Here is a 70,777-nt window from a genome sequence, read left to right as displayed (position 1 = left end):
ATTCCCAGGCTCATACACCAACAAAACATCCTGTAAGCAATATTTATTTATTTAAGGAAAACTTTAAGCACACAGGCTGGGAAAATAGTTATACTCTTAATAAGGATGCAAACTTCTACCCTGAAGTCAAACCACACTGATAAATAACGAAGCAGGTGACATTTCCTATTGACAATCTCCACTGGCTATTTTTGCAATTCTGAGAAGCAAACTAGTTAAGAAAAAAACCAAACCTGTTTTGTTAAGATGGTGGACAAATTGGATGCTTGTTAAGCCCTGATTGCTTCTTAAATATTTGGCTAGGCATGAATCTCTTGAAAGAAAGCAGTTTCAAGATTTTTCAGTCTGATCCCATGAGACCTGAATGGAAAGTCCACCTTATAAAATATCCTACTGCTTGTATGAAGTCTCACAAAATCAGCTTAACTGCTGAAATCAGACCAAATTCACTGTACCACTAGACTCAGAATCCAAACATGAAGTGTTCATTCAGAGTTGGGCATCTCAGATTGCATTAGACAACTTTTTCTTTTATTTTAGTAAATATCACAGCATTGTTCCAGTGCACCGGGATAAGCACAGTGATCAGAGACCATGCAGATATCTAGATCAATTCACCCTCCAAACCTGCAGATATGTGAGCATATATATGTCATGCACAGGTTTTGCTCAAGGCAAATGGATTATCCCAAGTTCTGCTACTGCCTTTTCCCATTGTAATTTTGCTCCAATATGCTCATGACCTCTAAAAATGCTGTGGTGTTTTACATTCAGGATGTAAATAAAAACAGCATTTTACATTTTTCTCCTTAATCCAGATACGAAAATAGGCTTCTCTACCTTAATCTCTTGGTAACATACATCAGTGCAGTGGATAAATATACCACATTTAAGATAGACTTTTTTTTTTTTTAATCTTCTGGCCTAAAGGTCTACTTTTATAGCTTTCTAAGGCAGTATCTTACACCACTACAACTATTGAACTGCAATCAGTAATGCTGTCTTAAAAAAAGTCAGTGTGGAGAAAAAGAAAGTTGGAGGTAGGAGAGCTAGCTGTACTCTGTTAGCGATGCAACAGATATCTTTTCTACCATGCCACATTTTATAGTCTAAAGCCAATAATACCAGCTACTCAGCATGATGACTAGTCCTTAGCTCTTGCTAGACAATGCAGATATGCATACCTGCATCTCTATCACATAAAGTCAACGTAAACCCTATAGGTGCAAGCTTCTCTACTCCTGCATCAAGAGGCACCCAAGCACAGCTCCAATCCACCACTGGACAAAGCGCACGGCGGAGGCTCACAGCACGATGCAGCACATGCACTTCCACAAGCAATCAGAAGGGGAAAACAAAGGTACGCGTTAAAGAAAGAAAAATTTACTCTAAGATTCTTGCAAAGAGAAAACACCTTTCAACAAACTCCAACAGGCCACCCAACAGCCACTATACAAAGAGCTGATTTGGCATCGGGAGTTTTGCTACCAACTTAACAGGACAGGCTCACCCAGTTTCACTTTTGCAAGTCCCTGCAGCTGAGCGATGTGTGTTTCTCAAAGTCAAGCCCAAGGCCTCACAGGGTTTCAAAATCCTAAATCCTGCTAAAACTATACTGTTGCCATCACAAGAGCTATAAATAAATTTCCTCATATCACCTAAACCCTCACATCAGTATAATTTCAAATAATCTTGGACAGAAAATGTCAGCTACTCTGGGCTTGCATGCTCTGTTCTAATAGCATTGAATGCCTGGGTAACGAGATGAAGAGCTCTTATAAAAAGAGAAGAGACAAGCAGCAATAAATTGTATTATGTACTAATACCCACCCTTATTGACAACACTTATCTGTAAAACTAAGGTCTGCGCAGACAAGGGGAGTTAAAAGCTCTGTTATTGTCAGAACTGGCTCTGTCTGCAGGGAAGTTTAGCCAGGCTCTGTCCTCCCAGTGCCTGGCTTCTGGACCAGAGGGATTCACGGGGAGTTTCTGACTCCACTGAAGTCAACAGCAGCATTAACTCCACTGGAACTAGACTGCAGCCACGAAAGAAACGGTGTTTTACTTGCACTACATATTTACATATGAATAAACCAGCAGAAGTTTGTAAGAAGACTACTGACCTCATAAAGTACAGATTTTCTTCCAGTGGAGGCTAGCACTCGCACACACAGTCACATTACCTATACGCCATCTGTTTGATAATACACATATTATCTCTACTAGTGAAGTCCTTCCTTTGTATCAGCCACACATCTGCAAAATTTTTTTATGTCCTTACACCTCTGGGACCAAGGTTACGCAAAAGGAGAGAGTTTTGCAGCACAAGAAAAAGCAGTAGCTTAGACTTGAATTTTAAAACCCCTTACCTGCATTGCCTACGTCCTTCTAATTTAATCTCACAAACTCACCTCTGCATCAACAAACAGTTTACATTTTAAATCTGGTCTATTCAGTCTCTTCTTCTATCAGGCACTGAAAATTGATGATTGAGTGTGCTTCATCCCAGGCATTCTTGAGCTTGAAGGTTTGACCTGAATTTTAAGTGCTACTGGAGTAGAGTTTTAAAAAAAAAAAAAAAAAAAAAAAAAAAAATCAGTTAAGTAAGATCAACACATGGTATAGAATAAAGTAGCATAGTGATTTTTGGGGGAGAAAGAAAACCAGCAGAGAGCCAGGAAAGAAAACCAGGGCAATAGAAACAGCACTTATACCTTACACAAGATATTGCTTTCAGCTGCTTAGTAACTCTAGGTTAAATACCTCTGTCACCACTACAGGTGTTACCAATAGATGCAGAAGTAAAATGCTGATTTTTAAAGAGAAATCAACATATTCTTCTGAAGAGCAAAACAGCTTTAATTCCTTTTTAACAAGAACATATTTAACTACCCCCCAAAATAATCTGAGGACTGTTGAGACAGTAAGTGGCACACCCCTACTGCTGGGAGTTCATTTAGCAATATCCTGCTTTCTTCCAGAATTTCTTTTTCAAGGGTGCTTTAAAGGTTTGAGGAAAAAAATCTAAGAGACTCCTATTACAAAAAATACATTTTAAAATTCTGCTTGTAAATCAGCTGACTAAGTTTTGGATTTGGGTGTGTTATCTTAACTCTTTTCCTTCACATGAGGACCATTTTTATACCAAGTTTTTCCCAATACTCTCCTGCAAGGACTTGAACTCACAGTTCTGTTTCTTTTCAGCAACTTACAACACTGCTGCTTCCCTAGCTGCTCTTCCCTCTTCAAATCAAGGTACTGAGACTCTGCTTCCCCTTGGGTTGTACTTTATGGGATAACGTCCATGCAAGGTGTAAAACATTTCAAACAATTTGCTTTTGTTTTCCCATCCTCTACAAACGAGCAGCAATTCTACAGAGTTAGAAAAATGTTGTTACAGGATACCAGGAGAGTTCATAACTTCTAATATTACTTCTACATCTCCACTATTTATACGTCCACGCAGTGAGCACAGGCTCAAGCCTGGCGCAGACCACTGTGTGTGCAGGTGCTGCAGGGTGATGACTGTGTTCCCAATTCTGACCATCACTACCACGCTTCTTCCCTTCCAGCACTGCCAGTGACTAACAGAGTGACAGTGCCATGATCTGTACATTTCTCGTACCACCCTGAGCGTTCAGAGCTTTAACCTCAAGCCCTCCTGGTGCCACCCTATGTCAATGCAGGTGGACATGACTCTCAGTGCAGAGAAGCCCTTTAAAATGTCCAGTTTAGCTTTCCACGTTCCCAGAAAAACAGAGAACCTCTGCACCTTAGCAGGTACCAGCGAAGCTCCATTTAACCTTAACCATTAACCTCGTCATTTGACAGCATCTTTCATTATCCCTTTTCTTCAAGGCGTTGTGGTATATCAGTTCATTAGCATAAAAGATCAAAACTTCATTTACAAGACAAATACCATAAACAAGAAATTAATTCAACAGACCAGTTGATTTCAAATGAGAATGGTGATGTTAATTTCAGTGTTAAAAAACCTCTCAATCCAGTAATTAATTTCTGTTCCACCCAATATAGTCAAGCATATGCTCTGCCTACACAAGGACTGATTAATTGACCCTGAGATGACATCATCCACCCAGCAGTGGGTATCAAACTGTCCTCCATACACAAGAGGCATTAATGAGCCCCAGATATTACCTCCTGCTGCACAAAAGGAGAACCTGCTCTTTTCTGCCCTGCTGAGCTCACCAGTCCTTCCACAACAGTATGCAGGTTTTCTCTTCTGGTTGTCAACAGCCTCTCCCTAAGGTTCCCACTTCCAGGATAAGGTTAAACAGACTTCCCTGAGGCAGAAAGGGTGATGATGAGCACTGGATAAAGCTTGGTGCTACTGTCCACATTCTTGTATTTACACAAACCTGCCCCCCCCCTTTATTGGCTTGGCACTGAGCAGTGTTTATGGGTTTTGTATGGGGAACATGGCAGGGCTCCAGTTCGTGCTGGACATCAGACCACAGGCTCTGCCTTTGCAAATCTCTTTATCTAGATTGATGAATGCAAGCTTCAGAAAGAGTATTTCAGCAGCCTCGTATAAGCAGCATTAGTCACTGCTGCCTCGGTGCCTAGAAAGAGCCATCAATTTTGTAGAGCAGACAGTCGTAACCTTAGAAGAGATGCAGCCAGACTCACTGACCCCGAGCTTTTTTCTCTTTCTGAAGCCACAGCCTCGATGAGACCAACGGGAGTTTGGACTTTAAAGGAATGCAGGATCATGCCAATAATAACCAATCTAGAGCCAATCTTCCATTCCCGCAGACAATCTATATTGACATCCACTGCTAATAGAGACAACTGCTGGATTGTTGGGCTTCCCTGGATCATCTCAAAGGTGCAGTGCAACATCCAGCCGCCGTGGTGACAGGGGACTGCACACCTGGATCTCCTGTGACTTGGCTGGCAACCCCAGAAAGAAGGAATATAACAACTTTAGTCTTTTTTCTCCCGTAAATCCCCATCTGAGAAGCATTTAAAACGTGACTTTCATCACTAACCCATCTAACTTTCTAAAACAAGAAGATATATAATAAACAAGGAGGGTAGAGGAAAGAAACCAGTGAAGTTTTACAATTTAGAAGGCATAATTAAAATACACCAAGCCCTTTTGGAAAAACAATAAATATACATGCAGTGCTTTTGTATAATCATTTGTTTGACAGCATTCTTAAACTAACTGTGATCACTAAAAGCAACACTGAAATTAAAGAGTAAATAATGGGACTGAAGTGTGTTTCACGACAACACCAGGGAACTAAAACTAAAGATGTTGGTCAGAATGACAGGATTTTGTTTAAGAACACATGTACTGCTTTGTAGCTTGGAAAAGAAAAATCGATTTTCCAGACACTGCTATAAAACATGCCAAGAAACAAGTGTAAACCAAAGAAAGCACAAGCTATGATGAGATAATAAAGCATCCAAAATTTTCCATGTATGCCCATTTACGGGAGGAAGAAATTACCCTACACTTAACTTTGCTCCCTCTTTCACAGGTCAAAAGACAAGAAACATTTACAGAAAGCAGAACTGAGTATTAAAACCCATGAGCATAGAGAATTATCAACAGAGCTGAGTTGATGAGCAACCTGGGACCAGCATCCAAATGACTTGCTTGGTACTGAGCAATAACCATGGTGCTGTAACCCCTGCGAGCCCAGAAGTGGAGCTTGATGTATTGTGAAAACAAGGAGTAAAAGGAAATCTCCTTTTGGATGGAAACCCCATTTTGATCACTGAGATTGACTAGCAGCTGGTGACAGAGAATATGCTTATGTTAAAATATTTTGAGTCTAATTATTACAGGGCAAGACAGGTGCTTATCAGTGACCTTTCACTGAGCTCAAAGGAACTACAATGTTTTATACTTACATTACTTCAGATTCCACTGTGCAATAATCTTTTTTAGCACATTTTTAAACTTATGCTACAGTTATACAGCCAGATAAATGTATACTACCCATACGTATCAAAGGGAAACCTCAGAGAAGCGAGCAATTGCTACAAAAACGTAATAGGAACAGGCATTGGGCCAAAATGACCATGGAGTTCTGGTCTGTATAACCAAAAGTTGAAGGATTATTTAAGAAAATAATTCTATTTGTATTAATTGTATACTGCTTGGTTAATTCTTTCAGGTTATTTAGCCATGCTTTCCAAAACTGCACTAATTCATCAGTTATGGCTTAATGCCATCTTGACACGTTTGCTTTCATTAGCCTGCTGGCTGATTCATTTCACATTTTATGCGTCTTTCTTTTTTCCTTTCCTTTTTCTTTAATTTTTAAATTTTGGTAAATATATCAGACTCACATAAGATCTTGTCAAGAGGTTGAAAGTCAGTGCTAGGAGCTGAACTTATCATTCCCAGCTGGCTCTGGAGCCAAGATCTGCAATGACAGATCCCCACGCGTGGCCCAGCCAGGAGGCAGCAGGAGAAAGGCCTTCTCCACACTACCTTTGAGGTGAATATCTCCCTGTGCGTTAAAGGCAATAGGCAAAAGCATGGAAGAAACTGCAGGAAGAGGAGGGCTGTATCTGGCATTGACTCTGCCTGGAAAAGCGAAGGGATGGCCCCTCAGTGCTGAGTGAAGCTGAAGGTAATGAAAGAAAGGTACATTTTGTGAACAGAGGCCAGCTGGTCAGCTTGGGAAGCAAAATGCACCACGTCCTGTTTCACAGAACAGGAGCATCTACCACATTCTGGCAAAGCTTTCTCCGCATGTCCTCATTTTCCTGCAGTGCTAAGTATCGCCTCAAGTGCATTTCCACTGATCTGCCCTCCAAGGAGCGAAAACTCTAGAGACCAGCCAGGACTCGACACAGTCGCCTGAATAGCTGTGACTCCTAAGGGATGCTGACATGATGTTAAGTGGGAAACCCAAACATCCATCTGTTTAAAAACCCAAACATCCATCTAGCTCATGCGCTTCCTGCAGGGATCGTTCTGGTGCGTCTCTGTCCCAGACCTGGACGTTGGTGTCAATCTTAGCAGCCGCCCGAAAGGGAGACAAAATCCATCTTAATTCACCCACCCAAGGCAGGTCCCAAGCCCAGGTGCGGGCAGCGGATAAGCAGTTATCACCAGAACAACAGGCGCTGGGGCAGATATTTCCTTTGCCTCGTGTGCTCTGGACTAGCAGGTTATCTTAGGGTGCAGAGCAAAGCTGAGCAAACCCTGCAAGTTCCTTCCAAAATAAAAAAAAGGGAGGGGGGAGTAGATGCTATTATTGGTGTCCTATTGTAGTTGTAATAAAGAAGTCTACTTCTTCAGTTAATTTATTGCTGGTTCTCCCTGAAACAACAAATATCTCAGACTGCTTCTGCGAAAACAGTCAGCAGGGAGCTGACTGGCATCATGTGAACGTTACACTTCCCCCAGCTAATGCCAAGATTTGAAACCACAAGGCAGTTCTCAGAGACATCACAAGGATTTGTTACACTCCTGTGAGGATTGTAGGACCATGAACCAGCAAATTATTACAGTAAACCATAAATATAATATATTCATCCATGACAGACACAATATTATTCCCTAAAAGCATAGGAATATCAAGCTCACTTGCTGAGCTCAACAGCTTGAAGGCCTTCACTTTACAAATGTAAAAGAGGAGAGTAAGAAAGTATAATTAACTGATTTTATTTCATGAAATTGAATGCTTGGCTTACCCTTTCTTTGCTGAGTTTTTCATAAAGATTGAGAGCTACAAAGAGAATAAGGTTGAAAAGAACTGGGGAAACTGCTACTTACTTATTTTAGTATGGATCGAATATTGTGGTATGTTCCCAACACGGGGTTTGGTTTTTTATCCAGGTTTTCCAACATTAGTATGACCTCATGCATTGATGGAGCAAAAGATGTCAGAACTGAAGAACCTCCTGTGTATTTTCATTAGCCCACAGCCGCTAATACCATCAATGTGAACCTGCCAGTCACCCAAGAGGTGAAGTTTCTGACGTGCCTAACTAATGCAGAAGTATAAATTCCATTTCAGAAGTTACTTCATTGCACACAGTTGGTATTTTTAAGGTATTTAGGCCCTGAAAGATGCAGACAGGCATATACTGGAATTTTCTAAGGTATCTCCCAATTACATTAAATACAAAATCATATTCAAGTAATTACCTCAAAGGTAAGGAGAAAGGTGACTTGAGCTACTATTGTTCTATTCTCCAAATCTCTCTTTCAAAATGGTTGATAAACTATTCTTAATTTTGATGCTGGCCAAAAGTGTGGTGCATAATTCCACTTAATTTAATATTGACTTGACCATCGTTACCAAAGCAAGTGCAATAGCACAGGCACATTTCAGGAAACGCTGGAAAAACAAAAGTGATATGCAAAAAAGAGCATGATGAAAATCACCAGACCTCATCCGTGATGAAGAGAAAGGCTTGGTAAGAGCTGCACAGGGTGGAGGAAGGCCCAAAAGGAATTCAAGTTAGTAAGTGTGATTATCAATAATCAATGATTCAGCGTGCAATAAACTTTCTCAGCCAAATCTCTGAGCAGCATTTGGGAGCACTGAAATGACAGAAATGCCAGTATTCAAAAGAGGGCCAAATCATAGCAGGTTGGACACCACAGAGTTTGAAAATAGGCTGCTGGATCCTGCTGGATCCACTGCTTTGAGGTATTGCTCGCGTGGAGTGTTATAGTCTGCTCCGCTCTCCTTTCAGCCACCCAGCATCCTTCCCTGCCTCTCCTACCCTCCCCTGCGCTACGGCAGCCAAGCAAGACAGTGTTTTGCATGCTGCAGGGGGTGGTGAGGTGCTGGCTGGTGAAAGGGAGTTAACGGATTTTACAGTATTTGCAGATGTACGTGGATAACCAGATAGACTAGGCTCAATTTTCACTGTCCCTCAGATTAGCAAGTATCACTCGTGAGAATATGTAATCGCAAAACACGGCTTTTGAACTCGGAGTAAATCAATAATTCAACAGAAATTATAGTATTAGCCCAATTAATAATTCACAAGTGCCCATAAAGATGTTTAAGATTATTTTTATCAGTACATCAGACATGCAAACCACTCCAGTGGGTAACACTCACATCTGACTCCCAATGTGGAAATACCCCACTGCCTCCAGGATCACATGGTACAGAATTAAAATGTTAAGCATATTCTCTTCCCTGGGGAACACTTGATGCCTTTCATTATTCCAGTTTTATATTCATTATTAATCCTTTCCAGATCATTTCTCAAGCTAATAGCTCCCCAATTACATATACCCTTAGTAACTACTAAGAGCAGTGAGCAGCTTAATACAGCAATAGTTCTGGACACATCCATTTCCCATACATAAAGGACTTTAGTGGCACAGCTACCTGAGGTCTTTCATTTTTACACAAGTGATCTCAAGCAAAAAAGAAAGGAAAGAAAGAGGAGGAAAAATTTGTTTCTGACATATGATGCCTGTTCAGCACAAATATTTGAAACTGTGGGCTTTCCCTGGCATTTCTCTCTACCCTTTGAAGTTGTACCTAGACAAGGGGCACCAGAAATACATGCACTCTATTTTCATCTCAGGTGAAATGTGAATATAGCACATGAAACTACTTCTGGCTGTATTATTTAGCAGCATGGTCAAATAGGAGTTCTTAAATGAAGTGTTTTACTGAGCAATGCCAATGTGTGATGACTAAATAAGAAGCTAAATAATTTTTCTCATGCCATACAAGTATAACAAATGGCAATGTTTATTGTCCTACTAGCTAAATCTTCATCACCCCCCCCCTCCCCCCCAACAACTGTATCTAAATATTACAAGCTCCAGAGCATGAGCCTGAAATGGTATGGGTACACATACATGGGAAATAGATCATAAAGAGCCTTTTTTTTTACCAGTGCATGTTCAGAAGAAGACTCAAACATTCATAGATTTGCCATCACTTTTACTCCTTGTGAGTAAAATCCATATACCTGTAACAGATCCTTCATCTAAAAGGCAATTTGTACATGCCTGCTGTAAGTACTTTTACAACTGCATCATATGCCTATGATTAAGGGCTTTGATCTTCCACATATTCAAGCATGTGTTTTAGTTAAACACCTGCGTCACCTCATTAGTTCAATGGGGACTGTTTGCATCTAAGTGCATTTAAAGGGTGCATGCACAGCTATTGAAGCATAAAATTTAACAATGTTGATGTGTTTGCATTTTTGCAATCATATTTTCAGAGACGAAAAAGTTTTATGGTGGCCTTCAACCCTGGCTCACAGTACTTCATCACGGCAGAAAGGAGGAGGAATGGATCCCAACCAACACAAAAAGCACTCCCAATCCTGTTGCTTCTGGTGGCCATCTACGCCCCTGCACGGAGGTTGTTGGAGGTCAGGGAGATCCTAGAAGAGCAGCCACTGCACAACCAGCAAAGCCATTGCACCTTGGCTACTGATGTTTCTGGGGCGCACCAAATTTGCCACTGAACTGCCCTGAGAGGCTCATCTACTGCATGAGACATTTTCAGAGATCAGGAGTGTGTGCGATTGCTCCATTCATGATGGTGGGTATCTCCGATTTTTGTACAATCTTTTGCATAAATACAGAGATGCAATACAAAACATGGTAGGTTTCTTGCCTTAGACCTAGTAGTGTTAACAAGCTAAAAATAGGATAAATCAGAATTCATAGAAAGATTTCTGGAAACCTACTTAAAAATCTGAACCATATTTGTTTTATTTCAGTTTACCTTATACACCACTAAATAAACAAAGATTTCACAGAATGTGTGTAATCTGCAGTGGTACCTAAATCATTCTTCTTCATTTACATGTTTTACTTTAAACTTCTGAGATATATTTTTGTGCAGAGAAAAATAAATGTTACTTTCATTCTTCTTAAGCCCATTTTTGTACTTTTCTGTGATAAATTATTCTTCTAATTTGGAGCCTGGAAAAGAGACTGAAAAGCTATTTTCTACAGGCTGAAACATCATTGAAAAGTAAAATGAAATCATCCAGTTCCACAAATCTAGAGGTTTTTGTAAGTATAAATGTCTAAAGAAATGCTGGTGGAGCTGTTGTTCTGAACCAGTGCAGCAGGTAGTGATGGTAACAAGACTAACAACGATAGAACAAAGCAGAGATAATTTAGTACACGTATCTTTTTATTATTGCTATTTGCAGTGCCCCTGGTCCCTATAGAAGCACTGCTATGGATAAATATTTCCCTTCTTTCCTTTCCTTCCGTAGATAAATTTACATTTTTCTCTTTTGATAGCAACTCTCGTCCTAGACGCTGTCATATGTGGGCCAAATTCATCCTGGAGTGAATCCTTCATCTTACAAAAGGTTTAGTCAGGAAAGTACTGGATTAAGTAAAATTAAAGTGAAACTAATTACGTTAGAATTATTCTGCTTAATCAGAAGGTGTTACAGGCGTAAGAAAAACATAATTTATGGGTCAGGAAGACCAGACTCTGACCCCAGATACTCTGAACTTGGGGAGAATGTGGTCCAACATTCATTCCTCCAAGTGTGTTTTGTAATTTACCTCTCTTAGACCTAAGCTGGAAGATAACATTTTGCAGAATTTGGGACTTACGATGTTTTATAGCACAGCTGTAGCTATTCCTGCCCCCATAAATCACATTTTCCAGAGCAGCTATTGTGATCACGGCCGATGACTGGGATTTGGCATGAAGCTTCTGTTCATTCCACATCAAACCCAGAGACACAGAAGTTCAAGAGAGGATCCAAGATCCAAGGAATCTCGTCTCAGGAAAAAACACCTCTGCCCATGGGAAGTACTCAGTACACACAATCGTGTACTGCTAAGGATCATGGAAATTGTGCATTCCTCACTCGTCCCCTTAGATGGCAGGATCGGAGACTTGCCACAAGATGCTTAGCCATCAATTTGCTAAGCACTGCTCCAAACCCTATGTGGTGTTTCATGCCTCCTTCTTGCTCAATATTTTATCCCTTTGGCATCCTGCCACCTTTGTCATAACTGATTATAATTTCAGTTTGATGAAAAACTTTGGACAGACTGTTCTGAGTCATGGCAGGGAGCAACTGTATTCATTCTAGAGGCTTAATTTATACCTGCCAAACTTTAGGCATACAGTGCACTGAAAAAGGACTCAAAATGATAGATAAAAATTACTTCTGCTGGAAATTTAAAATGTGCTATGGCTCAAGACTGTCTTGATTTCTTTTTTTTATTTATTATGTAAATAATTTAAACAATAAGAGAATTCTATATTCAAGAGGGGTGCAGGTAACTCCGGGACTGATGTGATGAGTCTCTCTCAAAATAAGTGTTATTTACTGGAGGGGATTTTCCGGTGGTATTAGGAAAGGGTTAAAAAAGCAATAAACTGTGCACATGGCAGCACACTAGTAAATTAGGTTATAGGAGAGCAGTAAGAAATCTACCACATGAGCATTCACAGGGAATACAACAGATCTTCCTCTAGAATATCACCAGGAGCTGGAACTATCCAGACAGCATGGGAAAAAAAAATTGGAAAGGTTTTCCTGCCTGAAGTAGCAAGAATTAGCATCCATAGTAGAAGTGATTCTAAAACCTTGCAGCACTGGAGGATGCATCTCAAAGCCTGGGGGCAACAGAGCAGGCGAGAATGGGCTACAGGATGAACAAGGAAGGAATTCTCCTTTTACAGAGAGGACTGGACAGGTCCCAGCCCCTGGTAGCGCATTAGGGCTGCAACTCTACATACAGATAAAACCATCACATCAGCTTTTAAGGAATAACTCCTGCTCACAAGCATTTTCCAGGAATTAGAAAAGCCAGCCATATACTCAGAATGAACTCATACTCTGACTGCAGCAAATAATCATTCCTGCCCACAGTACAGCAACAGATAGGGAAGTTTGTTAGGGAAGTTTTTAACAAGTCATTATGTGACGGCTTTCAGAGAACAGACAATTGGATGCGTCTCCAGGTCACTAAGTAGTGTTACTTCCAGCTAGAGAGGAAAAGACCAACTGTAATTTCTGTAATTAAAAATAAAATCAGTATACACTCAACCTCCTTCTAATAGACCACAAGCCCATAACAACAAGCATTTGTCAACTGTACAATTACAACACTGAAACTTGATCTACAAACCAATCTCCTGGGCAGTGTATCAGCATCTCAATCCAGATAAGCTTAGCTGATCCCTGGAAGCAGAACAATCATGTTCCACACAGCTGCCAGGAAAGTCGGCACTATCCCCTCAACCGTTCAACAAGTTGTCCGTGAAGGATTCCCTCAGCTGGCAACCGAGAAGTCAAAAAAACCCCTATTCTGTCCCCGGGGCAGCAGCACATTTTGCAGAGGCAGATGGGGATTTCTCTTTGTCGAATAAAGGGAAAGTCTCAGGATGTCATGGCATCCCACTCCAGACGCCACTTGAAACCCAATGATTTATTAATTAAACAAATCCCCCATTAGCCAGATGCAGTCTCCACTGCGCTGTTCTGAAGCATACCAAGCCCCACAGCTGCAAACACAACTTAATCCTTTTGGCCTCTTAGTACAGCTCTACTCCATAAAGAGTATAGCACGAATATTATAACCTTAATACGACCCTAAAAGTGCTTGTCTTCACATGAACATGGCAAACGGGATTTATACCAGACCCTTGGAGAGAACGGGATCCAACCAGTCCATCAGCTTTCAGTGTTCAGAAAGCCATGGACGTCCTGTAACTTTCTTCTTGTGTTTGTTTTGGAAGATGAGTCTAACAAAATGCCAAAGATGAGAGAAAACAAACCTAAACTTCCCTTTGCTGGAGATAATCGGCTTCAAGGTCTCACCTCCACTGTATTTCAAAAGAAGGCAGCTCTAGGAACTGACTCTTCACATGCTGCTTGTCTTGCTATAACTATGTCAGCCTGTGAAATTCTTACAGAAATACTAGTACAACCGGATCTGATCTAATTTATTCCTGTTCCTTCCTGGTTATGTCTATACTGGTGTAAAGAGAGATTGGACAATGCTAACATGACTAGTCCAATTTTCTAAGGTACTGATGACTGTAAGGCCATAAACCAAGAGGAATGAGATTGCAAAATAAATGCAACTGGAATTCAGTACAAAACACCCATGAGTATATCCATAAAAATAACTGACTGAATTAATTATTAAAGTAATTTTATATACTCTACACTACAAATTGCAAAACTACCTAAGTGACTCCAAAATATCCCCGGCGATGCGCTTTTGAAAATCCTACACTGCAATTACATTCTGTTTTATATCTCCTGGACTTTAAACAGTTTTCATGAGAGGACAGTTAAGTCACTTACCAAAATAGAGTAGATGGTATCTCTCCACCGCACACTGCGTTGATGTTTGAGTGCCCATTTTCCAATTAAATTGGTCCATTGTAGTTTTATCTAGCTGTCTGACAGAAAAAGAGTAACTGCCAAGAACTCATTAATATCTTTTTATCAATGTACTAGCCGCTAAACTAAGATTTGATTAGCAACACAATCAGACATTGTTGTAATTATGAAAGCGTTGCAGAGATTACATAGACACTTGAAAGTGTGGAGATTTTTCTTACATTTGTAAAAAATAAAATATATCTTTATCTTCTGTAGTCCTAAAATGCCTGCAGATACAGGGGAGTAGAGTGACCTTAAACTGTATTTGTTCCTACAGAGGAACTATCCATTTGTGAGTTATTTCAACAGATTTGTCAAGACAGTGCTGTTTTCACTATTTTATGAGAGAAATAACAAATGCTAACATTGTTCTTCAATTCCCAACAGCCCCGAGAACGAACAGAGAACTCAGTTGTTCAGTGCACGCACACCCCAAATCCCCTTCTTTGCCAGATAAAACACAGAAATGGCATAAAGGACAGATTTATTTGGCTTATACTGGAAAATTACTCTTTATTTGTATTGTGGCAGCCTCTAGGAGCCACAGCAGTGGATCCGATCCTCACTGTATGAGGACAAACAGAATTAAGAGTGTTAATTAAGCCACAAGATGCTTAAAACCTAAGCCAAAATACACGCCAAATAAGAAAGAACTATGATAATCTGTGAACTTCCATTCTGTCCACACTGTGCCAAAAGATGTCAGCAAAAGCTATGAATGCTACAATACTTAAAGAGCAAGCGATACAAAAAAAGCCTCAGAGTCTATTTGAGACCTTGCTCAGGATATGTCTGTGACCCCACACCAGTTTTCATTGAAACTAAGGGAATTTTGACACGAATTTCAATGGGAAAAACAAGCAAAAGGTTGCCATGACTGAAGTCCAAAAGTACACAGCTGAAGTCTGCTGCCTAGAAGGATTCCTAGCAGGAAGCTAGAGCCGTGCACAATTATAACCAAACAGGAAATGTCAAGAAATAATATTTATTTTTAGATAAATCCATGAGTTTCAGAAGTTCAGTAAATGTGAATGACTAATGCATGGTAAACCACCAATGAAGAACCTGATTTTATTCTTATGATTTCTACAAGAATTATTTTTAGAGCAACATTTCATAAACTTAATAAGAAGGAAAAGAATCTTATTAACCAGAAAGCTGGTCTACATTTTGTGGCAATTTTGCTCTAAGCAAGACATACAGCTGAACAATAATTAGGTATAATAACTACATTATGCACGTCTTGCTTCTTGTATATGAGGTTCCATTTTTGAATTATAAGAATTACACATTGCTTTAACTTTGAATTTATCTACCCGCTACCATTGATTTTTTCACATGCTAGGAAAATCAAACCTCTCCTTGAGACATCTTGCCTGAACTCTACTGTATTTTCTTTTTTTAACTGTTAATAATTTCAGCAGCTATTGAATCATAATGAGATTAAATTAATAATCTGAATTTAGCAAAAGAGATTTTAAGGTTCACCATACAGCCGTGAAAGTACATGGGAGATTTATTTATTAATTTAGAAGGAGAACAATATTATGGGGCTATATACTTTCAAAAAAACCCAACAGTAACCCACAGGGAAGTTTCTGAAGCAGGATCAAAAGCATTTATTTCCGGGCTACTTACAGCTAAAAATTAATTAGTTCATTTATTAGTAAAATGTAATCAGTCCCATAAAAAGGGACTACAGAGGGGTTATTCACTACATGCAGTTGGGGGTCTAGCTACAAGGTTAAATACTTTTTAAAATATTTTTAAAATATTTTAGAGGAATGCCAGTTACTCTTCTCTAAACAGCTATTCCTCTGATAGCATAAACATAAACATTGTGGTGGTTATTGACTATCCCTTACCATGGGGTATTTTCACTAGGAGGTTTCCAAAGATTAGTCACAGCAGATCTGTGTGAGCTACATGCGGAACGCTCCACCTGCAGCTCCTCACTCCTGCGCAGGCAGCACCCGTGCAAGCACTGAAAGACCCTGGCAAGAGCAGAGTTGCAGTCCCCTCATGGAAAGAAAATCCTATGCAAGCCAGACTTTTGTTGCAATATCAAGCATCTGCCTTTAGCTTCAGCAACAATGAAATTTAAAAATAATAATTTGAGTACAAGTAGAAGGGTCAGATGCCTGGTACATGATTTTCCTATTCAAATAGGATCCGTACCAGTAGGACTCAACAGCCATCATGCCAACTGGCAGTGTTTATAAAATACATTGTAAAGTCTGCAGATCAGTGAAATTTGTGCCAGTTATAAGGTTCCCTCCACCAGCCAGGTGGTCCGAGCCCTCGATGGCTGTGTTCTCACCTAGGGACAGTACTCTGAGCTTAAATACATCACAGGGTCACGCACGTGGGAATTTCACGGTGCTGCACTTCTTCCGCAACGAAGGAAAAGAGGATATCGGAAAGAAACCCTCCCCTGAAGTATCCGCAGCAAAGCTGACGGGTGCACTGTCATCTGAGCGTTCCCTCACCCTGACCAAGACACAGCTGTGTCAGGCAGGTTTTGTGGCAGAGCTCACCCTATTCCCACCCACTCCGGAGGTCATTCTCTCCAAGGGCTGCAAAATCACCCCGTGAGGCTCCTCGGGAAAAATGGCTTTGCTCACAGAGGACAAAAATATCCCAGTCTGGCTCTGAGTTGAAGGGACTGCTTTAAATTTTCATTAGAGATTTGGAATTGCACTGAGCCACAGGAAGCAGAACAGTGGTGGACGGCCAAAAGCACCATCCACGGAGTCAGACTGCAGTTCCCCACCCGGGTTCATTGTTTACCACTGTCAAATATTTCTCTCTCTTTTTTTTTTTTTTTTCCCTACAGGGCTTCAACCGCTCATAAAGTCCTTTAATCAAAAGTACACAGCACAGCTTCAAACAAACAATCAAACGTTCATTCACGTACCAAGGTATTTAACAAGCAGAGTACAAATACAAAGAAACAGCAAGATGCTATTCGTGAGCAGCAAAGCCAATGGCAAGAATCTTGTTTTCACAACTGCATGGAACAAACAAGCACATTGAATACTTGCATACTAGCATGTTTCCTCTGAGCACAAAGTTACCCCTTATGCATGCAGAGATGGTAAATTCCTATGCAAATGGCCAGTCAGATACTTTCAGTATTAGTCGGGACTGTAATTATAGTAACAACTCTGCTACATACAGAATTATCTACAAGTCCCACTGAGCCTGGGAGCTCATTCAGGGCCTATTTTACAGTTTATTCTCCAGATGGCTCCCTTTCTAAAGGGAAGACTTCCAGCGGCGAACATGTGCATTTTTTTGCTATTGAACAAGTTCTGCCTTCGCAGACACAAGAGTCAAAACTACTGAGGGAAAATAAGCACAGGTTGTACAGTAATTTCACCGGTGTTGCAGAGCTGACAGGAACTCAGATCTCTCCGTCCTATCTACCAGTGTCCTGCCCACTGCCCACCGGTGCAACGCGCATGCAGTCCTGCTGCTGGGCGAGCAAATTAAGCGCATGCCTATCGCTGCGTTGTGCAGAACAAGGTCACCTGTGTGGGCCCAAAAGACAAGCCCATTCGTACCGGTTACCTGCTCACTTAAACAATACAAATTCCCCAGGTTCTAATTTACTGGGTAAAATCTGGTAGGATGAGGTTCCTCTGGTTGAGAAACAAAAGGATTAGGCCTTTATTAAGAGTTGTGTTTATTTGCAGAAATACTGAAATGTAAATCATTTCAATTGTACTGTGTACCCACAACTTTTTGCAATAGCAATTACAGTAGTCATGCATGATGGTTTTTGCTTAATAAATTTTTTCTTTTATATTGTCAAAATCATTTTAAAAACTGCAACACAAAATATATTATTGTACGAATCAAAAGTATTATGACTAAGATAATTATTTCACATTCACTGAATGTATCATGACTATTAAAAATTGACTGAGCTAGAAAAAGAAATGCGATGGAAGTTCACCTCATCTTCCTAACTATATCTTTGAACAGAAGTGAATGACTGAAGATTGTGTGCCTGGTCACCTCCGGTGACATTTTGACAGTTTGAATAATCTATCATCAGGGAACAGCTGGTAAATCTAGTTTGGCATTAAGGACTCACCCTCCCTTGAAGTGTTTCATACCACAGGTTCTCTTTTGAAAGTAGGGCCATTTGGCCACTCTATTTCTTTTTCCTGCCCATGACAGACAGAAATTCCAAAGGGCTGACAGTAAGAGGTCATTAATTTGAGAGACTCCCATTCAAATTGAAACGCACTAGAAGGGAATAGCTGACCCCAGATTTCTCCCCTTTCCTTGCAGAGGGCTTGGAGTCTGACACCGTGGAAGTTCACTATGAACGAAACCTTAGAAACTAGCCCTAGAGAAATAAAGGACAGGAATATGGATGCTAAGCTATGAGTCTGTCCAATGGAGAGCAAAACAGGCAGCACGAAGGGACACTACTTTTTTGGAGAAGATACCATCTTCTCTCCTGGCGCCCTCTTCAGAGCCTACTCTTAGCCCAAAAATCTTTGTGGGTGAAGGTGAGATTGAGGCAGGGAGCGTGCACCTCTGTGCTCTTTGCTGCCTGTAGATCGCTCCATTTGATACAAAGTTGGTACGTGTGTTTTTCCAGCTATGCCTTGTCCATAAGGAGTGAACTGCAACCAGGTAGGTGGGATGCAGATGAGTGGTGGGATGAAAGCTGTGGTTGTGTGCTACCGTGGGAGCCCAGGGGAGCGGGATGCCATTGGTCTTTTCCAGCAAAGGGGAAGGGAAGAGCCGCTGCAGTGAGCTCTGCCCTCCTCCCCAGAGGAGGCAAAAGCACCGATATGGTCAGTTGGGACCCAAACTTACCAACCTGGAGTCCACACCAGCAAGGTCTACAAAGCTCCAGCAATGCTTACTGGGAATTGCCTGGTAGAATTCATATTTGTATTAGTTAGGTTCAAAAACACATTCCTAGACCCACATGTAAGCTATATGGATACACGCACATTTTTTTCAGTGCCCGAACATGGGAGAGGAATGATGATTTTCTTTGACTAATCTGAGGCAGATGTGGTAATGAGGTATTTAGGAGCATTATGCGTTCTTACTCATAAAGCTGAACAATACTAATGCTTAAGCACATGCTTGGAAAGGCATTTCTCAGATCCTTGCAAGGCTCTTTCAGTTCAGCAACCTGAAAAAAAAGTGATATGTTTTTGGAAGTCTGCCAGAGCCGTGATAAATAATACACTGTCCCTGATAGTTTCAATACAGCAGTTCCCCGAAATTCATTTCAGCCAAAGAGCCTTCCTCTCCTGTAAACACTTTTGCTGGTCTTGTAGGTACATGATATAAATTAATTGTTTAAACACAGCCAAAGTACTGCATTTTACCAAACTTTTTGGAATATAAATATTTTTAAACCTGGCTCTCTGATTATGTGCTACACAGTAACAGTTGCATGCCTAAACTGGAAAGGAATTCAAAGTGACAAGAGTCACCCGCATGCAGAAATTCTCCTGTTTACCCTTTGCTAGTGTGTTAACCACATAGTCAGATTAGGCGGGAGTTACACAAAATATGCAAAATATATGCACGCGGGGCTTCCTCTCCTCACCCATGCAATTACAGGATTTTCCAAGGTTGGATGCAGCCTGAATTGGAGTAGAGGGCTGCACAGCCAAGCACCTGAGGTATATCATTAAGTTGAGGAACAAATGCTGCACAGTCCAAACTAAGCCCCTGCGAGGCTGTTCAAGTACATCCATATGTCTCTACTTGTTTAAAGTAAAAGGACTTCTCTTCACAACTATGCTCCTGACTTTTTTCTGTTTTCCAGTTTTAGACCCTGTTCATTTCCTAATTTCGTTGCGGAGTAAGAGTTCATGCTGACTCTGGTGTTATGTCCGCCAATGTATTCTACTCAGAAACTTTCCATTTTTCAGCACAGTAGACCATAGGTATCAGTACACACTATCCAGCCAAAGGACTATTCAGAACATTTATCAGCATATCTGCAGTGGGGATATGGGGGAGGCTGGCAGCATGAAGTACTGGAGTAAAATTTCAAGTGTTTGTAAATTAATTTTAGTCATATCGGCCACCTTGCAAATATAAACATAACATCTACAGAGCTGCAGATGGAGGAGTTACGTGTTACTCTTCACTCCTTCAATGCCACGACTAACACGATACAGACGTGCAGAAGCTTGTGCAGGAGTTCTCCCGAATAATTTTCAGCAAGAGCAAAGAGGAGCAGAACAGCAGAAAAGCTTGGTTCTGCCCATGCACAAGCACAAACACAAAACTCACAGAAAACTGTACAGGGAATAAAGCTAAAGGAAAGCTTTTCTCCAAACACAAACGTCTGAGGATTTGTTTGATGATTAAAGATGTCTAAATTTAATGCTCTCTGCTGCAGACCCTCTGTGATCTAATGCGGGCGATTCCAGGTGGGACCCCTCTGACCACCTGTGGGCATCGATGCCAGAATTACCTAAGATTCCTTTTACAGTGAACTGAGCCCTGAGCCACCCGTTGAGACAGACACAGTTTAGTTGTGTACCTTCAGGTGGGTAACCACAGTTGCTCAAATGCATCTCAATTGGCAATAAAGGGAGCGTAAGGTGATTAAATTGACACGTTCCTCTTAAGCAAGGCAGGTGAGGAAATCTTTAGCATTCCTTGGAAAAAGGCACCAAACCCAAACACACTGCTGGAGCGGAGACCAGGGTTTACCTGCTACATGTGCTGAAGGGAAGCTGCACCGAGAGCTTTGAGACATGCTTGGAACAGCGATCCTGAGGCTTTTAGCCAATTTCTTCTGTCTGGCAGAGCCCTCCGCTTCGCTGGGGAACTGCAGTAGAGATGAGCAATGCTGCAATGCAAGCGCGCATCTGTGTGGCTGGGAGGGACGCATCCCAAACCAGGGCATGGAGAATGCATGCGGATCGTGTTTTGTAGGCACGCTGAAAGCTTATTCCAGTGGAAGGAGGGAGTGCAAGATGTGAGGAGCATGGAAATACAGGAATGTGGATTGTTGAATCTAGTCCCCTGCTACTGCAACCCTGTAATATAACTCTTTTGGATCTAAGCACCTCTGTGAATTCCAGCAAAAGACAAATTGCTGTTTTAACTGGGTTATTTGTAATAAAACTCAGGGACACATTTTGAAGCTTTATCCATGGGAAGGTGCACTACAGAAGCACTGCATTAAGAGTAATGGAGCTATTCGTGAGAAAAGACATGAGAAGAGCAAGCAACAGAAATGCCCGCATAGGCCATAAATCACCAAAGAACTGTATCGCTGTACAGTGACAAGAGAATTGGGTCCACCTGCAGCCAGCATGCAATCTGCTTACCTTGAGGGAACAGATCTCAGAGTGGTCACCTTGAACTCCTCAGAGGAAGCTGACAATGGCAGTAGTATCTCAAACAGCAATTACCATCGAAACAGAATTGTTCAGGCTGGAAGAGACTTCAGGAGGTCTCTAGTCCAGCCTCCTGCGCAAGGCAGGGTTAGCTACGAGAGCAGACTTGGTTGCTCGGGGCTTAATCCAGTTGGCTTTTGAAAAACCCCGTGGATGGAGACAGCACAAGTACTCTGGGCTGCTCCACTGCTTGACTGTCCTCATGGGAAAGAAGTTTTTCCTTTCTCTCTTGTTTCAATTTATGTCTGTTATCTCCCATCCTCCTGCCATGCACCACTAGGAAGAGCCTGGTTCTATCTTTCTGATAACCTTCTTGTTGATACTGGAAGCGATTAGGTCTCCCCAAAGCCTGCTCTCCTCCAGGCTGGACAAGCCCAATTCCCTCAGTCTCTCAGCAGAGCAGGTACTCCGTCCGCTGACAATCTTGGTGGCCCTCTGATGAACACACTCCAGTTTATGGATGTGTTTGCTGCCATGAGTGCCCAAAACTGGGTGCAGTATTCTAGAAGACATCTAACGAGTGCCGAGGAAAGGCAAGTAATCATGTCTCTTGATCTGCTGGCTAAGGTCCTCTTGCTAAATCCCAGGATGCTGTTGGCCTCCTTTGCGACCAAGGCACATTGCTGGCTCTTGTGCAGCTTGTGGTCTACCAAGACCCCAAGTCCTTTTCAGGAGAGCTGCTGAATACTACCCTGCCCAGCATCCCCTCAAACAATAGCTATTGTCTGAAATCAGATGAACTGTTGTGTAGAGTGAGCCAAGAGGTCCCGCTAGTGCCCAACAGCTTGAGAATTTCAGAGCAAGCCATGATCGTTACCTTCATCTTTAGCTACTTAAAGCCCTTCTTTCCCAGTAGGATTATCACACTGAAAGGACTGCTAGAGGTGGACTGATACTTGCTTGCTGCTTCCCTCCTTGTGGATGGTGCTAATGACTAAGTGATTGCACTCTCTCCCTTAACTGTCTGTACTCAATACCAAAATCATAAGTATAGGTATCATTTTCTTCCTGTAATAGCAGAAACCAAGGTACAAATGGATCTGGGTATAAACAGAAATAAAGGGACAGATTTCCTTCTTCTTAAAGGAATTCCCTTGTTCAGTGTGAGAAAACCACTGACACACAGCAAATGGTATCATGGGTTTTGACGTGTTCTGGTTTTGAGACCTTTTTGAACCTCTCTGCAACAGCAGTCTGTGCTATCCATTTTCAGTCTAACATTTTGTGTATATATTATATAGCAACCTTAAAAGACAAAAGCATTAAGTTTTCTAAGAGCAGGTGAATAATTTGTCATCCATAATTTATTCAGAGAGTTTTGCTTCTCTCTTTGTTTACAGAGTTTTTCTCAAACAGATGGCATTTTTGTAATGTATTCATTAGTTGAAATTTTCTGATGAATAAGTTCTGTGAATAATCCTCGGTCTGTAGCTTGGTTTTGAAAACTCTCACCTTTCAGCCATGTAGATATTTAAGTTCTGTTTTATAAGAAATTAATTTAGCCTCTTGCTTTGTTTGGAAAGTGAGAGGTGAAAGGTGCTGTGAAGTTGAAATACCTTGTTTTGCTGGCAGCACTGCTCCTGACTGCAGAATGATGCTGGAATTATCTGCAAAAGCCAGAGAAACGATAGAACAGGATTTCAATGTCAACAATCAAAGGAACAGAAGGAAAAGCAGCCACAGGCTGCAAAAGTAATGAAAGTGGGATTAAAATTTTTCTCTGCGGCAATGCTAATTCCTCAAGGAGCACAAAGTAGTAGATTTACTCTGGGAATCCTCAACGAGTTCACCGTGCAGTCAGCTTATCACTACAGAAAAACTGCTAGCGCACTACTTATTATCTTTCAGGGTGTGTATCACTTTTGTTTTTCACATGAATTCTGTGCTCATGAAGGATGCAGGCAAGACATGCCTGAAGAGTAAAGTCCTCCATTTGCCAGAACAGATTTAATATTGGCCGCAGCCAGTGATCTCACACCTGACTTTTACTTCTCATACCAATGTCAATGAAGTCCTTGACCTCACCTGAATCTGCCAACCAAGTGTCCAAATGAGGTGGCGATTTCTACAGTGAGTACCAAGCAAGTTGCAGGACATTTATATTTACCCTGACCATGGAGTAGTAACAATTTTGAGTCATTATTGCTCAAAACCGGATTTGAAAGCTGCTTACTTGCAATGGATAGTTCCGCTTTCTCTCTGTCTCCATGAGCTGCTCCACGGAGACGAGAGATCCAAATAGCATAGTCTGATGTGATTTATTAAATAGTAAAAACACTGCATTAATCATATGGGCTGGTAACGAGCTCTCCTTTTGTGCTGTGCTGCTGTGCCTCTTCCTGAAAGGGTAGCTGTAGCTTGTCGGACAATCAGAAATCATAGGAATATGGGCTGGTAAATGTCTCGGATCACTGAAACTCTCCCCCGCCCTGAGGCACGGTCACACATGCTACAGCCAGTCCTGATAGCTGTTTATCTAACCTTTTCTTTAAATCTTCGCTGAACACATTTACAACCTCCTTAGATTCCAGTTACTCACATGGTAATAGCTTTGTCCGGTTTGTTTGGTTTTTTCCTGATATCTAAAGTAACCTCCGCAATTGCACTTCAGTAAATTGCTTTTTATCCTACCATTGGTGGTCACAGAACAACTGTGTACTGTCATCTTTACAAATGTGTTTATACATTTGAAGACAGTTGCCGTGTCCTTACGTTGTGTTTTCTTCAAATAATCAAATTCCATCTTTCCTTCTAGCTTACATTTCCTAAGCCTCTTACAGTTTTTGTTGCTATTGTCCTATCTTGTTTGCCTACATCTTTCTTTAAGAGTAAGTGTAATGCTTGAAACTGGATAGAGTGCTTCAGCCAAGTCTGACAAGTGCTAAATGGAACAGAAATAACGCCCTCCGATGTCTTACATATGATCCTCCTGTTACTAGAGCTCAGAGTGACACGACTATTTTGCAGCACTGCACAGTCTACGATCCACTATAGTCCCAAGATTCTCTTCTGCAGTATTTTTACCTAACTAATAGTCCTCATTTGCCATGTGATATTCCTTCCTATGTGGCACGCTACATAATTTTTCTTCTAGAATTTTATCGTGTTGAGTTCAGACTGGGTCTGCAGTATATCAGGGTCATTTTAGATCTCAGCTTTGCACTCTGTGGTTGGAATCACTGCAAATGTTGTAAAAGTGCCCTCCGTTCCATCGCCCAAGTTATTCCAGAAAACACTGACCAAAACCGCTCACAGATAATTCCCTGCGAGATCCTACTTGATGTGTCCTTCCTCTTTGACAGCAATTATCAGCAAAGGCTTTCAAAAGACAGGCTTTCATTAACAAGATTCTTACAGACTGCTATACAAAAGCCAAAACTCTTTATACGTGGCACTGTGGTCCATAAAACCCATTACTTCCCTTCTGCAGATAAAGGCTGAGCGCCATGCTAGGAAACCTTTACAAAGTCAAAAAAAAAAATCATGTGCAATATCAGGGAGAAAGAAACCCAAGTTGCCCACAGCCACAGTCGCTGACAGCCCGCTACACAACTGCTGTTTAACAACTACGGTTGAAGAATATCAGGATGACTATTTCTGTATGCCCACACGATTCTGAACCACAGTCCAATTTAGTTTAGAAAAAAAAAAAAAAAGAAAAAAAGAGGTATTTTGCTAAAATTACCGTAGTATAGGTTTTTCATTTGTATTACCATAGCAACAAAGGACCTTACTCGAAATAAGACCCCCCCCCCCACCGCTCCGGGTGAAGTGCACAATGCTGATAATAAGAGACAGCCCCTCCGCGTCCCCCTGAGCTTAGAGGTGACTGTCCCCATCCTGCTTGGAGGTGCAGGAGTTCATCTGCGGGAAACCCCCTCTAAGACCAGTGCCTAAGCAGGTAAGAAAAATCAGAGGCCAGGAGTACCGTTACCCGTACCCACCGGGGACAGCGGCACACGGGACGGGAGTGGTTTGCACTTTAGTCCGTGACGGAGCTTAAGCTGCCGGTTGTCTCCTTAACCCTGGCACCGAGATTTAATTCGCTGCTTTAAAACGGAGATTGAATCCGCGCGGAGGAACTTCCACCCAGATGTCAAACAAATTTCATTAAAAAGTGGAGAGATATGGAATGCTCTCCGCATCTCCGACAACCGATAACACCAGCGTGTTAATTGCCACTGTACTTTGCAAGGGTGCCACAGGGACAGAGCACAGTTTTAGCTCTCCCGGCGTCACTGCTGTCAACCGGGGGGGGAAATGTGTTACGATTCGTGCTTTAACGGACGCTTTTAATGCCACTTCTCCGACCAAAAAAACCCAAAATAATAAAAAAATACAATCACCACGGAACGGGAAAAAAAAGCACCACAAGTTTTACCGACGGCGGTGGCGGCCCGGGATGCCACCTGTGGGCAGCCCGCTGAGGGGCAGACCCGGCGGCCGCCCCCCCTCTCCCACCCCCCCGCCGCTTCTCCGGAGGGTCGGGGCCCCCCCCCGCCCGCTCCCCGCCCCCCCCCCCCCCCTCCGCGGCCGCCCCCGCCCCGCGCAGCGCGGTAGGGACGGCACGGCACGGCACGGCACGGCACGGCACGGCGCCGCTGTTGCGGGGGGGTGGGGGGGTGGGGTGGGGTGGGCTCCCGGCGGCCGCGCTCGGTGCCGCGGGCAACTTGCAGGCAAGTTTCCAGGGAACTTTTGTTCCGGGAGCGGCGGGTGCCCGGGGGAACCGGGAGCGGGGGTGGCGGGGGGGGTGGGGGAGCCGCGGGGCTTGCGGGCATCGGCCGGCGGCGGCGGGAGGCGGAGAGGGCGGCCGGGGCGGCCCGGGAGGGGGTTCCCGGGGAGGGGGTGGGTGGGGTGGGGTGGGGTGGGGGGGTGGGTGTGCGTGGCGGGGAGGGGGCGGAGGAGGGAGGGAGGGGGTCGTGCGAGTCCGTGCACGGGTTGTAGCAACAGGTTTTCTCCCGCAGCAGGGATGGAAGAGAGGCGCAGTCCCGCCGTGCCGTCCTTTCTTGCCGAGCCCGGGCTGCCCGCGGTGCCGGCAGCGGGAGGCGGTCGGGCTGGCGGCGGGGGCCGCTCGGCTGATTCCTGGCTCGCTCCTGTCCTGTGGCGGAGGTGGCTGGCGGCTGGCGAGGCTGATCCATCGGGCTGGGTTTGTGATGCTCGGGCTTCCCGGCTCTCCCTCTCCCCGAGTCCTGCGTCTGCACAGCGCAGTATGGAGGCTTGTGTTTCAAATTTCTTCTTCTTTGCCTGATCGGAAGGTCCTTTATAGCTTTGATTTTGAAATGATTAAGGGATGTCTTTTGTGTTGATCTATTTACTGGCTTCTGTTCGTTGGCAACTAGCGCATCAAGTTAACTATTCTTGATAGGCAATGTATTTCTGGCAGATTTTTTTTCATTGGAAAAGACTTGGGGAGGGGGGGGGGACACGGGACGGACACACGCGTAAAATAACTCTTCCGTGACTGCGTATCTCTTCATTTCAGTGGCAAAATATGTATCTATACAAATAAATGACAAATCCTTTACTTCTTAAAAAGATGTTTAAGAGATTGTTTCGGATGTGACTTGCTAAAATTTGTTGACGTAAATATATTTCACAGCAGGATAATAACTATAGTTATTAGTTCTGATGTATTTCAGAACATTCTCCTGGGGATGTAAGTTATCTGCAAAGTTATTCCACTTCTGATTATTATCAGCAGAATAAGGCTCAGCTTTCTAAAAACAAACACCGAGTAACGTATTTGTCATAGTTCAGCTTGTAGGTTGTCGTAAGATGACAAAAAGCATAACACTGTCCAGTACAAGGAGAGCGATGTACAGAGATGGGCGTATTTTTTCAGATGATATGTTTTTTCAGGATGGTTTTGTTTCATATTATAGATCGACCTTTATAAGTTTTACTTTGATTTGGCTGGAAGTTCACTTTGCAAGCAGAGTTGAAGTTTGAGATCGGTTCTTACTACGTAAAGAGCTGCATGAGTATAGCTTAAAGTATTTCAGGAAGGTACCCTGACAATGTTGATACAGTACGGAAATCATATGTCAGAAGATAGCTGAATTTAACACTGCTGGAAAATACTGCTTGTTTTAACTAAGGAAAGAATAAAGGAGGAAAGATCACTAAATTGTAAGGCAGTTTCTTATGGAATTCTTTCCAAAAAATCACTGTATTCATATTCAACCTGCACTGAAATCCGAAACTTTTTTTTTTTTTAAACTTAATTTACAACTGGTAAAAACCAACAGAGACAATTTCCAGACACTGGAATTGATAGGACAGTCTAGGGGGGAGTTATGCATCTTCCTTGCATGCTTGTTATCATCCAGGCGCAACTTTGAATTGTCTGCATCACAGAGCAGTATCAGGACTCCTTGCAGAAGCCCTGATTACATCAGAGATGCACTGCAGAATGCAAAATACTGCAGAGGACACTGGAGGGGGGGGGGGGGGGGAACGACACTTGCAGTGGAATTTTAGCATGTTACTGATGATTTCTATTTCTTTCCCTCAGAAGGGCATCTTTACTAATTCTTTTCCCATTGTCTAGAAGTCTGGCACCCTTCCTGAATTTTGGCTGGAAGTAAGGGCAGTACAGGTTTCTAATTCGATTTCTTCACCAGGCATAATGGATAAGAATATCATCTTGTGCAAGACAGATTTTCGAAAAGATGTTATATCTTGCTTCACATGCACACCACACCATTTAGAGTCACCAAGAGCCCTTGCTATGGGCCAGTGATTCTGCATTACCGTAGTTTCTAGAAGCCAGAACAATGATCAGGATTGTATAATGTAGTAAGAGACAGTTCTTGCCCCAGTAAGCTTACAAACAAAATAGGAAACGATGCTCAGAGAGAAATGATTTGCCCAAGATGAGAACACATTATCAGCAGGGGAGCTGGAACGATGAACTGGGCTTCACTAACTCCCAAGCATTCAAAGGGCAGAATACTATCATCTCAGACAAGGAGGGATTTTACCATTGGGCCTTACTTAACCAGAGCAGTTTTATCTGAGGATTTTACTGTTACAGCATATTCTTAAATTTCATCTTGTTTAACTGTTGGGAAAATTGTTGCTATAAGCTAATGTGTTTGTCTGACCTTATGTTCCAGTGTGTTGTCTTTAATCCTTAACACATTTCTTGCAGCCATCCCCAATGTCATCAGTCTGCAATGTATGAATAAAAGAGTTTGCTTGTTTTTTAAGCTCAACAGCAAAAAAACCCATCCATTAATTAGATCTCTCCCATCTTAAAGCAGTACTGACCATCGTTCTGTAGAAGCACCTTCCAGTGGAAAACAAGAAACACACAGAGAAATGTATGGGTTTATTCTTCTCCTTTCTCCGTTCCTTCAAGTCAGGCCATCTTTTCTATTATCCTTTATTTCCTCCTATTCTTCCCCCTTAGATATGATGTGCTGTGTATCTGAGGCACAGACCATGTAAATAACACACATATGGTATCAGATACTATAGCTGCCTATGTGGGATCTGTGGGCTTGCCAGTTCTGGTTGTGGAAAAAGAAGGAGCCACTTTTTATAGCTGCAGTCATTCAGTGTGTTACACAGGGGATTAATTTGCCCAATTTATTGTCTTGCACAGGTCGAGAAGCTGGAAGCAAAGAAAGAAATTCTCTTTTCTTTGCCCTGTTGTTTCACCGTTGATGCCTCAGGGTTACAGCGTGTGTCTGACACACACAGAACATTTACATTTCCCTCTCCCCATTTCTTCCCATTGTGTCAATAATGGATGCGGTGGGAGATCAAACCAGTGACAGAGATAAGCTGCCTCCTCATTTTTCCTGGCTGAGATTCAGAGGATAAGTTGTTGCTAACCAACATCATCTGGTATTACGGAAGGGAAAACGGTTAACAGCTCCTATTTATCTGTAGTCTTATATCAGCCATAAACTTTATTCTCTTTGGGCCAGCACTGCCTTAGACATAGTCAAGGCAGAGGGGAATATGCTTGTTTCTAAATAAAACAACAGTTGCTCTTCTAAGAAAAGGAGCCCTACATAAACATACATCAGGTAGCCCTGTTTGCCCACATCAAACCTATAGCTTGAACTCCCGGTGGCATTACTTCTACTGATGGTATCTTGGGAATGCTTTAACAGAAGACCAGCTCTGAGGTCATTAGGGGTGCTTCACGTGATGGGACTGCATGTCAGGGTAATTGCCAAGTTCAGCTGTTCCGTACTTCCTCTGTTCAACATGCTCTAGCGCTATCTGCGCCAGCTATCCCTCTCCTCAGATCTCTTCATGTATCTGAGTCCTGCAAGCTTTTCCAGTGGGCAATGGCAGAGTGCCATCACCTGTCATGAAGCTCCACTGATAATCCCAGTATTGCCTAGAATTTCCTAGAATGGGACTTTTTAATACAATTATGTTTTGTGTTAATGTTCTTTCTGAAAAAAAGACATTCAGGTCAGCAGGTCGTCGCTCAGTCTTTGTTGAGGCAAGAGGCAAACCAGAATCGATTGGAAGTTTATTTGAGTGCAGGCGTGTGGGATTTTGTCATTGTTTGCACCCACTGTTACTTCCAGAGGAGTTTCAGAATTGCCCATCCCCTGCCGCAGGGATTTCCAGAGTCATAACTCTGGAGCAAAGACAGAGCAACTCAGCAATACAAGCAAGTATGTAGTGATAAGGCACTGAAAGCTAAACAGAGTTAAGATTTTGGCATGGAGAATAGGTTACTTGCCAAATAGCTGTTCTCGAGTCACTAGCGATAGTAATAGAGATCCCACTTTGTGATAGAAGCAAGATGACAAAGCTTACCTCTTTGCTTACTTCAGGCCAGGAAATAGTACCACAGCTCTTGGACATCTGAATCATGCCTTGTCCATTCTTGTATGTTCCCGTAGGCTTTCTTTATCCACATGCCCTAAAGGTAAGTAAATGAATGATTTCCTTTTGTACTAAAGAGGATTACAGGTGAGGAATCAGGAAATACCACTCCATCCAAAGCTGACCTGGGGCCACCTGTTTGTAAGAGTATGTAAGGAACTGCTTTGTTCAGAGGAATCCCTCTGGGAAGTTTAGGAGCAGGACTGAGATATTATTTTATTGCAAGTAGCATTGTAAGTCCCCTTGCACCAAGGAAGGTCTGTTGCTTTTAAACTGAAGTGCAGCTGTGTTTTGAGTACTTTGCTGTTGTGTATTCATGGTTTTTTCTGCTATAATAGGTATGTAACACTCTTGATGTGGTTTATAAACCTCAGCTTCTGAAAACGGCAGTTCTGTGTTTAAGGAAGTCACCGTAGCAGGGGTATATATCCCCAGGCTGCGTATCAAAGGGGAGGCGAGTACAGCCAGGAAAAGAACAAAACTATGTACTGCTACTGAAGCCAATCAAGTGTAATATTTATAATTTTTCTGTGAACTCGAGGCTAGAAAGTCAGAATACTTGTGCATAATTAAGATCTATTTCTTGTACAATCTACTTAATAAATAAATATTCTTATCAAATGAAACTCAGGAACTCCACAGATTAAGCAGCAGCTGACTGTACGGATGGAAGATCTAGAAGCAGTACTGTACAACTCTCCTGTGTACGAGCAGACTTTCAGTCTGACTTTTAAAATGCAGTGAGTTAGGGAGGCAAAAGGTTTAACATTTAACATACCTGCTTTTTATACCCATTTGAACACTGTGGTCACTTCATTCCACTGACTTTACACTAGTGTTGTGTGAGCAGAATTTGAACGTGATTTTCAAAGTCATAAGATTTTTTTGGTTTCCTGTAATCAGAGGTGAAGGCAGTCACCTTGGCTCTCAGCTACTGTTCAATCCATTGTAAGGACAAAGACCTATTCTTGCATATAGGGTGTCAGTTATAACTGAAATAATATTCCAATGTTTGTGTAGAAATCATGTATTTCTTTGCATTCTTTTGTAAATGAGGCAATTAAAAGGGAGTTGCCATGTCATTAAACATATATAAACTCTATACAAACATTTTATGTGATCATCAGTATAAGTGGGGTTTTTTTTCCCAAAATTGTTTCCATATGCCTTTTAGAAATTAGTCTCCTACTAACTTTTTTAGAAGAGTGCATTTACTGAATTAGAACATAATTGACTTCTGATTCTTTCTATATACTGCATGTGTACTAAAATACTTAGGATTTTTGAGCGTAATAGTTAAATAAAAACATACAATTTCCTTTCCTACAAAACACACTTGAATTCTGTGTTCTTATGTGATACTGTCAGAATTTTTATACTTCCATTCTGAACCAGAGTATCCTGCCAGATGCAGGAGTTATTCCTGGTTTCCCTCTATATCCACTGGGAGCTGAGACCTCTGTATCTGAGACAGGAGAAGCTCCCCAGTGTGACAAATATGCCGAGCAGAGCTCCTGAACAAGGGAGCCGCTTTTGATAGAGTCAGTTCTACCCAGCTGGACAAACCCAGCCTCACCAGAAAGGTCATCTGACCGTACTCAGCCACCACTTTTTTCTTTCCAATTGTTTTTATCAGCCATAAATGTTTCTGAGCTCCAATCACTACATTTGTCCCAAACTTGAAAACAACCTCTCATTCACTCACCCATACATCTGCTTTTTCTTCCAGAAGACACTTGCAGAAGTAGCGAAGTGATGTGAAGTCACCTTCCAAGATGACTCTTCTACCTGGAGAAAATTCCGACTATGACTATAGTGCTCTGAGCTGTGCTTCAGATACTTCCTTCAACCACACATTCTTTCCAGAAACAGAAACCCTTAAGGGAGTCTTTTACCAAAGAGCCAAGCTAATTCACCCTCAAGAGGATCTCCTGAAAGGCTTTCACCCTGATGATCGGAAGCATCATATTATTATAAACGTAGGGGGCATTAAGTATTTGCTCCCATGGACCACGCTTGATGAATTCCCATTGACACGTTTGGGACAACTAAAATTCTGTAATAATTTTGATGACATTCTGAACATCTGTGATGATTACGATGTAACATGTAATGAATTCTTTTTCGACCGCAACCCGGGGGCATTCAGGACAATCCTGACCTTTTTGCGGGTTGGAAAACTTCGGCTCTTGCGTGAGATGTGTGCACTGTCTTTCCAAGAGGAGCTGCTCTACTGGGGAATTGAGGAAGACAGCTTGGACTGGTGCTGTAAAAGGAGATATCTGCAAAAAATGGAGGAGTTCACAGAAATAAATGAACGGGAGGATGACCTCGTAGAAAATGAAACAACAGGTGAAACAGTAGAGGAGACAAAAATTGGCTTGTGCATGAAAAAGTTGCAAGACATGGTGGAAAGGCCCCAGTCTGGCCTCCCTGGAAAGGTGTTTGCTTGTTTGTCTGTTTTATTTGTAACTATTACAGCGGTGAACTTATCCATCAGCACCATGCCTGACCTGAGGGAGGAGGAGGAAAAGGTAAGTTGGCTTTTCAGGATGGAAAATGGTACGTCCTGGGAAGAGCAGAACAAGTACAAGGTCTGATGGTATCGATTTCAATGGGCATTTTGCAGCTTTCTTTAGAGGGGGGGAAATAACACAAAGAATATTTGAAATCTTACATGACTGCGTTCAATTACGTGTAAGAGAATTAACTGTATCACGATTTATGTCCAAAGAAAGTGTTGGTAGTGGGCACTCTTCTGTACAACTGTATCCTATTACCTTGTTAAGCTTCCTATTTGCTATTGAGAAAGCTGAAATTACCAAGCAGTATCTTCTGTGGAATAAGTAGTTCCTTTCTAAGTTTTGCATTTAACTTGTTCCAATTTGTCAATGTGTTCCCCATAGCAACAGCTTCAATTCCTTTAATATTTTGGGTTTAAAAAAAACAACACAGAAACCTCTCTTCCTGTCACCGTACCAACTAAAATAGTCATTACCCAGTGCCGATCACAAACCCCTCCTCTTTCCTGCAGGGCGAGTGTTCCCAGATGTGCTACAATATTTTCATTGTGGAGTCCGTCTGTGTGGCGTGGTTCTCCCTGGAGTTCCTGCTAAGATTCATCCAGGCAAAGAGCAAGTTTGCGTTTTTGCGGAGACCGTTAACCCTCATAGACATAATAGCCATTCTGCCATACTACATCACTTTGCTGGTAGACACCACGTCAGTGGGCTATAAAAAGCCCAGCTCCGGGAGCATCTACCTGGACAAAGTAGGGCTGGTCCTCCGTATTCTCCGTGCCTTGAGGATTCTCTACGTCATGCGGCTGGCCAGGCACTCCCTGGGGCTGCAGACGCTGGGGCTGACCGCTCGCAGGTGCACCCGGGAGTTCGGGCTCTTGCTGCTCTTCCTCTGCGTGGCCATCGCACTGTTCGCACCGCTCCTGTATGTCATCGAGAACGAGATGGCGGACTCACAGGAGTTTACCAGCATCCCCGCGTGCTACTGGTGGGCTGTCATCACCATGACCACGGTAGGCTACGGAGATATGGTTCCCAGAAGCATTCCCGGCCAAGTGGTGGCACTCAGCAGCATACTGAGTGGCATCCTCCTCATGGCATTCCCGGTCACCTCCATCTTCCACACGTTTTCACGCTCCTACATTGAGCTAAAGCAGGAACAGGAAAGAATAATGTACAGGAGAGCACAGTTCTTATTAAAAACAAAGTCTCAGATAAGCAATGCGTCGCAAGGGAGTGATAGTTTATTCCCCAGTATCTCTTCTGAGACTAGGGACAATGAATGAAATTTAAGGTACTATTTCTCCTGATGTCAAGTAATGTTTTGTTGTGTCAGATGCCACCTTCTAATTTGCTTCGGAAGCATTTTACAAAGGTAACCCTCATATTAAAATGAAGAAAAGGAGCTATTAACCAGGAACTGATGTGGTTTAAGGAGTCTATTATTATGCTGTTTCTTCCCCCCCCCCCCCCCCCAGTATAATGTATAGGACAGATCTTTCACCGAGATCATACAGTGGGATTTTAGGAATTAAAAGTCCTCTGACAAAAAAAGAGAACAATATATAATTATGTACCTGACAGGCTGTTTTGCCATTCGCAATACACATTCTTCCAACCAAATCACGATGTATATAATCATTAAACAGGCTGCCATTTTTCTTGTTCTTCTTGTATATAAATAATGTAAATACAACAAAATTAATGGCTAAATTCTCTCCCAGTAAAACGCCTTAGAGCGTAATGGAAATAACCACAGATGTTTTTGCCATTGTGCTCTTAAAAAAACATTAAGATTTGTCATTCACAACAGCAACTGTATGTTTCTCTGTAAGTCAGCCCTAAACATACCGGAAAAGAAGAATCGAGCTGTTTGTATCATAACCTTGCTAAAGATGTAAATACTTATAGCTCACCGGCTTCAAAATTTAATTGAAGTTACAGTGTTGATCCTATGTCATTGAATGCAGTATTCCCAGGAACAAAGTCTTTGAGTTTTGTAGCCTTTAACATTATTATCAAGAAGTTACTAGCTGCAAATCAAATGAAATATGCATGATGAGATGCCAGTCGTTCCCTACCATCTGTTTCCATGTTTTTACTTTACCTCAGATATGAAACAGAATTAAAAGAGGACTGTTTCCAGGGGACACCCTACCATTACTTGGCAAATCGATGCTGCGGCTACCCATTCAGATTCAGCATTTGGTTCTTTAAAAGGAGCAGAAAATACATGGTCGTGGGAAGTTGCCAATGATGAAAAAAAGAAAATATCATTTGAGTCATGGAGTGGGGGGGTACTGACAGCTTTATACTTTACTGTCCTCAAAAATGAGGGACTTAAGACTTAATTAACTATACCTTTGCCGTCATTACAGACATCATACTAATGGAGAAAATTTTAAATAGGATATGAAAAAGCAATTAGGGTCCCAAAACACAACCGTATATTCCTCATGCACATGTGTGTCTTGGTCTAGGTTCCCCTGCTGAAGTCAGTGGGAACACACGGGTCAATGAGACACTCAGGTTTGGCACAGGTGTCTATGGAGATTAATGACAGACCTCCCATTTATTTTAGAGGGTGGGAGACTGGCTTGCATAACAACTCAGGAGACAAACTCCAGAACTTTAAAAAAATATTTCAATCCACTTACTTGATTTCATACGTGCTCAGAGCTAAAGAAAGGTAATCTGAAGAGTTTCACCTTTTTTCCCCCTCTTTTTGGTAAATTTACCTATTAACAGTTAAGAGCTAGGGAATTTTAGAAGTTCCCATCGCATTCACCATCCTAATTTTCAAAATTACTATTGCTTATTGGCATTTGTAGAGCAGCTTACTACAAATGTCAGAATGCATGATCGGTTTGTGATTTAAATTAAGGCCAAGGACACAAACGTTGTCCTTTCAAAAAAGATAGAATTAGTTCCTCAGCCTATGCTATTTGGCCAAGTCCACATTACACTGGTTTTCTTTTCAAATATAACTTGAAGGTGTTCTGATATTCTTAAAGAACAATTCCAAAATTTTAAAAAATGCACTTTACCCATAATTAGGACTCTAGCATTCTTCAGCATGTCATAGGTAAATATGCCCATGGAGCATTACTGCGGAGCGCTAAAATATCCAGTCTAAACTCTTGGCAATTAATTATGTGCCAGAGCTATGAATGTAACCAGCTTTTCAGTCTTGTTCTTCAGCTTTAATTAGAGTTGGACAAAAAACAGGAACATCATGACAAAAAAGGGACACATTTTCCATCCAAAATACTCTTAATTTCAAAACTGTTTGATCATCTGTAGCATTGGCTTCAACACAAGTGCTATACATTCTTATATCTTTGTGTCAGCATTCATTATAGAAAGAACTGGTAATTAGATTAGTCCTGTGAGCAACAGTTGCTTATCTCACAATGTGTTTGACAGGCTGAGCCATAAATAAGAAGCTGTAAGTGAATATAAGGAGAAACCAAGACTTACCAAATAAAACCTAAGCTTATTTCCATGTTGTGCTAGCTAATAAATGCTGAAGGTCCATCCATTTTCTCAATGTCTTTACATCAAGTTAATGCTCATTTATTTCATGTATCACTTTACTTTTTTATCGCAAAATTACAGGTTGATTCTAGTCCTTGTCCAGAAAATAAAAATTAAAAAAAACCACAAAACCACCCTGAAGTCGTGTGTTGGTTGAGCAAACTTGTGAAAGCATCTTGCCTGTTGCAAGTTCCGCCTAAGCTAGGAACAAATAAGCCATCCAGGATGTACCCCTATGTAATTTTGTACTTGGCAACACATTACTTGTAAGCATATCAACATGTTTTACTATGAATCACTGTAACGAACTTGCTTATGTTTTACAGGAGCCAATACATACTGTAGTCCTTGTGCTAAATAAATCCAGCTATAAGTCTTAAGAGCACAACATTAGTGTGAAACCCACATGCTGTGTTCCAGCTTTTACTGTGAAGGCTGAGGGTCTAAGACGATTATGCCTCTTTACAGTATATTATCTGCATTTTTAGTCAAATTCATGAAAATTATGGATTGATTCAAAAGCTGACTGTTTCCAGTGACACAGCTGACAGCTACCAAGTCAGCTATCACTCCTTTTTTGCATTTTAACAGCATGTGCAGTCAACAAGAAAGTTCCAATAAAAACACTTTGTGCTTTTATGAAGTCAAAAGAATTGTTTGAATTGCCACTGATAAAGTGGTGCATGTCTCCAATAGAGATAGGCTTGCATTGCTATTTATATTATCCTCTGTATACTGCAGTAATATGTACAGTATGAATTCAAACAGCAGTAGCTGTATTAATTTTGATTAATAAAGTGTTAGGCTGTCCTTTAATTTTCATGTGCTTCTTACGGTATAGACTGTCGCACGTGCTATAGGCATGCTTGACAATCTGGGGTCAATATGAGAAGTGAGTGGCAGCTAAGGGAGGATTTGGGCTACGAGCATTGCTAGCTGAAGCAGGCTGGCTGTGATAGAAAGCATTTATTAGGGAAGAAAATTATCTCAGTATAGAAAAGCCTAGGTACCAATTGAGCATCTTGTATAGGGAAACCTCTTTCTTGCATGTTGTCCCAAGAATCACGATCAAGTTAATTGGGACATAACTTTAAAATATTTTAACCATTTAACCAAAGAATCTAACAGATTCAGAAAAGAACATGAAGGATCTATGGAGACTGAGAAAAAGAAAAATCCCTGAAAAAAAACAGAATTTCCAGGTAAGGTGGTATATTAAATTACTTTATCCAAAATCGTTCCATCCTCCTTCCTCAAAAACAATAACAGAAGTGAAAAAAAATCACTTGGTGAGTGCAACACTGATAAATGAAGACAGAACCACAAGGCTTCTCTAACTGTACATCAAGGAACATAATTTGCAAGGTGAGTTGGAATAATTTGTATTACACCAGCATTCATTGCGGGTCAAGGTCTTAAGGAAATTTCTTTCTAGGGAATACATAGGACTTGCCTCCATTTGTCCCTTTATATTTTTTCCACTGTAATTCTGTACTCCAGATTTCCGTAGTCGGAGGCTTTAGTAGTGTAATTGAATAGCCAGAGTCTTTAGCAATGTCCAATTAAACAATAAAAAAAATCATGCAGAACTGAATCAGGGATTTACACATCATCAGATGCACGTCTGGGAAGGAAAACTGGCATGCTCTATACATTCATGTCTTGTGTGGGTAGAGTTTAACTGGGTATTCAGGCTGATGCAAAAGCAAAAGTTTTTTCTGTAGCAGGTTCTCATTCCTACGCTGTAGCTCTTCTCTGTAACTAAAACCAAAGTTTCATGTGAATCTCTGTGAACAAAAGCTTTCTACTCAAAGAGTCCTTGAGGCTACAGACTAAAACTCAGAGTAAAAATTCATTTTTGGCGCTTGCCAAAGTGCCTGAAGAGGCAGCCTTGTCAAAAGATCTGAATCACCACTGGGAGATACGTAGTCTTCTCTATTTCTTATTTTTAATAGAGGGAGCCTAGAATGAACTAGATCCCTAATTCAGGTGTCACATTAAAAGGCCAATATTAGGATAGATGAATTGGAGTCTTATTCTTCAATTGCACAGAACCCCCAACATCTACCAGCACTAATTCCACATTACTTGTCCTTTCCACATCTCATTCACTGTATGTGGGGACCAAGGAATATGAAGCAGCACAAAGAATCCAGATCCAGAGATGTCAGCTTGTTCTTGGTCAGGGTCAGTTTGAAACAGTAAGACAGCAGCAAATAGAATAGTTCTTGGCAGCTCATGTCTGACTGTAAAATAGTTTAGTTCCATACAATTACTGGGTTGTTGGGTTTTTTTGCTTAGCTGAGAAAAAAAGACTAGTAAGTTAAAACAAGAAGAAAGGAACAGATACTTCTCATAACAAAGCTACAAAATTTCACACCCCTCTCTTGGATTTGCAACAGGCTGAAAAAACCTGGACTGGATAATCCTAAACCTACATAGATTTAATTGACTGCATTTAATCAGAAATTAAACAAAAAAGTGACAAATGTGACTTTGAAGACTGTGACATCAATCACTGCTCACGTGTCTGTCAGTGATGTTAACCCCTAACCTGACCAGTTAACTCTGGCCCAGGTGTCAGAGAGTTTCACCATTTTCACATTCATTACTCAGGATTTTCATTTCTATCAGTAGTTGCTACGACAGTATATGGGCCGGTGTTTTCTGTGTTAATAGGTCTGTTGGCTACCTTATGCAAGATCTGACAGTGAATTTAGTATCTGTTTATCCAAAAGATGATATGGGTACCAAAAATACAGGGAAAAAAAAAACCAACCCAAGTATAATGCCTTCTGAGATGGTGGAACTGTGGCATCCCATAGGCACAAAGAGTGCAACCAGAGAAACCAGACAGAACTGAAGGCTTGAAACTACAGTTTGTCACAGCAGATGAATGTCACCCCTGTCAACAAAAATAGGCTTCAGAAGTTCTGTTGATAAAACAGAAAACGCTTAACACTATATTTACCCACTCACTCATTTACCACTTCCTCTGTGGCATTTTAACAATCCCATTTCGGCGTTACTAATGATCTCAGTGTTCCTAACATAGTAATGATCGTATAAAAAACAGGAAGGTGAAGATCCAAGACTTGTACTTCACTGAGTCAATTCAGCTCTGTGCATGTTCTGTCTTGCCTTGTAACATTAGAGTGTAAGTCCTTAGGACAGGATTCCTTGTTCGGCAGCTGTCAGTCACTATGTAAAAACATACACCACAAATAAAGACAAATTTCTACACCACAAATAAAGTCAAGGAGAATTTTGCCTGTGCTGCCAAACTGAAAATGTTCAGTTTGGCCTATTAATTATTAACAATAAAACCACACCTTTCTCCCTTTTTGCTCATTGTTTTTCTTTGCCATTTTCCAGCATCTCGTGTCTTCTGAAATACTCCCTAGAAATCACTAAAGATATTAAGAACACTATTAGCCCTGCCAAAAGCATGGTGAAGAAACTGCAGGATCGTAATATCAGGGGATGTTCCTGCCCTGTCCAACAGGGCTTTTACTTTCTCTTTGCCCGCAGGAACTAATCCAGAAGTAAATGTCACTTGAACAGAAGTAAAGTTCTGCCATAACTGGAAACATAGCAGGCCAATTAGGGTAATTAGAGCATATTTGCTACACTTTATAAATATTAATTTATTATCCCTCTAGCCCTTCTGACATGAGTTGAACAGCCTTGTGCAACACTGAAGTCAGCTAGGGCACATAAACACACGTAACATCGTCAAGTTAAGGTTTCAGCTTCTCCTTTATTGGGTACCCTTTTTAGTGGCTGCAGTTTTGTAGCCATTCTTAATTATGGTCATAATTTTATTCCTACATTCATTGTGGGTCCAGAAAAACAGGGCTGTAAACTACAATAATTAGCCTGCTCAAGTGACTGACCTGGAATGCAAGTATTTCCCAGCCATCATCTGGATATTAGAATTTTCAAAAAAACAAGGCTATTTGTTTCCAAAACTAGACAGCTAATTTTATAGCTCTCAGTCATGGCAAGTGAAGTGGTCAGCAAGTATAATAATGTACATCTTTCTGATAAAGATAACAACATAATTAAAATGGTGCCTACCACAGGAAAAAAGTTGTGTGGACTAGCATAAGTTTCTAGCATTAATTATGTACAGAAACAAAGTTTTGACACAGAATTGCTGAATGATAAATTGAAGTAATTCTCTCATTTTCATTAGTGATGCACCTCATGTCACAAAGAAGCTGAGTGATATCATCCATAACTTTTACGGTGGTAGTAGTTCCCAGGTCAACCAAGGAAAAGATGACTCCGTTTCACTCATACTTAAAAGCACATTTTGGGAAATGAAGAAATGTTATCCTCAAGCAAATCAGATCCAACACTATGGAATTGCAGGTGTCTTTAATTTTGGAGAGGAATGTTTCTGGGGACAGCCAGAGTGGGGAAAGTTAAGACTGCAAAGCATCACACAGCACAGTAAGTGGGTGAAGTTATCTTTTTAGTTAGGTGAAAGCAGAGAGCACAAATTCAGCATGGGTATCACAGGATGAAAGTGAACATAATTTGATGGGAACAGGAAAGAAACATCAGCAACAACAGAGTGAGGTAAGGCTGGCATCCTCATCCCACCACAGAGGCTTCTATAAGCCCTGAAGTTGCATTAATAAAACATTTTTCTTGGTGGGACTCGTGTAAACGTGCACGTGCATTTTTTCCTGCTGACTCTTTGCTCTTCCACTGACAGCAGGAACTCTGGCCCACAGCTAAAGAACTTCAAGCACTTGCACAGGGCCATGCTGCATATTTAAGTTTTTGCATACTACTAATATGCAAAGCCAAAGGGAAAGTTTTCCCTGTAAATCAAAATCTGCCATAATTTGAATATGATTGTATTTCTAACTATGAAGGTTATAGTACTCAAAATGCATGGCCAGCCACAGAGGATGCTTTGGTCAGTGCTGCTAGAAGAGTCAAGAGTTACTGAGAAACACTATAAATCCAAGCTGTGTGTTAGAGTTTGGGTAAGATAAGGGTTTTCATCGATGCAGAGGGGAGAATGTGCCCGATTCAAGGATCTTACATTGCCATCTACGGGCCACTCCCGGCAGTTCTCAGTCCCGAAACCTTGTCCTACAGCACCCATCTGCACCAGCCGTCTTTTAAAGGATGTATAAAATATTTTGAGAAATCCCTTTTAAAATATAGAGGAAAATATTCAATCCATTGCACTTCTTGGCTTCTGCATACGTGTCCTCTCATTTGCTAGAGCAGGCTGTTAGATCTGCAAGGAAACTAGGATGAAGATACCATCACTGTATTTTCTGGGAAGTGCAAAGCACATATTGACCCTACATAAATACCCAAAAACATTTATGCAGCATTTATTTGGCTGGAATATTGGTAAGTGACATTTTTCAAGAGGCTAATGCAACTTCATCTGGCTAAAATTAACAACTTTCATGGTCACATGGGGAAATGTGAACACCTCCATCACTTGTACAAGAGCAGTCTGGTAAGTAAGCAGTTATGAATTTATTTATGAAAGAAATTACAAGATCCACTTCAAAGGAAAAAAAAATATCATTCAGGTAGCTGTATCTGTGCCATTGCTCAATGTTCAATGAGTTTAAATGTGCCTTACCCAAACCCCTCATTCCCACACCACCAGCCCTGGCACTCCTGCTGCTGTGGGACCAGGACATTTGTCTTGCTTACAAGTAAGTAAGAATAGAAGATTCCCTGACCCAGCTCACCCTGCAGTCACACAAATACACATACCAGTCCAAGGCAAAGGGCAGTGAGATGCCAGGGAAAGCCTATGTTAGCGCTGCTAAAAAGTGACTTGTGAAACTTCACTCAGTGAGGCATCTACCGTCACCCAGCTGACTGGGCTCCAGCGGGGCTCAGCAGTTTTCCCAGCCATCCCAGACACCTATAGTAAGCTGGGATCAATCACCCTGCAAAGCAGAGGTCTATTTCTCTCCCTAACTACAGAAAGAACTTGAATCTAACATTAACTGTTAGATGTTTAAAGTCAGAAGAAGGTAACCCCATGCAGAGCATCTTTTCTAACAGAAACTATGAAATTGCTGCTTTTTTATTGTTGGAGGATCAGTCTGTATTTCTCAAACTTACAACATATTTGTGAAAAAAAAAATGAAGCCATCACTGTTATGCTGAAAAGAGAAAAGAACTGTCACTAAGTACTGATCTGCAAACAGGCACAGAATTTAGCACAACGGATAGGTCAAACTCAATAGAAAGAGCAGTCAAGTCTCTGTGTTAGTCAAGCAGCTGTGAATAACAGCAGGGACTGTACAGAGCAACAGGCTGCATGGCAAGTGAAAGTTAAGCCTTGTGAATCCCAAATCCCAAATGTCATCACTAGGGTGTAAATTTGTAACTCAAGGTGCTGCTCCGTTATGATTCAGGGTCATCGGAACTCAAACTTCCAGTGTCCTCTGCTCTCCCAGAGCCAGCCATGAACCCAGACCCACAGGTTCCTCACAGAGGCACTGACACTCCCTGTGAGTGATCAATCCGCTGCTTTGCTGGGGTTACGTTTCTTCTTGAAGAGGGTCCCTGGAGGATAAATGAAGGAAGGGCTAGAAATGAGCAGCTTCCAACAGGAGGGACAGTGGCAGCACTAATTTAGAGTGACCCATGGATGAGGGAGAGAACAGAAGCTGGGGAACTATAAGCTTCAACCTGGGAGGAAAGACATAAATGCTGCTCGTGGGTGAGCAGTCACCTGGAGATGTTCTACAGTTAATATAAAATGAACCTTGCTTTTAGGAAAAGGAGGATTTTCACATTCATTCTTGTAAACAAATAAGACGGCACCAAGGCACTAATCATCAATCTGCCACCCAAAGCCTAATGACCTTGTGAGGTTCACGTTCTAAATTAAAAAACAGCTAAACAGGGAATATTTGCTTCCCTGTTGTCTGAGGTTTAGGAAAAAAATAATCTGTTTCCAAAACTGCACTAGAAGTCTTAAGGAAGGGACAGTGCTGTAGCTTCCTACATCTCAGTTAAAACACTACCACAGAAGAATTCTGTGACAGTTCATTTAGCAGTAGGCATGCACCCGCACTTAGCGTACTGTCCATTAGTTGGGAATAGACCAACCTACTCTTCTGCATATAATTTCTGCATGTGATTTTTGCTCTGAACTTGTACCAGTAGAATTACTTAAGACTTACGTAGCTTTGTCACCCTTTCTACTTCTGCACCCTCAGAGCTCGCTGGAGAGAGAAAAAACAGGTGAAGAAGATAAACAAGTAGACATGAAGAATGGGCAGGGTGCAACAACAATAAGAACAATTTTCCTGTACTGTAACTACTTACAGTACAGCTATCTCATCTTCCCAGCTGGACCTCTGCAGGCATTACAACAATGGTGAATCATATGGAGAGCTGAAAGAGAGAATAAGGTGCCCAGCGGAGTGGAAGCCTCTCGATGTTGCGAGCAGTACCTGAGCAAGAGCCTTTGCAACGTCAGCAGGACAAGTGTGGGAGAAACCCTCTCAGCCTCTTCCTGTCATTGACTCATCAGTAGACAAAAGAAAATTGAAAATAGTAGTAGTGTCACACAGTCATCTCCAGAACACCATCTCCAGGAAGAAAGCAGCAGTTCTTCCAATAAGTATCAATGCAAGTTATCCAGCTGGATGTTGGAAAGGGAAACATATCTGTACCTTCATCTGTTCCCAGGACTCCAATCAGTTCCAGCTCCTTGGAACAACTAATAGTATTACATGAAACTAATAATGGGAAGACTAAAAGGAAGCTGGGTTTGAGTCCTGGCAATCTTCTGTTGACCCAGGAGAAGTCAGAAAACGTCTCCCTCTTGTTCAAGTTTAGCTATTGCTGGAATATTGAACATTCAACAACACCAAGGTGTTATGAATCAGTCTCCACCAATGTCTACATTTTGAGTACCTGTGCAAAAAGTTAAACCATTTGTTGTTCTTAGCAATTGTCACATTACATTAGTAGAATAATGGCTTTTTTTTTCTTAGAAGAATTGCACATCAATGCTGCCATTGTTTTAATCACAGTACAAAGGGAAAGGAAATAAAGAAGGAAACATGGTAAGAATCTACAAAATTATCAATGTTGAAAAAGACTAACAAGGTGAGACCATTAAGTTTAAGCTTGCCACTATGAAAACTGAAGAAGTGATTGAGGTAACTGCATCCAAGAATTAATTACATGAAAATTCACCTCAGAAATGGTGCTTTGAATGGACTGCAATATGGCACTCAAGATGCTTTAATTGAGAAGGAAGTTAACACTAATCAGGGCAGCAGATAAGGAGGCCCCAGCACAACTTTGGGCAGAAAGCACAGGCAAGAAATTAAATTACTCTTTTAGAAGCATCAATATTCAGATATTCCTTGGATCAGTGGAGCAAGAAAGAGTGATTGAAAGATGACCACTAGAGTTCTGAGTGTTGAAGAACACGTTGGTGTTCTCATCTGAAAGGCAGGAAAAACAGAAAGACATAACACAAATTCAGTTTTAATAAATTGAAGGTGAAAAGGCACCTATAGGGTGCTTTAATGAGTTCCAACCATTGTTACACCTGTTGCCTCCCACTACTACAGTAATAAAATAGAAGCTCAGAGCAGAGTTTCAAAAAGATATCTGAAATGGACAATATGCATGTCCTGGAAATTATTTCTATAAATTCTAGTTAACACTTATGGTTTTATCACACAGCATCTGGAATATGCCTGTACTCTGGGTGTGAACATACATATGTGTACATATAAATATAAAGAGACAAGTTTAAACACTTCTTTTTTAAGAGCTTCAAACCCTTATATTGTGAAGTTAGAAATCTATTTCACAAAATAAGAACCTCCTTTCACGACTCATGAGCAGGTGAATGCCCATTTGTATAAGAGACTTCATTTCCCAGTCAAATATATAAGGAGCCATTTTAAATTTGGATATATCCTTTCTTTGTAAGCAGAGATTTGGTCTCCTAGCAACAGCATGAACACCTTGTGAGCAAAACTACAGCTTATTTGCACAGACGGGCCTCCTTGGAGAAGCCACAAGAACATCCAGCTGCCAGTTTCTTCTTTCAGTGACCAATAGTGAAGGGTCAGGTCGGCAAAGCCTACAGTCGGCACACATCACGGCCCCAGTGAAGGAAGGACTATAGCTGAACCCATGCACATCATGTGGATTCTTCCACCTGCATTCTTCTACCTAAGCCATCCTTTCCAGATCTTGGTTCTGGCTATAGCTGTAGCCTGATTCTAGCTTCCAATAGATCCTGTAATTTTAAGTAGTCCTGATGCAGAATAGGAATAGCTTCTCTTCTGGCTGGAAAACTTGTACTACAATAGGACTAGACTAAATTTATATCAATTTGCCTTTCCTGTAAGATAAGATTAGAATTACAAGTACTTCACAATAAAAAGAACAAGAGGTCAGAGCAGCACCATCACATAGATATATTTCAGTTGGCTTTGACAGCCAGCTGAATCAATCATATGAAGGATATTGTGAACACAAGATTAAATTAACCCATTCAATGGTAAAAGACTATAGAACAGGCAAACAGAAGCCATTTTCCTTTCCTGCTATTGAGACCAGAACATACCAGTTGCTTTTCTGCTGCGATATGGAGAAGATGACAACTGTGCAGCTGTATGGCTCAAGCTTCTGACTGCATAATAGATTATTATGTATTTGTGTTGTGATCAAGCATTTCTCATTGCTTCCAGCAGAGCAGATGCCTTGTCGAAGTCACATAATCCATAAATTTTAGTTCCTAGAGCTGTCTAGAACAACATGCTTATTATTTTTTTCCCTTGGGATCTGGTCACTAGAGTAAGATTTAAACACAACAGACACAGAACAGAGATTGGGGAGTGAGTTGCCCAGGACTACAGCCAAAGATTAGCAGAAACTCTAGAGTTCTTCTCAGTCTTTTGCCTTATTCATGAAATCATTACTCTTTTGGACAACTCTGAGTTATTTGAGGAGAAAGCCCTGTGAAATCTTTGTCTCCTTCCTAACCACAGGCTCTAATCATGTACTGCTGCTTTTCCTGCACTATATTTATTTTCCCCACAAAGATTTTGAAGCTGCAGCGTAAGGTAAGCAGTGGGGAGGTATATTTAACCAATGGTAACATAAACCACAGAAGGTTAATACCACAAACCAGTGTGTGTGTGTGTGTGCTTTCCTGTGGTTTACATTAGTGTTTGCTAACTGTGCTCCAAATTTCACTACCCTAATACATGTTAATATTTTACACTTCTCCTAGTCTTAATGCAGGAGGAAAAGTATGACCACACCACGCCCACCAGAAATTCAAAGGACTGGTACTACCTCTGAGGACCACTAGTTAGCCTCCAGCCATAGATATTGCTGCTTTTGATTGCCCTTTTCTTCTCCTCTGAGCTACCCTCTTTAGTGATGTAACTGCTTTTTATTCAACTCTGCCATTTCAAAACTACTCAATTATTTCTGACTGAAGTCCCGTAATCAAACAAAGCAGCACAGTTTGTATTTATCAAGCTTCCTGTACAATCACAGGATGACTCGTCTCCACCTTTCTCATTCAGCATGGGTCCAGCCTTGGAAGTAACCTGCTCAGTGCATGTAGCGACTGATCCTTCCTTCCAGCATGGACAGGTTCTGTGCGGGAAGAACTCGGACCAGCATAAGAAAAGATGATCTTGCTCTTTATCTCAATGCACCACTCCATAGCATCGGTGAGACTTCCCCTCACATACCAATTAACTTACCTGAGTAACCACTGCAAACCTGGATGTGCTAGTTATGCTTTGGTGTCAGCAATAAAGTTACACAGCTCCACAGCTGCGAGGGCTTGTCACCACCACAACCTGGGGTGCAAGGCTGTACTTTGTTTCGCATTCACTAAAATGGATCCATGCTTCTGATGCCTGTAAAACAGGTAACATTCAGCATATTTATTGAGAAATCATTTGCCGATAGGCAGCAAATTTTCACATTACTAAACAGGTTAAGTGCGAACTATCTGCTAAAACTTAGCCTGTTTGCAGGCATGCATTTTAACCACAGAATACGTTGTTACTGTTTACTCTCTTGTTCTTCACCAGATTTAAGTAAACTGCAAGCAAACTGCAAGCTGGACCAGTAATCCAAAGTGTCTTTTCATTATCAGCATTGTGAAGAAACCAATCAATCGCCTACAGCAAAAACAAACAAGTGAAGTCGAGGAGCTTCCTTTTGAAGCTTTGTGTTTTAGTGTATTTGTTTTACTAACCAGTGATGCAATTTAAGATCTTTGTTATTTACAAGGCAGCCGCAAGCCGTAAGGCAGTTACATTTTACAAGGTAATTGTTCTTTCTGAAATATACAAAAATGGTTTGTAAATGAAATGACATTACTCCTCTTTAGTTTCCTCTTACTCAGGTAAGAGTACTTCTCAGATGATCTCAGATAAACATGACCTGCTGCAGGTCAACATATTTTCCTTCTCCCACAAGAAACAGCTCACACCTTTTATTACTATTAGGTGATTACATGGCAATAAAAGGCAAAAGCTTTCAGTGTCACACAGGAAGGAACTCAGGGGCTAAATATACTCTTATTCCAGAAGAAAAAGCAAATCCATGTTACATTCTAATCCACAGCTCTTCCAAGCGTATCATAACAACCTTCCCACTGACATAAGCAGGCCCCAGCAGAGCAGCTTCAGTTTAAAGTCTTGTAAAAAGAATAAACCAGCAACCAATGACTTCAGCAGTCATACAACACAGATTCTGTAAGAATGCTGTTAGGACTAAACTTTTGACACAATGACGGTGTTCAGCATGAATTTGACCAGTGAATCAGAGTAAATGTAGTAGCAATTACAAGGATGTAAATTATGGACAACTATTGGTTATGTTCCTAGATTTTCAAAGAACTTTCTAAAAGTTCCATTAAAAGTAATAGCTGACATCAAAAATACTAGTATCTTTAATTTGCAAGTTTGGGGTTTTTTTGTTACATCTGGCACCTAAGTGTTAATAAACTCTTCATAAACTTTTGTCTGCATGAACAAAAATCTTTTCTCCTAAAGAGTGCAATATTTGTCAGTCACAGACATGATTATATCTAGGCAAAAGGAGAAGCCCAGTACCTTCTGGAGAAATCAGTTGCTGTGGGGTGAAGGGGATCTCAATAGCAGGGGTTTTTTTGTTGTTTTGCTCCTAAGAGTGTTAAGCTATTTTGCTGCATTTTGTTCAAATGCACTGGAACGCATGCACATTTTTCCCCAGTCACTATAAAGATCATCTTCTGATGTCTTAAGAGGCTGCTACAATTTTATAGACCACCAGCTGAGAAACACTGCCCTGGCCTGTGCACACATACTGGCTGAACCCAGCTGGCAATTTTATCAAAACTTTATAGTACCCACTGCTCCTCTCTCTCAGGTTACTTAATTCTGCTTCAAACACTGAGCTAGTAAGTCAGAGACACGCATAAATCAAGTGACACCAATAAAGTTCATGCTAACACTGTAATGACTCAACCTTTTCTAAAATATACAGTGATAAGCAAGTCTTTCATCTCTGATGATAGAATGGCCCAGTTTCACAACAACTCACCTAATTAACCAGGACATGATTTAAGCCATTTCATATGTAATACTGTGACAGTCTACTGCAGGAAATAACAAATACACCAACTTTTCATTCTATATTCTGACCAGCACCTGCATTTCAAGGAAAATCACAAGCACTCAAACTGATGCAAGTGCCATGACTTCACAAGAGCTCTCCTTTTGATTTATACCCATGAACCCAAAGGTCTGCCAGACACCCCACTGCTAGCATAATGCAGGTGTTTAATTGCAGCTTTAAAGGAATACGAGCTTACTAACACACATGAAGCTAAAGGTTGTAAAAAGGAAAACTTTCAAATCTATTTTAACGAATCCTGAGTTAAAAGATGCTTACAATTACAGAAGCTTTAAACAAATGAATATGCTTATTTTCATCCCCTTGTTTTATCACTTTTATTACCCCACTTTTCTTTAGAGCTAGAAGAGGATAGCCCATTACTGCTTTTGTTAGCTGAAGGTTCTACAAAACTTCAGCTTGCTGTTAGAAAGCTAATTCATGACATTTGCACTGAACACACTTGCAGGATTATCTTTTAAATACTAAAGACCGCCATCAAATGTTTCTACAGTACTGTGTGAGATGCTAAGGTTCACAACCTAGTTTCATTACCACAGGAACGGGTCTGACCTCTGGGCACAGATATTTCTACGGGCTTGTTTTGATACATCAGGTCTGCAAGTTCAGTTCTTGGTCTCCAAAGAAGTCCCATTTGTTGTGTCAGGACTCTCTGACTTAGAGGACTTAGTGTTTTTTGGTATTTCTTAGATTTTATGCCTTAAGTTCCGTTTTACAAAACAAGAAGAATAAAACACTAATAACCTTGACTTTTCAAAAAACCCCTGCCCTAACCAGGTAAGAAAATCTGTAATGCTTTTCAGTAATGTTAAGAATGTGCTAGCAGTGACTCTGCAGTGAATTAAAATCTACGTTTAATTTTGTGCTAGTGTTTCTAATAGCCCTTTTCTGTAAAAAAATGCTGCAAAAGCATTTTGAAATAGCATGTGAAGTCTCTGAAACAAACAATGCTTTGAAAACTTACCCTAGAAAGATAATTTCCATTATAATTTTTTCTTGGAATATTGTACTTACTATTCAATTGCCCTGCTCCACTTTATTCTATTTCTCCAGTCTTTTTTCAAAAGAACTGTACAACAACGCATTTTTACAAGTGAACGTCAGCTCTTGCTAAGGTTGAATTCCATCTGCAACCTAGAGAATGATTTGGTTTATTAAGTTGCAGTGCCACCTAGCAAACGTCCTTAAAATTTTTTTTCCTGATGGGAGTTTTACAAAGGACAGCTTACAACTTTCTTCTTTAAGAAGAGACAAACTTGTGCTTACAGTATTTTAAGCATCTAGTGCATAGTTTTGTTTTGAACTGTTAAGTTTTTATTAGAAATTATGCTTACAAATATGATAAAGATGCTCACATACCTAAAATTCTGGTATATGAACTTCAAGAACTAGTTTTGGACATATCCTTTATACATTTATCTACAAATAGTTGCATTAATTGTTGGGGGATTTTTTTAAAATCATACACTTTGATAGTAGGTCAGTGCTGAATTTACTGGAGTTTTGAGGTTAAGGGAGACTCCTGCTACCAAAGTAAGGATGATTTTAGCTTATGAAGGCACATTAGTACCTTGTATGTAGACACCTTTCAGACTTGCCTGAAAGGCTAGAGCCGCTTGATTTGTCTTGCCTTAAAATAATAACCATCTCCCAGGTCAAAACAAGGTTAGATACTTAACTCTGTGCCTGAACCATGAGGCTATCCCATAGACCTACATGTGGGAAACATTAAAATACAGCAATTCAGAATAAATACTGCAGCTACTTTCTATTACCCTAAACCTCTAACAGGAAGCTGTTTCCTGTTTAGTTCCTGTGCCAAATTCTAGTAAGCCATTTAAAAGAGAATATAAGCAAGCAAGCAAAAAACAACCTCACAACATCAAGAGTGAAGGATGAAGAGAAAAATACACTCTGCTGACTGACCTTATCCTTTCTGATAACACATCTTAGACCAACTACGATATAAGCTTCTTGAATAAAGCAGCTTGTCTTCGTTCACAATGTCAAAATGTACCAATATTTAGACAATACTTTGGCAGCAATACAAAATAATACAGTTTTATTGCTTCTCTTAGAATTTCTAAGTAGAGTTCTGCTATCTTACTTCCTGGTGAACAGAGAAACCATTGCATGTTTTATAGAGTTCAAGAAATAAAGCAAGTCAAAATAAAAAATAAGTTTCCAACAATAAGAACGGGTTTGGCTTAGTTATGATCCTATAACCCTTGATTTTTCAGCCTGCCTCCAAAGAGTCCAGCACTGCGTGAGGACTGTATTTACAGGAAGACTTGTATGTTACTTCGGCAAGCCAAGGGGAAAAAAAAAAAAAGCCCCAGCATGTAAAGATGGACCCCATCTTTATCTAAGATGCATGTCAGATGTCTTCATATTTGCTGAGAATTTAACTGCTATCCTAAGTCAAGAAAGAGAACACTTTTTTCCCCCCCCCCAAAGAAAACTACATTTTCCATAATCCCTCAAGATCAGATCTGAGCCACTAGTCCCTTCTAGAATAACCATCTCTATATTGTATGGCCCAATCAGTTTTGCATAAAACTCTCTCAGCAAAAATAACAGATGTATTTTACATGCTGTACTCTTATAAGACCTTTGGTCCTTAGTCCCTGCATATTGACAAGAATCATCTTTCCAAAAAGCCATTTTAATAGAAAAGATCCTGAAAGTTTGTCTCTCAACAGCCTGACTTGATGCATTTACTTTTTTTGCCAGTTCTGATATCATTCTATGGTTTTAGTCCATTTTCATTCATCTTTATCACTATTTTTCCACAGAGTTCTCCAGATCCTTGAGGTGTTAATTGTTTTCTATACAGCACAAAGACCCACAGTCCAGCTAGAAACCCACAGTCTGGTTTCCTGCTTGAAAATGTGCTTCAAGAAATGCAGTTACAAATTTGCTACAAAAAATCTTCCATGAAACACCACAGGCTTTAGTGTCACCTCCTTTTTCTTTCACAGAATTTGCGTACATCTGCTGCTACAATGTTGTAACAAAGAAAAAAACTTTACACATGATTTCCATCCACTGGAAGTAACACTCAGATTTAGTCTCAAAAAGTCTTTCCCTTCTCCCCAAGTCCAAAGGTTGACCTTGCTTTGAATGACTGAAAAGGAATCACTTTTTTCAGGTCAGGAGGATATGTGACATACCATCTGTTGTTTAGCACTGGAAGGTTGGGTATTGGGGAATTATTGCTACTGTTACCTTTTATCTTTCAGTCTCTTTTTGACTTCACAGTAAAGAAAGAAAAATGAAAACATAGGTTAGGCATTTCAAACAAGTCCCTCTGGTTTCTAATTCCCAAAAACTGAAACCCACCAGAAGCCAGATGTTCTGACTGAACCAAGGCTCCACAACCTGTCTTAGAAGGTCTTGACTGATGCCACTCTTACTACACACCACAAGGCACTAATGCTTACTTTAAGTCATACCTTCAATGTTTTCTTTGTCCTCTAAAGTGCAAGAGATACGACTCTCTATAAATTCACGTAACTGTTTCCTTCACAAGAGACTAAGATTATTATTGCTAGAACCCAGGGCATCTTATAATAAAGTAGGCGGTGTGGATGTTCTCAAATTTATTTTACTAAAATATGCCTTTTCAACTACTAATTATAATGGTATTATTCTTTTTTGGTTGGGTTTTTTTTTTTTTTTTTCCCTTGTATAATGCAAAGATTAGTCATGACAGGTGGTTTTTTCCTCCTCAGGAAGTAAAGGAAATCCATACTTTAATTAATATAATAAGAAAATAATTACTATGCTTAAGTGATGAGGACTTAGGCAACTCTCTGTTGAGAAGCTATTTATTTCTCTTTCTTTTCATTCAGTTCATCTATGAGAACTTTTTAGATATGCGTAGCTCTTCATGCCAGTTAACAAAATAACGCAGTACAACTAGGGACATGCAACTACCACAACAAACAGGGAGAAAACTTATGAAATATGTCTTTGTACTTGCAGAAGGGAGGCCCTGTATCTAATTTTTTATCTCTCACCTTCTCATGTCTTAAGCTCTGAACTCTTCTAAGCCCTCACAAAAGCATTTTCTGTATGTTTTACAAACTTTGTGGGCTCACTCTTACGTCTTATTAACGTTTAACCTCGGTTTCTCTGTACAAGTCAGGGAATACACTTTTTTGCCAGCCAACAACTGAGGATGGATGGCCCTGGCAGTTCTTAACAGAACACCCTTGCTGCAAGTGCTGTTATTTGCAGTGAACACTTCTCATGCTTCGACAGAGAACTAAAAGATGTTGACCAAAACAGTCCTGTCAGCATTGATAGGCTTAATAGTGCTACTGACCAGCTAGAGATTAACAGTTAGCTGGGTGTTTTTAATCACTGCATGCACTGTTTCAATTTGTTAGGCAATTAGGAGAACAAGTAAAAACTTTCAACACTTGACTGCTGTGCTTTGTCATTCTCCAGGCTATAATTACTAACTAAGAGTCATGCTCAATTATCACATGCACAATTAAGTAGTTATTCCACATTTTCACTATTAAACAATAACCAAGTAACAAATTTCTTTCCATTTCCATGGACAGTTTCACATTTTTAAAAAAATAATCAGACATCTACAAAAATACATGATTTTTTGGAAAAAAATTAGCATTAAAAAAAGCAACATGGTATTTCTATGTCCTGTTTTATCCACATGATATAGTCATTACACAGAGAAGATTAAACCCTATGGAATCAACTATGAAAATTCATACTTTTTTTTTCACCATGTAAACTTCTAATACAGAGGAAATGTTGGGTCAATTTTACTGGCCCAAGCCATGAGCCCCCCTTTAATATCCTTAGCTAACACAGAGCCAAATTGTCTGACAGGTAACTCCTGCAGAATTCTTACAGCCTTCTGGGAGTCATTTCCTAATTTGCAAACAACATATACAGGAAAAGATGTCTGGCCATTAGTTCTCTGCTTTTCTTCACAAATTCTTTTTTCTAAATATTCCAGATATTCTTCATCTTTCTCTTCTAATTTACTCAAAGGAACGTGGACAGCATGTACCAGGCGACAGATATCCACTTCTACCTGCGGACGAACGTCTAACAACACATGAGGAACTTGCTCATCCAACAGTTTTTTGTATTCCTCTACAGACACCCTGTCTTTACTGGACAACAGATGTAAAGTCCTACACTTGTCTGTTGCAGAAGAACCGCAAAACGCCTCATAATCCTGAAGACATGTGACAGACGGATTGTCACCACAAACAGCACAGTCCGGTTTCTTTGGTCTTAACTTGATGTTGCGAAATCTCCCCTCGCGGGCGTCAAACATCAGCATGAACTGACCAAAGGAGGAACCCATTCCCGAAGCAATCTTCAGCACTTCCAAGGCCTGGATGCACCCCACGATGCCCGGCACGACACCCAGCACTCCCCCATCCGCACAGTTAGTCACCGTCTCCGGTGGAGGGGGCTTGGGGAAGAGACACCTGTAGCAGGGCCCTCCCTGGTAGTTGTACACGACGAGCTGCCCCTCCAGCCGGAGGGCACTGCCAGACACCAGGGGCTTCCCCGCCAGGACGCAGGCGTCGTTCACCAAGTACCTGGTGGGGACGTTGTCGGAGCAGTCGGCGACGACGTCGTACTGCCGCACAAGCTCTAGGGCAGTGCGAGGGCTCAGGGCGCCGCAGTAGGGCACGTACTGCACCGTGGAGTTCAGCAGCCGCAGGGCCGCCGCGGCGGAGAGCGCCTTGGGGAGCCCTCGGCGGGCCTCCCCGTGCAGCACCTGCCGGTGCAGGTTGCTCGTCTCCACCACGTCGTGGTCCACCAGACCCAGGCGGCCGACACCGGCGGCTGCCAGGTACTGGGCCAGCGGGCAGCCCAGGCCGCCGCAGCCCACCACGAGCACGGAGGAGCGGGCCAGGAGCAGCTGCCCCCGCACGCCCAGCTCCGGCAGCACCAGCTGCCGGCTGTACCGCAGGATGTCGGCGGCGCTCAAAGAGGCCTGGGCGGGCAGAGGGGGGAGCTCGCCGGGAAAGGCGGCGGCACGCTCGGCCTCAGTAGCCTCGGCGACCCCACCGTCGCCCGCAGCACCCCCCGCCAGGACGGCGGCCAGCCGCTCGCGTAAGCCGCGCAGCTCCTGCTCCCGCTGGCCGATCTCCGCGCTCAGCCGCGCCGCCTCCGCGCAGCCCTCCATGGCCGAGGGCAGACCGAGCCGAGAAAGTACCCGCCGCTTCCGCTTCCGGCCGAGGGGGGGGGGCGCTTCCGGCGCGTCGCGCTCGCTGATTGGCCGCGGCGCGTCCCCGCCGGTTCCGGCTGACGTCAGCGCGCCGACATGGCGGCCGACGGCGCCGACAAGTTCTCGGTGCTGCTGCCCACCTACAACGAGCGGGAGAACCTGCCCCTCGTCGTCTGGCTCCTGGCGCGCACCTTCCGGGAGAGGTACCGGCCGCGGGTGTGCCGGGGCCCGGGCCCGGGCTGGGGGCGGTGCGGGAGTGAGGGCCCCGGGGTCCCTCAGCGGGCCGGGGCTGAGCTCCCTTCCTCCCTCCGCCCGGGCCGCCGCTCTGCGGGAGGGAGGGAGGGAGGGAGCCGGCCGGCGAGGAGTGCGGCCCTTCCCCGAGGTTAATTAGGGGAACGAAATCGCTGCGGTCCGTTCTGCCCCGGCCCCTGGAGAGCGTGGGCAGGTGGAAGCGCAGAGGCGGCTTTAGCCTTCCAGCTTTCGCAGTCCTGAGGCCAGAGCCGAACGCGGCGGTAACGCTGAGGGCTTGTGTTGCCGCAGCGTGCTGTGAAGCAGTTGCGGCTGGAGACGTGAAACAGTGACGTTGAGTCACGTTTTGTCGCTATGAGTATAGTCTTACAGCTACAAGAATGACTGTAGCGTGTACCTCGGATTGTCGGAAAATAATTTCGTATTCTAGTCTTATGCTTTCAAGGTGACATAGGTGGTGAAATTGGGTTTTCCGTTTGATCGTTTAAAAATAATTCTCGTTTCAGTGGAAACAATTTTGAAATTATCATCATAGATGATGGAAGCCCAGATGGGACGCAGGAAATTGCTGAACAATTGGAAAAGATATATGGATCAGATAAAATAGTGAGTTGTATATTCTCTACCTTTTTTCATTTTTATTGTATTGGAAAGTACTTGAAGTCCTTTGGAAACAGGAACAGAGTCCCTGGATTCTGCACTTTCTTTACATCCTTAAACAAGTTATGTAAGTTTTGTGCACCACTTTAGAGACATCTAAAATTACGACAGTCTTGCAGCTGCTTAGCAGCATTATGAACTAACATGCAGAGTCATGAATTAATATTTGCAAAATGTTTTCAATACTTTGTGTAGTGCTGTGTGCTAATGAGTAATGAATAGCAGTTGTCAGCGTGCTTTGTGCATGCCTGAGGGAGAGATGAGGTTTGGATAAACTTTAATTTCACTTTAAGTGACTGCAGTAATAGGGAAATTGGAGAGATGAAAGCTAGTCTGGTCTTGTGAATTATTTTTAATCTGTCTAGTTGCATTCCTCAATAACAGGACTTTTTTTTTCTTCTTTTTTAATATATTATTGTGTAACCATCAATTATATACAAGAAGATAACATCATTTATTTAGTCTTTATGAGCCATTAAAGCCACTTTTTTTTGGAGGGACAATAAAAGCTTTATCACAGAACAGCGTAAAACCCCAAACTGAATAGTTTGTCACAGTTTTGTGCTGTAAGCAGTGTCAGACTCTTTCTTAATCTATTACTGTGTAATTAGTAATAGAGAAGTTTAAGATAGTTAGCTGACCTTTCCTCACTGCTTAAGAGTTTAATTTTGAAGCTTAATCTGTGGACCAGTGCCTGCAGCAGTGCTGAGCCAAGCACACTTGAGCGGAATTATACGGAGGCACCACCATCAACCCACACTGATATTGCTGCAGAAGTGTAAATCAGCTGTGATTTCTCATTAGGTTAATTTTCTTTGCTCCCTGTTTTTGGGGGGGTTTGTTTTGGTTTTGTTTTTTACCTGAAATTCTTTTCTTAGTTTCCTGAGCAAAATCATTGTTTTGATTTCTGCTCAGGAGTTGTCATCCAAATAACTCTGTGGGGCTTCTAACTTACTACATTATGCTTACTGAACATGGTATAAGGCTCACTTAATGAGAGGCTAACATGCTCAAGGAAGTAGATGAGGAATCAAAGTGGGTTTGGTTTTTGGTTTTTTTTTTTAATGTTCAAATGTAACTTTTTATTAAAGGAAAAAAAAAAAATTCTATGGGAGAAAGACCCAGAAACCAAAATATCAAATCAGCAGAAGCACTAATGTTTACTAACTCTTTCATAGCCATGTCCTTCTCTGAATTACGTTACTTATGGCCTCTCAGAAAATGCATCAAAATTAGCCAAGATTTAAAAGTGAGATTTAAAATTTGTTTCTAAAGTATATTTAGATGACTGCTTAAATGTCTACCCTCCCCATCTCAAATGCTGCCTTATATCAAAGGCACTTTAGGAAGAGTTGAAAGTTAAATTACTGTTGTGATGATCTAAAAGTTAGATTCCTTTTTTGTTAGTGGTGGTGCCCACTTCTCACCCTGCACTTCATATGGCCCTACGGGAGCTGAGGATACTTGGCACACTTTTAAAGCTTGGTCACTCGTATTCTGAAAGAATAATATTGTTATATGCTCATTATTCATGGGTTATATTTCTATGCACGTGAAAATCTTGAAATTTATATTCAGTACTGAAAGTAAGCTAAATCACTTTGGGGAAACTTGCTAAAATATTTGCTGTTAGTGTTTGTCATTCCTTAAAAGTAATGGTGCTGGGGAGACTGTTATTCAGATTTACAACTGTATTTCAGATAGTGGAATTTGAAGAAAACCTTTGGTTACAAAGATGGTGCTTTTAATTTTGTTTTTCACTGCAGAACTACTAAGTAAAGCTTAAAAAGGGTTTCTTTTTAAATATGACCTGATCAAATACCTGTTTAATATACTGATTTGTTTCTCCTGTATTTTGACAGTTAAATTTATTTTTATATACCATCTAGAATTCTAAGAATTAAAAGTAAATTTTAAAATATTTTTACACCTTGAAAATAGCAAATTTTAAGGTGTTGCTAAAACTAATTGAAAACTGTACTTTAAGTAATATATGTATGTTTTAATATATCCTGCAGCTTCTAAGACCCAGAGCAAGAAAGTTGGGCCTTGGTAAGTCCTTATGAACTCTGGTTAGTACTAAAAAAAAAAAAAAAAAAAAAAAAAAAAAAAAAAAAATCTGCTGTGTTCTTGATTCTAATGTGTAAAGTTCCAGAAAAAAATCACAGTAAAGCCCAAAAGCAGAAATATATGTTTTCAAGTTTTTTGTAAGCAAGCAAGCTTAAAAACCACACATACAAAAATCACAGAGTATTTGTAACAAGTTCCCTGCAACCTCAAACCTGAAAACTGTGGTTACTGCTATTCTGTAGAACTGTGTGTTCCTGTTAACATCATGCTGCTTCTCTCCCTCCCATACTGCATTCACTGATTATTAGAATGAGGGGTCTAGACTGAGAAAATAATATAACTTTTTACAAAAGTAGCTTCTATATTTGGTGGAACCTACTGATCCGGAGGGGACAGTGGTATTTTCTGTGCAATCTACCCATGTGCAGGATGCATCAAAACTTGGACCATAGTTTGTGCAATCTCCAGAGTAGGCTGGGATGTTTTCTTAACACATATTTGGACAGAGCTCTTCAGAGTTAACCCATTTCACTGTGAATTATGACTATAATTAAATAAAAAACCCACATATCTGACAGATGTCCAGCACTGAAACTACTAAAAGTATCGTCTCACCTATTAACTGACAAGTGAATTGAAGGTTTTGAAGTACATTGCAAAAGTTATTAGTGTCGTACAAATCTCACTAATTTGGGAGCCAATCTTGTACCACTGAGACTGATCATTAAAATTTGCATGGAGTGATGCAGGACTGCAGTTTTATAGCTCTGATGCCATATTTCACAGAATATGTAAATCAAGTTTGTCACTATTTGCTTTAGAAAAAAGCATATATCCTAGGAAGTCATAAATGACATTAAAACTTGTAGTATGGAAACTACCCTAAAATAAAGTGGAGATATTTCCATCTGTTAAGATTCATGTTGTATCCTTATCACTCCTCTTTTATAATAGGAATGGAGAAAATGATAAAATGCAATACCTTGTTTGATTTATTGTTAATCAGTATGTGCCTTTCTTGCTAAATGTCTTGGTAATCCCTACTTCCATGTGCTAGTAAACATTTGAGGTGTCTTGCATACTGAGTACTGCAGCTAATTTCTCCAGTCCACTGAATAAAAATAAAATTCTAATTTTGATATTGAATTGTCTATTTAAATTCACCTTTCTATACTTTTTTCTACATCTCTCATTTATCTAAGAAACTCCAAAAAGCTTACATATCTTCTATGTTTTCAGCCTTTTCATCCTTTGTCCTAATTTGACCAGTATTATGGATTAAAACTGACTGAACTTACACTTTTCATGTACCATGTCTACTAGTCATGCACAATGCACAAATCTGTGACACTCCTACTATGTAACTTTGCAAACAATGTGGAAAAGAAAGGAAAGACAGGTTGTTCATTAACCAGGAGTTCAGTTTTGTGTGAGGGTGCCTGCTAAGGACATCAGTTGAGAGTGGGGTTTTTTCAGTTTTATCTATTCCTTATGAAGTAAACAGAAAGACACCAGTAATTTGGATCAGTGAAGAGCATATGCTGGTTTTTAATCTCTTATGCTGCTGTACTGCACTTGGAAGCAGTGCTGTCTTTGAACGATAGGACTTGGATCAGAAATTTGCACTGTTGAGGAAAACTGTAATAGGAAGACTTGTTCCAGCTTTTATCAAGATAGCTACAGCAGTTCATACAGGATGAATAAAATGCAACAAAATCTAAAGTAAGAAAAAAAAAGACTGTCCTCAGATTAGGTATCAGGATATAATTCATGGTGTCAAGAACAACCCAAAATCTATATACTACTAATAGTAAATCCTGAGTATAGAAAGCAAGTTTTCTTTAATTATCAGTGATTATTTTGTTGCCTGTGTCCTATTTCCAGTTTTCTATGGCTTATAAGTGCCTATGGTGTTTCTGGAAATGTTATTTCAAATAGTGTCCCACTTACTAAATCATGTTTCTCTGTGCATTTCTAGTGCAGTAGGATTTGTCAAGGTTTATATTTATAAAATCTAGTGCTGAAATTGTAGGGAAAAAGAAAAATAGTTTTACCGTTTGACCACCAATACATCATTTTAAAATAAATTTTAGGAGTTTTTAGTTGATCCTTTCCTAGTATAACTTAGAGATTTTAGAAAAAATAAGTGAAGACTGTGGCTAGAACATTGCATATGTTAAAATAGTGAGGGAAATTATTTCTGTACTGTTTTCATCAGGCACTGCTTATATTCATGGAATGAAGCATGCCACTGGGAATTTTATTGTTATTATGGATGCTGACCTCTCTCACCACGTAAGTCTGTATTTTAGGTACTGTGTTTTTAATGTTGTATTAAATTATATATATTTTTTTTTTTTATCTCCCACCCCTTTCTCTTTTTCTGATTTGTTTTCCTTCCATTTCAGCCAAAATTTATTCCAGAGTTTATCAGGTAGGTGCTGACTGTATTATGAGAGAATGACTTCTGAATACTTATTGTTGTGTAGTAATATTTGAAAGTTTTATATTCTTGTATAGCTGTCTAGCTGTAGTAAGAAAATTGGCAAGGCAAGAATTAAAATAAAAGTGATTGGACCTCATTAGATTTGTCCCAAAATCATCCAGAAAAATGATTAGTTCCTAACTGGAGCAAAATCCCCAAGTTTAAAGTAACAGAGAGCATGTGTGGCTAAGTACTTCCCTTCCTTGTAATGGTTGTTCAGCTTTGAAAAGCATATATATAAATGCTGTCTTCTAATAATTTCATGGTGTGTGCATGTAGGGATATTGAATAGAGGACCATATCCTCAATTATTGGTGAAATACTTCTCTCCTTTTTGCCTACCTGTTACCTCCCTGTAACATTTCAGTTTGTGAGAGATGGTCAACGGGCATTACGTTGGAGGCTAAGGGTAGCACTCTGTATGATTCTCAACTTTCTTGCTTAGTAGTACTGGAGGCCTAAAATTTTAGATAAGGTTCTGCAGCAGTCAGGCATGGTATGCACTAAGGATAGTTCCAGACTTCCTGCCCACCGCCCTTTACTATGGGTTTGTGTAATTTAGATATTTAAATATGTATTTAAATTCCTTCTGTCTTTTATGCTAGAGAGAGGCTTTAAAAAGGTGTAAGTTGGTCTTTATAAATCATTTATGAAGTAGTCTAGGAAATTCTATGACATAGTTGGTAAAAGATAATCATAAGATTCCCTGAAATAGCTCTTTATAACAGAATAGTTAACAGGTTTTTGAATGCATAATGCTTATAACCACTGTAACTATTGCCTTCCTCTCTCCTCTACTTACTTGTTCAAAGGTTTGTGAAATACAGATTTTATACTAAAAGAATGATTGTTCTTATTTCGAAATTTGTACTACTTTCACGCAAATATTCCTCCTGTTTTTCTAATAAAACCAATTGCTTACAGAAAGCAGAAAGAAGGCAATTTTGATATTGTATCTGGAACAAGATATAAAGGAAATGGAGGAGTATATGGCTGGGATTTGAAAAGAAAACTAATCAGGTTAGTATTTTTCTAGATATTTACACATAAATTTGTTATTTAGAAATAATAATTCCAAGTACTCAACTCAATCTGTGTGAGCTGAACTGAGTCTTTAGTCAATAGTACTGTGTACAGCAAAATTATATTACATAATAGAAGCTGCATGATTTGCAAATTCTTTGGTTAAAACCCATCAAGAAAGAATGTAATAATATGACTAGGCTTGAGAAATGAGTTGGAACAATGGAGAGATCTGCATGGCATCAGGGTGTGACAGTCTTTCAGCTTCATCATCCAAAGAAAGAGCTGAGGCTATGACACTTTTTTCAAGTTTAAAAGTCCTTTCCCTAAACAGTAAATTACTAGCTAAACCCCCTGTTGACACTGATTTGTCGTAAGTTGAGAATTATCTGGCACAATCAATGTCAATAAATCATTACTTAGACCTTACTGGAAAACAGGTACAGTGAACACTAGGGAGAGGTTTGACCCAAAAGCAAAGAGGAAGATTCTGTCAAGGTCATGTAAGCATATGAAGGCTGGCATTTCAGGTTTATAGGGACTTAAAAATCTCAGGGAGGTAATCAAGTTTCTGCATAGTCTTTCTCTCTCACACCTGATTTAAGAGAATAGGTGTAAGTTAATGCTGATTTATATGTTACTGTAAAGAATTAGGAGCAGAAGTTGTGTTAGCAGTCTGATCTGGAGATGGAATCACAGGGACTGTATTTGGATTTCTCCTGGTTTTTAATGGCTGGAATAAGTGCTCATCCTTTTGTGAATCTAAATAAAATATACACCCAAAAAAAGGAAGTAAGCTGAATGGACATTACAGAGGAATCCCTTTACATCCTACTGGACAAGGTGAAGGACTTGCACATCCTACCAGTGTGTAATATAGCCCTCAGCAAGATAGTCCTTACTGGTTTTTTGGTCTCACAATGTTTTTCATCGGTGGAGCTTATCCTTATCATACTATGAAAGCAGTGTAAACCAAAACTGAACCTTGCTTTTCTAAATCCCCGTCTCACATTTGTCCAGGAAGCATTTTTATTCTCCATTTACAGTGAATGTTAGTCAGAAGAACAATGTTGTTTTGACTGTTGTCAAATTTATTTCTTTTGTATTCTATTAGTGTGTAGTTGTACTGACAGTTCTACCGTAAAGAACCAGATTGTAAACCTAATTTCTAAAAATCATTGTTTTCTCCTTCACAGAGAAGTTCAATGATCCACTAATCATCTACATTTGAAAAACAAAACGTTGGATTTTGATTTAAAGATTCTATGATTTATTAGTCAAATCTAGTAGTGAAAACATACTAGAAATATTGTTTCATATTAAGCAATAAAAGGTTTCTGGTTTTTTCCTAGTAGGACGATATTTACATATTTCTAGAAATTCTGCTTGATCTTTCGGAACTGTGTACTGACCAATTTTGACATTCATGTTTTCTTTCACAGTCGTGGTGCCAATTTCCTAACTCAGGTTTTGCTGAGACCAGGTGCATCAGACTTAACAGGGAGTTTCAGGTATGGGCCTCGTTTGCAATTCATAAAGTTTATTTGAAATTAAGAAACTGCTGAACAAGGAACTGGAGTAAGGACAGACCTTCTTTACTGAGGACTATGAAATCTGTTTGGAAAGGGCGTAAGAAATAGTAGACTAGATTGCAATAACTGTTGCTCCTTTGACTTTTGTTAAAGATTTTTTTAAAGTAGTAATGATATGAGTGAGTGATTACACTTAAGATTTCTACACACTGTCTTGATTTCTGAAGTTCAGAAATTGTGCTTCAGGTTTTGTTTTCTTTGGAATCATTTACAGGTTATACAGAAAAGAAGTCTTACAGAAACTAATGGAAAAATGTGTTTCTAAAGGATACGTCTTCCAGATGGAGATGATTGTTCGGGCTAGACAGTTAGGATATACTATTGGAGAGGTATAGTAAAAGCTTTGATAAGTATGTTGTGCTTTCATTGAAATGTAGATACAGATTACGGGGAGCATAGGAAATTTTGTGCGCTTCCAAGAAGCAGCAAGATTTTCAAATTGATATCAATAAATTACAAATGTAGAACTCTGTTTTTCCAACTTTTCCAGGTGAATACCAGATCTGAAATTCCAGTTAATTTTTCCACTGGCTGATATGCTAACCAGATCCTTCCCTCTTCCTCCTGCCATTTCTTTAGCTGCATACAATTTTACAACATTCTTCAAAGGAGGGAAAGAAGTCAAAATATACCATGAAGCTGCTCTGAGCCTTTTCTTTCCTCCTTCATATTGTACAGACATGTCTAGTTAGGTCTTTTCAAATCATTTTGTTTTCTCCAGCAACCTGATTCTATTTCAGATTTATTCTGTTCTATGTTATTTATTGCCTTGTTATTTTCCAACTTTCCAGCTATCACAACTTTCCACTTCTAAACTCTTTGAATGTGCTGTCTACAGTCATTGAAAAGGAACTCCAAACAATTGTTAGATCCTGTATTTTCAGGAGTCTGATTGCTGCCTTTTATATTTCATTGAATTGCTCTTGCTGGTGTCTTTAAAGATGATTCACTGGAATTCTGTCTGCAGCCATATCTCAGAACCAGTTCTTCATCATCATTTTCATGACTATGAATTGTCAGAGAATTCTGTTGCTGGTACTTTCTCTCTAAACCTTATGTATTGCATTTCTCTATCAACATTGGGTAGAGTATTTCCACACAATAAAGCAAGCTCTTTTCTTCCACCTTTCTTGCTTATGGAGCAACATCACTATCCTGTCTGTAGCTGGGGTTTGACCTTAATTTCTTTGGTCTTCGCGTTCAGCTGCATTCACATACTGCTTTCTAATGTTGCTGAATTAAATCCTCACCTGTCTATACATCAAGATACTGAAACCTAGGGTGAGGTGAGGTTTTATTTACTATACATTTTTAAAACAGTAAAATACACTTCTCTAGCTTTAAAAAAAAAAAGCAGTCTTGGGTTGCTTATAAACTCTTCAGGCTGCTGCTGCAAAGACCTTTTTTCTGCCTATGATCTGATCCCACCACTCATTTATTTACGTGCCTCTACTGGTTGTATAGTGTCAAATATAAGAAGTTTGTCTTCTGTTTCAAAGCCTGATGGACAGTCTTTGCTAGGCTTAATGTCTCCCAGTCAGTGTTGAGACATGGGCTCTGTTTTGCGATGAGTCAATTACACCACCCTCCACAATTAATCTGTTACATTCTCAAGTAAGCATCTTCTTCCCTTCTCCTTTGGTTTCTCAACATGTGGAAAGAGTTCTGTCTAACATCTGAGAAGTTGCTTCATTATTCTGCTTCAGACTTGTCTTTAAGATTTCCTTTGTGATATCTGTAACAAACTTGACAGTGTTCAGATTGCTGACGCATACCTATGAATAAGACTATTGTTATTTTTGCTATTCTGTGTATCATCTTTATATTATAGCTTCCTGGGGCAGGACAATTTTCCATTACGTTTCAAGTACATTGATACAGTATTTCCTTATCAATACTTAGGATCTTTTTATATTTTATAATTATCCAACTTGTAATACTGAAACTCCAGAAGAGGTGACACTTGCACATCTAATTCCTGGTTTGTGGGTGCTGCAACTCTACAGGCAGAATAGGAGTTTTTATGCAGTTGTAAAATGTAAATACAGTTGTGAGGGAAAACTAGTTCTTAAGCAAAGTTGAAAATGAAGATTGAGACCTGCCAGTGTAAAAGGAACAAATGGACGATGAGATGAACTGACACAAGCTATACCTGAATAGTCTTGTATGCACCTCTGTTTCATTTTGCTGTACTATTCTACCAGATGTGAAATGTACCACAATGCATGGAATACACCCTTTTGAAAATGCTTCGTTTAAGACTAATGATAGAACTTCTTATGCAAGAAAGGCAAAGTCCAGAAACAACATAGATAGTTAATTCCTATATGGAAGGGAAAAATTGGATACCTCTTATTAGATGACTTATTAACTGTTTTTTCATCACTGGTCAGGATATGTCACTTCTGGCATCCTGCACTGACTGACTACATATTCAGTGATTTCTATCCATGCTTTGTAGATCAGCTGTCTGTAGTTGCCAGGATGCTTACTGGGATCATCAGAGGGACCCTACTGAGAAAGCCAGAGTCATTGTTGAGTCTATCTGCATGCCTTTTTAGGTATATTCTTACCATCTTCTTGGCCTGGGTTCTCTTCTACTATGGACTGATCTGCTAGAACTGTGAGAAATCCTCAGTCCTGGCACAGATGCAAGGGTGTGGTGATTCTTGTGTTCCACTTGCCAGATGATTTCTGGTTGAAACTGCCAGCAGAAGGCTAAGCCAATTTTTTAATGACTTTTGCAAATGCAATTATGACTTCTTCAGCCCCTGAAGTATTTCAGTTTTGCATACAAACATATATGGGAATTCTTGAATATTCTAATACAGTGTTGGCAGAATGTCCTGTCATGTCATTTGTACGTGGTCAAATTACTGAAAAGCAGTATGTTCCTAACACCTCATGAGTAGCGAGTTATCTGGACAGTACAATCACTTCAGTAAGGAAACCAAAGTTAGTGTTTTAAATGCCCTTTAATCCTGTCAATAATCTATAAAATAGTCAAAGACCAATAAAGATGGGTATTGCTTGTAAAATATATACTAATTGCCTTATTCAGATGTCATCTTCTAGCCAGTGGTGAATTTGAGCAGAGTGCTGTTTCATGGTGGCGGGAGATTTTTGCCTTCCTGAGGCATTGACTCAAAGGTACTAAATTTAGCTAACAAGGAAAGTGGTGAAGGTTCATTTTAAGCCCCCAGGCTGTTCGTACACTTAGGCTATTAAGTTTGTTCTGACTGGTGTACATTCCAGCCAATGAGTAATGTCTTTGGATCATCTTTAAAGGTGATAAACCAAATAATATCATACTCCCCAGCTATGGGGCATCATTAAAGCTACTGGTAAGAAGAACTGACACAACGGAAGCCAGTCTGGTGCTTGCTTTCTTCCCATGTCTAAACATGCTGTAGTTCAAAGGCCATTTTTTTGTTTACAGAATTTCTGATTATTTAGGTTTTGAACCTTAAAAATAGTTTTGCTTGTTTCAACAGGTTCCTATTTCATTTGTGGACCGTGTCTATGGAGAATCTAAACTGGGAGGCAATGAAATAGTCTCCTTCTTAAAGGGACTCTTGACCTTGTTTGCTACAACGTGATAGTTTATCCTAAATTAACTTTTTTAGAAAAACATTTTCTGACATCTGTGTGGTTTTTAATATATAATAGCAGAAGCTTGATAATTAGTGTGGTGGCCAGAAGACCTGCTATAAACTAACAATTAAACAAACCACCAATAATAAACTAAAGTATATTGTATCCCAAAATGCTCCTTTCAAAATAAGTGGACTGTATGTTGAACTAAAAACTAATAAAGACTAATGTTCTATTCTATTTTTGTAAAAAAAAAAAGAAGTCTTAATGAAGAACACAAAGCTAAATGATCTTTTGCATTTAGAAATTAATCGTTATTCAGCAGAAGCTAAAGATGATTTTGAAATAAAGACAAGCAAGGACATAAAAAGAATTACAGAATTTATCTTATCTTTATTCTGTGGTTTGCAGAGATTATTTTAAATATATACCAGTTAGTTCCCTTGCTTTTCTCAATACATATATATACATGTATCTTAAAGCAGATAAATAGAAGAGTTTCTACAGAACTGATAATAGCTTGTGTAGTTTAAGAGGAAATACAGATGAGTACAGTGATTTGTTCTTTGTAAATTTTTTTCCTAGACTGGAAAGAAGGAATGTTCTTTGGATAAGAAAGAGAATTGTATGTGTGGAATAATTTTGTATTCTGTGTGTTTGTCCAGAAGCAGATAATTCCCTTTTCCTATTTTATTTAGACACTAAACATTTTTAGAATCTATAAAACGGGAATATGACATATCAACCAACTTTAGGGTGACAGAAGACCCAATACACCTCACTGAAGACATTTGAGAATTTTTTCTTATGTCAAATAACAGTTTGCCATGTAAAATCTGTATTTGTTCCAGATCCTGATGAACAAAATATAAACAGAGGCAATACTATTTTTTGTTTCACTGTTTGATATAACCGGAACTTGGAAATTATGAAGCCCTTGCAATCAAATATGTACTTGGGGGGAGGGGGGAGGAAGTAAGTGGGAGGATGAAATTATTCTGGTAATGGCTTTATATATATTTGAAAAATGTGCCTTCATTTGGGGGTGGGGTGGGGGGGATAGTTCTTTGGACACCTGTGTCAGAAGATTAATGGTAGGAGAGAAGAAGCAACAAATGTCTTAAAAATTACACCTATTTGGCTTGTGTTTGTCTGCATTCCTTTAGTACACTAGATACAGCTGTTAATATTAGAAGAAAGCTTTAGAAAGTCTGTAGATAAATGATAAATTCATATTTCAGATATTTATCACAGCGACAAAAATGAATTAAATGGAACTTCAAAAGCTTACTTTCTAGTGGACTGCTTTAGAGATACTTCTTTGTTCTTCAGTGAAGTTGTACAGATTCTGATATTTTTCTCCTTTTCTGAGTATTCGGAGCAAATGTTTCATATTTAATTTGCTTTAAAATAATAAAAAAACCCTGTAGCTGTAGGTTTTGAATCTACCTGTAACCGGATTACAGTAACTTAACTGTACATTTTGTGACATTTGCCTGTACTTTTCCAGCAAATGATCTATAATTTCATTTGATGCAGGCTAATCGGATCTAATAATACATACAGAAATAAATCTCTTGGGTCTAAAGGGCCACTGAAGTCTCTAGTGAATAGGTTTCATCTATTTATGTTTCATTTGGAGGTTTCATGGCTAAAATCAACATTTTAAGTTGAAAATAGGTACAAAGTTATTAATGACCAGATAGTGAGTTTTTAGATGTTTATTCAAATTTACATACTACTGAAAACCATTTGCTAGAATACGAATTGAGCCTCAGCAAGGTCATATTTTACTCAGACTTTTATGTAGTGATGTATAACTAAAGTCCATTATATTAGTTATTCATGATCTAGTCACTGTGAATTAGGGTTTAGCTTTTAGAATGTGCATGCCTACTGTTTAATTATGAAAATTACCTGGTAAATTTCCTTCATTTATCTATTTATGTGATAGTGTTTGAAGGAAAGTGCTTTTACACATAAATCAGGATCATAATACATGGCATATTTTGTGTGCTCCCATATGTGAAAGTTTGAAACGTGACTGGGCTATATTCAGTTTTCAGATAAATAGGTAATACTTAAGGTAATGGTATTTAAATTTAAATTATCAAGAAAGAAGTGCTATAAAGAAATGAAAACAAGTACTTCATGGCATGAGGACATGAGTAAGACACTTTACAAGACTTCTTGAAACAAGAAAAGGTCACGAGAGTGCAACTGGTTTCAATAGCCTGCACCAAGCTACTTGCAGAAAGCACTACTGAATGGAACCAATACGTGGAAAGAAGCAGAATTAAGAACAACAACTCGGGCTTTCCCTGAGTTAGTGTGATTATATAGATAGACAGAGACATACACACACACACACACATGTATATTTCACAAAACATACCATGAAAACCATCTGGTGTTTTTTTTCCTAGCAGAAAGACTGTATATTTCTTCAAAAAACAGGGGACTGGGCTGCAGATAACACACTTTCAAAAGTTGTCTTACAGTAAGTTTTAAAAGCCTGAACTTCAGAAGAGGTAGCTGTTTTTTGTGCATTTGACCCTCCATGCACTTGTAGAGGGGGGAATCATAAAATAGTATGCTGTTGAGTTAGAAGAAAACCGGAATCTTTGCCCTGAACTGGCCTAAATAACCTCTCCCTTCATCCTTTCCCATATCTCAGCCTGCATTACTTTCCTTCCAATGAGTTTCTCCACTGGGGTGACTAAAAACATCTGGTTCTAAAGTATTCCCTGTCTTCGACCACTTAGATCTGGCACTGCAGAACCTCACCAGTACTTGAACAGTGTTCTGTTCGTAGGAAAATATTGCAAAAACAAGCTCTAAGACTGCATTCTATTGCTGACCTTTTCTCTTGTATGCACTGCTGTGAGAGTTCATAAAAATAAATATTGTAACACTGTGACCAGTGTTCTGAGCTCTAATAGAGGTCCTTCTTTAATAAAGCTCATATCTTTTTAGCAAATAATGGGATGAGATAGCCGTTGCTTAGTGCTACTTGAACTGGTTGACTTTTTTTAACAGAAACTCTTTGAGTTATTTGCATTTGTTCTCAGCTTTTTTTAATTGAGCCTCTTTGTATTTAAAGACCACCTATGTAAATTCTTAACATAGACCCAAAAAATTTGAAAGAATATGTATTGCAGAAGAATGGCTTATAACATAAGATTTTATGCAGGAATGGCCTTACTATCTCTTACAGTGCTTAGCAATGGATGCAGAATGAAAGCAAGAAAGAAAAGTGGCTAGTACGATCTTTGCCCAAATACACCAACAATCGGCAATGCAGGGTCTTTTGGAGCCAGAGGTCAAGATGGGCTGGACCTTTTAATGGTTCCTTGTGTTTTCTAAGGATTTGATTGCTTTTTGAATCTAAAGTTCTGGCTTCTACAGCATCCTATGGCAATGAGTTCAACAATTTTAATAGATGTATTTTGTGAAGTACTTCCTTTTGTTTCTTTTAAGCTTACTGCCTAATAAGTTCATCAGATGTAATCAAT

At 40.3% G+C, this 70,777-nt stretch overlaps 3 protein-coding genes across 6 annotated transcripts; 2 read left to right on the top strand and 1 right to left on the bottom strand.

Moving 5' to 3' along the window:
* Window positions 1-32,334: 32,334 nt before the first annotated feature.
* Window positions 32,335-34,583, top strand: KCNG1 (potassium voltage-gated channel modifier subfamily G member 1). The gene is made up of 2 exons (XM_049816788.1): window positions 32,335-33,157; window positions 33,658-34,583. Exons 1-2 carry the CDS (start codon window positions 32,399-32,401, stop codon window positions 34,426-34,428), a joined length of 1,530 nt encoding a protein of 509 aa, XP_049672745.1. The 5' UTR covers window positions 32,335-32,398; the 3' UTR covers window positions 34,429-34,583.
* Window positions 34,584-51,408: 16,825 nt separating this feature from the next.
* Window positions 51,409-55,576, bottom strand: MOCS3 (molybdenum cofactor synthesis 3). The gene has a single exon (XM_049816789.1). The coding sequence runs from the start codon at window positions 55,545-55,547 to the stop codon at window positions 54,132-54,134; it is 1,416 nt and encodes a 471-aa protein (XP_049672746.1). The 5' UTR covers window positions 55,548-55,576; the 3' UTR covers window positions 51,409-54,131.
* A 93-nt stretch (window positions 55,577-55,669) lies between these two features.
* Window positions 55,670-68,149, top strand: DPM1 (dolichyl-phosphate mannosyltransferase subunit 1, catalytic). 4 transcript variants are annotated; one of them, XM_049816791.1, is made up of 9 exons: window positions 55,670-55,792; window positions 56,345-56,444; window positions 58,517-58,550; window positions 60,787-60,863; window positions 60,977-61,002; window positions 61,978-62,073; window positions 63,519-63,587; window positions 63,883-63,997; window positions 67,163-68,149. In XM_049816791.1, the coding sequence occupies exons 1-9, from the start codon at window positions 55,686-55,688 to the stop codon at window positions 67,265-67,267; spliced, it is 729 nt and encodes a 242-aa protein (XP_049672748.1). In that variant the 5' UTR covers window positions 55,670-55,685; the 3' UTR covers window positions 67,268-68,149. The 4 variants fall into 4 exon arrangements, with proteins under 4 accessions (XP_049672748.1, XP_049672749.1, XP_049672750.1 ...); XM_049816792.1 differs by lacking the exon at window positions 67,163-68,149 and adding an exon at window positions 66,130-67,156; XM_049816793.1 differs by lacking the exon at window positions 61,978-62,073.
* Window positions 68,150-70,777: the final 2,628 nt, after the last annotated feature.

Source organism: Accipiter gentilis, chromosome 14, assembly GCF_929443795.1.
Source record: "Accipiter gentilis chromosome 14, bAccGen1.1, whole genome shotgun sequence".
NCBI classification, from domain to species: Eukaryota; Metazoa; Chordata; class Aves; order Accipitriformes; family Accipitridae; genus Astur; species Astur gentilis.
Note: the sequence above shows the minus strand (reverse complement) of the source record. Positions and strands in the feature narration are given on the sequence as shown.

Excerpts from the sequence above, each read along its gene's own strand:
- DPM1 (XM_049816791.1), top strand. The coding sequence starts at position 55,686 with ATGGCGGCCGACGGCGCCGACAAGTTCTCGGTGCTGCTGCCCACCTAC. Across the intron at positions 60,864-60,976 it reads ATGCTGACCTCTCTCACCAC|CCAAAATTTATTCCAGAGTT; the intron begins GTAAGTCTGTAT and ends CTTCCATTTCAG. Across the intron at positions 62,074-63,518 it reads TTGAAAAGAAAACTAATCAG|TCGTGGTGCCAATTTCCTAA; the intron begins GTTAGTATTTTT and ends TTTCTTTCACAG.
- MOCS3 (XM_049816789.1), bottom strand. The coding sequence starts at position 55,547 with ATGGAGGGCTGCGCGGAGGCGGCGCGGCTGAGCGCGGAGATCGGCCAG.
- KCNG1 (XM_049816788.1), top strand. The coding sequence starts at position 32,399 with ATGACTCTTCTACCTGGAGAAAATTCCGACTATGACTATAGTGCTCTG. Across the intron at positions 33,158-33,657 it reads TGAGGGAGGAGGAGGAAAAG|GGCGAGTGTTCCCAGATGTG; the intron begins GTAAGTTGGCTT and ends TCTTTCCTGCAG.